Source organism: Wolffia australiana, chromosome 1 (assembly GCF_029677425.1).
Source record: "Wolffia australiana isolate 7733 chromosome 1, ASM2967742v1".
Classification (NCBI taxonomy): Eukaryota; Viridiplantae; Streptophyta; class Magnoliopsida; order Alismatales; family Araceae; genus Wolffia; species Wolffia australiana.
Genome location: NC_135835.1, coordinates 27,535,510 through 27,607,598, shown reverse-complemented (window position 1 = coordinate 27,607,598; position 72,089 = coordinate 27,535,510). Strand labels below are relative to the sequence as shown.

General features: G+C 38.8%; 4 protein-coding genes across 7 annotated transcripts; 1 reads left to right on the top strand and 3 right to left on the bottom strand.

Annotated features, from left to right (window-relative positions):
- The first annotated feature begins 15,604 nt into the window (after window positions 1-15,604).
- On the top strand, window positions 15,605-22,043 carry LOC144713258 (ADP-ribosylation factor). Its single transcript, XM_078587821.1, has 7 exons — window positions 15,605-15,765; window positions 17,438-17,589; window positions 18,311-18,381; window positions 19,798-19,917; window positions 21,215-21,333; window positions 21,741-21,822; window positions 21,910-22,043. Exons 2-7 carry the CDS (start codon window positions 17,442-17,444, stop codon window positions 21,913-21,915), a joined length of 546 nt encoding a protein of 181 aa, XP_078443947.1. The 5' UTR covers window positions 15,605-15,765; window positions 17,438-17,441; the 3' UTR covers window positions 21,916-22,043.
- A 19-nt stretch (window positions 22,044-22,062) lies between these two features.
- On the bottom strand, window positions 22,063-27,566 carry LOC144713245 (ATP binding/leucine-tRNA ligases/aminoacyl-tRNA ligase). Of its 4 annotated transcripts, none has more exons than XM_078587810.1 (4): window positions 27,448-27,548; window positions 27,205-27,247; window positions 22,410-25,763; window positions 22,063-22,299 (listed from the first exon to the last, which is right to left on the bottom strand). In XM_078587810.1, the coding sequence occupies exon 3, from the start codon at window positions 25,729-25,731 to the stop codon at window positions 22,411-22,413; it is 3,321 nt and encodes a 1,106-aa protein (XP_078443936.1). In that variant the 5' UTR covers window positions 25,732-25,763; window positions 27,205-27,247; window positions 27,448-27,548; the 3' UTR covers window positions 22,063-22,299; window position 22,410. The 4 variants fall into 4 exon arrangements, with proteins under 4 accessions (XP_078443936.1, XP_078443925.1, XP_078443905.1 ...); XM_078587799.1 differs by having other exon boundaries at window positions 22,410-25,756; window positions 27,448-27,529; XM_078587779.1 differs by lacking the exon at window positions 27,205-27,247 and having other exon boundaries at window positions 22,410-25,756; window positions 27,448-27,566.
- A 7,262-nt stretch (window positions 27,567-34,828) lies between these two features.
- On the bottom strand, window positions 34,829-40,527 carry ABCI20 (non-intrinsic ABC protein 9). Its single transcript, XM_078587767.1, has 7 exons — window positions 40,294-40,527; window positions 38,710-38,843; window positions 38,419-38,538; window positions 37,742-37,837; window positions 37,506-37,658; window positions 36,127-36,207; window positions 34,829-35,165 (listed from the first exon to the last, which is right to left on the bottom strand). Exons 1-7 carry the CDS (start codon window positions 40,466-40,468, stop codon window positions 34,959-34,961), a joined length of 966 nt encoding a protein of 321 aa, XP_078443893.1. The 5' UTR covers window positions 40,469-40,527; the 3' UTR covers window positions 34,829-34,958.
- A 6,290-nt stretch (window positions 40,528-46,817) lies between these two features.
- Window positions 46,818-50,681, bottom strand: A/N-INVA (Plant neutral invertase family protein). Its single transcript, XM_078587757.1, has 6 exons — window positions 50,059-50,681; window positions 49,448-49,613; window positions 49,161-49,372; window positions 48,274-48,767; window positions 47,618-47,666; window positions 46,818-47,530 (listed from the first exon to the last, which is right to left on the bottom strand). The coding sequence occupies exons 1-6, from the start codon at window positions 50,659-50,661 to the stop codon at window positions 47,204-47,206; spliced, it is 1,851 nt and encodes a 616-aa protein (XP_078443883.1). The 5' UTR covers window positions 50,662-50,681; the 3' UTR covers window positions 46,818-47,203.
- Window positions 50,682-72,089: the final 21,408 nt, after the last annotated feature.

Sequence of the window (72,089 nt, the reverse complement as noted above, 5' to 3'; positions counted from 1 at the left end):
GGTTATTAGTGTGGCGGCACTGAGGACAAATACTGGGTGCTCTTTGAAGATAGAGTTCACTGAATTGATCCATATGAATTTCTGAATGGTGTTATACCTAAACATCAATCAGGTTGATTCATGCCACAGTTATATTAGTGATCCGCTGACGTGAGACAACAAGGATATCTCGTGAATAGATGAGTACATTTTCACTATGACTTATGAGCCTCTAATCATGGGATTCAAACAAGTCATAGCTTGGGTGTACTAGGAAGCTTAGAAAGATGATTGAGTGGTCAAGACAAGATCATCCACCCTCGATATGAGAGAAGACTGACTCAAGGGAGACGATGCAAAAAATCCCTGGCCATGGTAGTGAGGATACTGGAGAAGGCATTCTCCAATGATCCCTGTTATGCATCAGTACTAATTGAATGATGGATTAGGATTTGACGATCAACCATACCCTAAGTCATTCGAGAGTCTCACGTGGATGAAGGATTATACATATACAGTAACCGATGACAATAAAGGTTCCATGAGAGAGTTTGAACACAATTGGTATCTTCTAGAGCACGAAGTGTACTCTGTATCTTACACCCCCCCTTTTTCCCTCCCCCTTTGGAGAGCTTCCAGCATTTTGTACTCCTCTTTCTCCCCATCTGTCCCCCACCTTTTGTGACTACCTGCTTGTTCCTTTCTTCTCCTTGAATCTTCACATCTCAAGGCCCAAGATTTTGTAGTCTAAGTTGAAGGCAAGATTGAAATCATAGAGATTGAACATGATAAGTCATTGGATGAGATATTATATCTTCAGAAAAAAACTGATTTGTGCAAACTGATAAAACAAAACCATTGCCTATAAAATTCCCCACCATAGAAATAATGGAAAACCTATAAGATTCATAAAAATTAGTTTGTGTATTCTTTTGGGATTTTCAACCCCCATATCCCTACCTTTGCCTATCCACCATTGTGGCACCATCCTCCTATTGGCTTCTTGATTGGCAGTTTTCCTGATCCATGACTTATTCTCCTTCTCATAAAACATCAAAATTTTATAAGATCTTAGACCTGTGTCAAACACTCTTCCCAACACCTCTTGAATTTTGCTGTTAGTCTTTCCCCTCTAGTGCACTTGCCATGGCTCACATGTCTTATGCTTCATTTTTCCATCCAACTCGACTCACAAAAGTCAACTCCTCACAAGTGGAGGGATAGTTGTAGAGAGACCAAGTAAACCCACTAATTTTCTAGTCCTTCGATTTTAAATAAATATATGTGATGAAGGTGACAAAACATCCCTCTAGAGGTTGTGTTGGGTTGTGATCCCAGCCACTATTGCTTTGCTAAAGTCCCTTTCACTACATCGTTGGTGGCGCGGCCTCCTCCAACCTTTCTATCCTGCATCAAAAAGTTATTTGAGCATCAATATGCGTAGATTTCTCCACCCAACATAGCTAGTATGATGCCTCTCTACCCCCCCCAACATTCCCCTACTACTAAGCTCCTATCCCACCCTTGCTACTGTTGGGTTCTAGAGGCCTTGACATGGATGAATAAATAAAAATGATTCGCAGCAAAAGACTTGAATGAATCGAACGACATCAACAAAAACATTAAACGAAGTATCTTTCCATGGGTCGCATCCGTGATTTGTTGGATCCCGGAGTGAGACAAGTCGAGCTGCTCACATGTGCAGCCTCTAGATGTATCCACACGATCCTCCGCATGTCGAATCTCCTCCTCCTTGACGAGCCTCGTTCTACCTCCACCGTCGCCATTACGCTGTTCCGATCGCATCGGGCATGGAGAGGCGGTGTGGGAAGGTGGAGAAGAAGGGGAAGGCCCCTGAACAATTCTGGCTTGGGTTAATTTTGTTCAGGGCCTTCTCCTATTTATACTAAGTAGGTATTTTTCATAAAAACGTCCAAAATATAGTATATCTTCCGACGTCCAAAAGACCATTTGTGTGTGACCCTCTAGGCCCATGTATTAGTCTAGTTAATGACTTTAGCGGCCCAATAACCTTTATTGACCTTCCAAATTAATTAACTATATCATCATATAGAATAATTAACATCGGATCGATTTAATCAAATCGATAGGTTGAGTCTCCAACACGTGGGTTGCCAAGCTACACATCGTGTTCTAGAAGATACAAACGAGCGTGTATCGACTCACTCATGGAACGTGTTCATCATCAGTTACCGTGTATGTATGATTCCTCATCCACTTGACACTCCTAAGACAACCTACGGTATGGTCAACTGTCAAACCCTAATCGGGCATCCGAGTTAGTACTGATGCATTCGGAAATCATCGGAGAACTTTTCTCTGATATTTCACTACCTTGGCCAAGGATTTCATTGCATCATCTTCCTTGAGCTGTCACCTCTTATACCGAGGGTGGACGATCCCGTCTCAACCACTCAATCATCTTTGTGAACTTCTTGATGTACCCGAACTAAGACCGTTTAAAATCCCATGATTAGAGACTCGTTGGCCGTAGCCAAAGAACAACCGTCCGTCCACAAGACGTCTTCGGTGTCTCAGGTCTAGTGTTCGCCCATCCCAATACTGGTACCAGATGGCGGTATCGGGATGGATGCTTTATCGGGTACCGGAAAGGGGATTTCTGGTATCCATTTTTTTCGGTATCCAGATATCGGATATCGATATCGGATATTTGTTGCTACAGTGTCGATATCCGATATCGATATCCAGTTCGATGTCGGCATCTGTCTTCGTCTTAGGGGGAAGGATGACGATACCGGATATCGGTGGTGGATATCGGTTTTCAATATCCTCATCAAATTTCATTAAGTTACAAATTTTCATGTATTTTTTATTCGAAACTTTGAATAAAAAATACACGAAAGAGGGGAGGAGAGCTGAAGGCAGCGGTCCGCGGAGTAGGCAGACAATGGACGGCGGTGTCGCCGGATGGCAGCAGCGGCGGAATCGGCAGAGGGTGGACTCGCGGGTACGTTTCAAGCTTCCAGGCCTCTCTCTAACACACACAAAAATGCATAATAACTAGTCTATAGCTGCTTCCATATCACTCGAACGGACATGAAACTGATCTCTTAAGAAATTGTGGCATGGAACAACAATCTTTTTCTTTAACTCTTCAAGTAACTTACAGGTCCCTTTACAATTCATGAATTGCGGTTGTAACGAAGATTAATACCAGTAAAAAAGAAGAATGAGAAATTAACTTAAGAGCGTGTACTTTATTGATCTCTTGTAACATTGTGTGTTTGTGCGAATGTTTTAGCAAACATCATGTTATTTATGTGTAAATTTCATGATTTCGTATAGAATTATAATGGATATCCTCAAAGAATCTGTAGCTAAAGAATGTGTACTTTGCATGCACGTGATTCATATATCTGAGCGAGGTGCAAGCATACACTGGAACCGATATTGGGAGACCATAATTGTGCAAAGTTAGTAGCAATTTGTCCATGACGTTCATTCATATTTATATTTATTTTTTATTTGCATGTTGTTGAGTTTTTCTTACTAGGGGAAAATTTTTCAAAACTACTTTGCTGGAAGGTTTTTTCCAGAAATATGGACCATCGTCCTTTCTTAATAGGAAGATTTTTAGATGGACCTTTTTTATTTTAGTGTCTTTGCTTCGAAAATTACAATGCCTTTAGAAGCTTTCTCGTTCTGCGATAATCTCTCCATTTAGTTCTGGTTGTCTACTATTGCATTGCAATGTGCTTTCTTTAGTATAGTTTTGTCTTCTTCATTTTATCCTATTCACTTGGACTCCATATCTTATACTTGTGCGAAAAAATCTATCCACGTTAAAATCTATCCTCTCTTCTATCCCTCTCATTCTAACTTACTCCGTAATTCTGACCCTCCTCTCATTTTCTCTTAAAAATATGATTCTATCTCTCTCCCTTGCTCTCTCTCACAGTCTGCTGAATTTTAACATACTGTTCTATCTGTCCCTCTCTTCTCCCACCCTCAACTACTCCCTAATTATCCTCCTCTCCTCTCTTCTCTCTCTCTCATTCTCCATTACTCTATAATTCTGACCCTCCCTCTCATTTTCTCTTAAAATATGATTCTATCTCTCTCCCTCACTCTCTCTCATGGTCTGCTGATTTTTAACATACTGTTCTACCTCTCCCTCTCTTCTCCCACCCTCAACTACTCCCTAATTCTCCTCCTCTCTTCTCTTCTCTCTCTCTCATTCTCCATTACTCTATAATTCTGACCCTCCCTCTCATTTTCTCTTAAAATATGATTCTATCTCTCTCCCTCGCTCTCTCTCATGGTCTGCTGATTTTTAACATATTGTTCAATGTCTCCCTCTCTTCTCCCACCCTCTACTACTCCGTAATTCTCCTACACTCTTCTTGATAACACCCTAAATTCGGTCTTTACTTCAGGCTATTAGCACAATTTTATACATTTAAAGAGCTTGAAATGGGGTTGCTATCATATATTTACATAAATTTAATTTTTTCGAGTGATTCCTGGTTTTTCCCTAAATTTCTGTTAATTTTTATGAATTTAAGGGATTTATTTGAGCATGAAATAATTTTTTTGAATGGAAATGGAAAGTTTAATATTTAATTTTGAGATTTATTAGTACTAGGATGAATCAGTGAATTTTCTAGAATTTTCTAGGATTTTTTAGGATGTTATTGGACTTTTCTGAGATTTATTTGAGGAAGAAATGCATTTTTATTAAGAAAAAAGGACATATTTATAAGGAAAAAATGAGTATGAAGATTATTTTCAAACTTTGAAAAGCTTTACGTAAATTTTAGTTGCAATGATGCCCTCAAAAATAGCTCTCGGTCGTGGTTGCAGGCGTAAAGATATCATTTAAACTGTTCTAGGGTTTTATTGCAATTATTTAATATTTGTTTTAATGTTTTTAGGAGAAAACAGAGGAGAGAGAATGCGCAAGGGGCATGTACACAATTACTTTTGGGTGGCGTTGGGCGGCAATTTTATGTTTTAAAAAGGATTTATGTGTAAAATGACCAGGCGATCCTTGTTGGCGACGACGTGGCCTCATCACAGCCGTCGGATGAGAATCCGATGGCGGGTAGTGATAACGGCCACTGGGCGGTAAGTTTACTGCCCGTGCGGCGCATACAAAATGCATGCACGGGCGGTGACGTGGCAAGCTGCAAGTGGTTACCGCAGTGAATAGATGCACCTTAGGTGCCTGGCAAAGTATACCGCGCTTACTTTTCTCACCTTTTCTCTTAGTTTTTATATTTTCTCTAGGGGGTACGTGGCGCTCGGAGATCAAACCCGACATTTACAATTCCAATGGCGCCAGCCAATCAACGGTTGACACATCATGGTGTGTTAGAAAAGAAATTAATAAATAAATAAATTTAAATCCAAGGGTTTAAATTGGTTTAAATTCATTTATTAATAACTTTTGATCCCGAAGTCCGATTAAGATGATTTTTTTATGGATTTGCTTGTCTTGATCCCCTCTTTCTTTCTATATGGTTGGATCATTTATGTCATGCCTATATTGATGGATAAAAATTAATTACTAATTAGGGGTAAAATAGTAATTTTTACCATTTAACCTAAGTATAAAAACCAAATTTCGAGAGGAGGGGGTCATTCTTGATGGTTCTCTATCACAGCTGCAAGACAGAAAGGAGCTCCAGCCTAGATCAACCTGTTTGGTACCTTTCCCTTCATTGTATTTGAATTTTACATGCATTTTGGATGATGTTAGTTTAATTTCGTGATTGTTCTTCTTGATTCTGGTCTGAACTTCTAAATCGCTTGGCTTGAGCGGCATGTACAAGCCCTGATTAGGATTGAGAGAAGTAATTGAGAGATTTAGCTGGGTATTCAAGTGCATTCAAAAGAAAACTAAAAAAATAACTTCAATATCTAGGATATTAAAATTTCCTTTTTTTATTATCTAATACTGTAGTTAGTTCTGAATTATCAAACCTACAAAAATCAACCAACCAAATCTTTCAATTGAATTTTTTTCTTCTTAATGTCTCTAATTGAATTCTTTGATTCTTTCAATTGGATCAATTAATTCAACTTAGAGCCTCCTTATTTATTCTACTCTTCTCATCTCTTCTACCTCCCTCTGTAACTTCCTTGTCTAATTAGGTTGATTTGATCTTCATTGAAGATCAAACTAATTCTAATTAGGGTTGAATTATCAAAAAAATCATCAAATTGAATTCCTTACTAGCTTCCCTTGGACGATACCTCTACTCATCATTGTACATCTTAAGTGAGGTTTTATAAATTTTATTGTATGAGCTAAGAATTGACAACGACAAGGGTTTAAAATTGCATAAAATTCACCCCTATTTTTGGCTTATCACCTCTCTTCTCTCTCTCTCGATCATTCTCCCTTTATAATTCTGACCCTCCATCTCTCATTTTCTCTTAAAATATGATTCTAACTCTATCTCTCCCTCTCTTATTGTTCTATCTCTCCCTCTCTTTTACTCACTAACTCTAAATATCTTCTCTTGAATTCACCCATCTGTTATTCTATTGCATTGAGTTCCACGCTTCTATCATTCTACATCACTCCTCTGTTTATTTATTGGTTTTATGCATTGTATCCGTTACTTACTTCAGAGTTTAAAACGTAGTTTGGCATCATGTGATGTCGTTGTATTCAATCATTACTTACCAAATTATGCCTTCAGAAACATGAATCCAACCGGAGGCAGTGGCCCAACCTAAGACAGATCTGGGTCAGGAGCTATAGGTCGTGAACGTACAGACGCGGGAACTTCTCGTGGCATACAGAGTCACCCTCGTTCGAAACGTTCAGTCATCATTGACTATTTCGAACGCATGGAAGATGGATACTACACATGTTTACTGTGCGGGGAGATGAACCCGCACAATAAGAGAAAAGCGATAAAGCGGCAGGCCGACAAAAGCACCAACGTATTTTGGCGACATTTCAAAGCTTTCCATCCAGCTCGTCACGCGAAGCTTAAGGGCGAGGTGTCGGAAGACCCTGATCAGCCACGTGTATCAGACAGATTTCAAAGCAGACAGCAATTAGAGCCAGGCCAACAAGGGCCGATGAGGGGGCATATGCCAGAGGAAACAAAGAATGTCATTGCACGGTTTGTATACATGACTGATTCACCGTGGAGCATTGTTCAGAATGTTGCCATCAAGGAGATGTGGCGTTATGCGACACTTCTCGACTTGGATCCTCCAAATGCGAAGGTCATTAAGCAGTGGACCATCCAAATGTATGGTCGCATGAAAGAAGATGTAAAGAAGCTATGGGAAAATGTGGACCGCGTCTCACTCACCGTAGATGTGTGGACCGCCGAGAACAGTACTGGACTATTGGGCATCACCGTCTATTGGGTGGACGATCAATGGGTGTACTGGGAGTGGGTTCTTGCCTATTGGGTGGACGATCATCCGAGAAATCATCGGCCATCGTTCTCCAGGCTCTAGAAGAATTTTGTTAGCGGCCGAAGGTCAGCATTCAACGACAAACTTTATCTTATTAACTAACTTCGTGACTTTACATTTGACTAATATTTATGCAGGTCTACGCCGTGACTACTGACAATGTCACGGCAAACAAGAGGATGTTGGCCTTGATGGCGAGGATGATAAAGATTGTTAATTTGACCTTTAGCTCTAGAAGGCACGTCCCATGTGTCACGCACATTCTGAACATTTTTGTTCAAGTGGAAATAAAAAGCTTTGGCATTCTTTGGCCCAATTTGTGGAGCCTGAAGAGGGCGATGTGACGAGGACAGCAGAGCACTACGACAGCGATCAGGACAATGAGCTTGGAGATATCTTCTCAGCATCTGACGACTATGACGGAGCACGCCAGCCATTACGCTTGGGTGATGCAGTTGCTAAGGTGTGGACACTAGTGCGCAATATTCGAAGCTCTATGCAACGTAGAGAACTTTATGCGAAGGCATGTGAAGACGACCCCAAAGTTGAGGACTCCAACATGGTCGTCTTAGACTGTCTGACCCGATGGAGCATCACTTACGCTATGCTAGTGGCCACTGTGAAGAAGCGAGATGTAATTGATGAAGCGTCGAAGGCTTTTGGCTCGAAGGGGATGGCGAAAAAGATGTCGAAGGATACGAGTGGGAGTTGGTGAAAGAGTTTTGTCGCATCCTTGGTCATTTTACCGTTCCACTGACCATGTTTACAGGACACTGATGTCGGCGATATGTGACGTACAATACCTCATAGACGGCCTCAAAGACACATGGAGGAAGTGGTCCATAAAATCAAAGATGGTAATTTCTTCACAGGTGTACGACGATTGCATGAAACGAATGGTTCCAACATGGCGCAGGCGTGTAAGGTAATGCATTGGAAACTTGCACAGTATGCCGAGATCTTGTGGGCAAAAGAGGCAATCACCATCGCGGCATTGATGGATCCATTCCACAAAGGGGCAATGCTCTAGCGGGGGTTTCGGGAGGCAACCATTGCATACGTACGGTCCTTGTTACCGTGTGACTTGCCGCCGCGTGGACCGAGAGAGGACGCTGAAGAGGGACTCGCAAGAGATAAAGAGTTGAACACTTGGCTTTAGAGCATTATGCAAAAAGTCCAACCGGCACGTGCGGCAACAAGGTCGGTGTGGGACGAGTTCAACCAATACCTAACAGAGGTCGTGCATGATGAGGGAGTGTTCACTCCACTATCCTAGTGGGCCAACACAGGGGCAAAGCGTTTCCCCTTACTTGCTGCCGTTACGAGGGAGCTGTTGTCCGTATGTGCGACAAGCGCTCCTGCCGAGCGCATGTTCTCGGTGGACAACGCTATTGTCCCGTACAAGCGATCACGTTTGTCACCAATAAGCATCGAAACACTAATCACTGTGAAGTGTAGGCTCCATGCGGACAACAAACGATGGTACTCTAACGTTGAGATGGATTCGAATGGCGATGATGAACAAGATGGTGTGGTCACATGTGCTAGAGGTACACATCAAGTTCATGAACTACATCTTTCCCATTTTTTACGTAATCATTGTTTTTTTTCTCTTAACTTTCGCTACGCAGGTGACGACCAAGTAAGTACAAACCTCTGACAGAGCCGTGGTCTAATGCGTAGGGGAAGAGCGTGTTTGTGACATGGCCTCCTTTGTTTAGGACTTTGCATCAATGTCCTAAATACGTAGTGAATTTTGTTAAACATTAAGACTTGTTCATGTATATACTTTTATAAATTTTTCTATTGAGTTTTGCAACACTCTCATGAAAAAATGTTGACTTTCACCAAATTAAAAACTCACACCTAATCAAACACGTGTCGTACTTAGTTCAAATGTGCATTTTTTTTAGTATTATAAATATTGGTTCCACCAACCATGTAAAAGCACCACAAAGTGGGGGAGAGTTTATTAAATATTTTTCCAACATTTTCCGAAAAGACACTTGAATTTTAAAAATTTTAAAAATCACATTTAACTGTCCAAGTAAAACACTTAATTCAAAACTGCACTTCATTACTTGTTACACTCTCCCTTATTATTAAACCGTCAGATTTATTATTCCTCTTACTAACTACTTCTATTATCTATTCAAAGTACTAATTATATTATGCACTTTTATTTTCCTAAAATTCCATAATCTTAATTTCTTTAATACATTGATTGTAAGTCTAAAATAACCCATTCCACTAATATCTTATAGTCTCCCCTTACTAATAAACCATCAGATTTATTATTCCTCTTACTAACTATTTCTATTACCTATTAAAAGTATTAATTATATTCTGCATCTTTATTTTCTTAAAAATACATTAATATTAATTTCTTTAAGACGTTAATTGTAAGTCTAAAATAATCCATTCCAGTAATACCTTACACTCCCCCCTTATTATTAAACCGTCAGATTTTTTATTCCTCTTACTAACTATTTCTATTATCTATTAAAGGTATTAATTATATTCTGCAGCTTTATTTTCTTAAAAATACATTAATCTTAATTTTTTTAATACATTAATGGTAAGTCTAAAATAACTCATTCCACTAATATCTTACACTCTCCCCTTACTATTAAACCGTCAGATTTATTATACCTCTTACTAACTATTTCTATTATCTATTAAAGGTATTAATTATATTATGTAATTTTATTTTTTAAAAATTACATTATATTAAATTTATTAAAAAATTAATTTTAAGTCTAAAAAAATGCTTCCACTAATATCTTACACTCTCCCCTTATTATTAAACTGTCAGATTTATTATTTCTCTTATTGACTATTTCTATTATCTATTAGAAGTATTAATTATATTATGCAATTTTATTTTCTTAAAATTACATTATATTAATTTCTCTAAAACATTAATTGTAAGTCTAAAATAACACATTCCACTAATATCTTACACTCTCCCCTTATTATAACACCGTCAGATTTATTATTCCTCTTACTAGCTATTTCTATTATTTATTAAAAATATTAATTATATTATGCAGTTTTTTTTTCTTAAAATTAAGTTATATTAGTTTCATTCTAACATTAATTAAGGCTCACATATATGCTGCATTTTTGACACATGAATTTAGACATATGACAACAATACGTGAAAAGGACATATCTAATTTACTCAATACGTAGCATCTGTGGGCGCACGCAATAAGATTTACATATATGACAGTTGAGGCAAATATAAACTCCAAAAGAATTTAGAATTTTCCCATATGGGATCGCGGTGGAATGAGAAAAAATAAGTGGATATCGGTTTTCGATATACGGATATCGAAAACCGATATCCGATATCCGGTATCCGTCGTGTCCCTTCACCTACGGTATCTGATACCGATATCCATCAAACCCTCAGACATGGATATCGTTCGATATCCGACACCGTCCCACTTTTTCCCAGATATCGGATATCGGATACCGGATGACGGATGGATATCGGTTAGGCGAACCCTACTCAGGTCTAAGGAACAGATGGAGGAGAGGGGAACGGTGAAGCACCAGGGAGGTAGCAACTGGTGGGGGTAAGGGGGAGCCTTAAGATCTTTCCCGAGACCTCTCCTCTTCCAAAGCTTCTCATCCATTCCTTCCGTCGCGAAAGAAAGAAGCTGTGCCATCCAAGGCAGCCTATCATGATTGCGTTTTTTCTTTCTCTTCTCACACCGCCTGGTCAGCGATTGTCACTCACCACGTCCATTCCTGGACATGATCTACGGGAACCGTGACCCATGATGTCGCGTTGGAAACTCAACACTCCAGGTGGCTCTTCGTGGCTTTCAGGGCTTGACGAGGATGAGTTTTCCCCACGCCGCAAGCAGCTCGGGACCACGAACGGTCTGAGGAAGAAATGAAGGAGCACCTGTCAGATTCCTATTGTTTCTTGAATGATTAGACCCGCATGCTTGGATCTTGGGCTGACGCAGGAATTCTCATCGTCGCCATAAGTCCAGGGGAGTCGGAGTAGCCGCAGCGCTGCTTCCCAGCTGGGAGTTCAAATCCCATTGTTGTCGGCCGAAGGAAGCTTAACGTGACGACTGTCCAAATAGGATCTGATTGTATCTGGTCGTAGGACCACGGACATCTAAGCTGCCAGCCGCCTGTAAAAGACCTTAGCTGCTCGCACTTGCTGAATGATCTGCCCGGGGCAAACCCAAATGGGTCTCACAGATTTGCTCGAGCCTCGACGCCACCATTGGTCGCCACATTGTCCCCTTCTCCTCCGCTCCTTTACCAGCGCTCCAGCATCACCATTGCTCGTCGAGCCGCCACCGCTCTCCGGCGCCTCTCTGCCACACCCGCTCTAAACGTCACCGACCGTCAACGAATCCTACACTCGAGCCCACCGACGAGCTACGCCATCCCTCTCCCGTCGCTCGTTTAATTACCTCTTGCAATCGACCTTCGTCTTGACTCCACCGCACTCGGGCTAGGTAGGTGAGAGAGGTTTTTAGAGAAAACTATGACATTCGAGTGTCTTACTAGTTTAGACGAGTACGTCCGTTGTGTGCGAGCCCTACGGATAGATTCTGTTCGGCCGTAGACGCCTTTGTCATTTCGACGAGGTTTGAGAGGCCCCGTCGCCGCCACCCGGTGACCACGCCCCAGCTTGGAGCTCGGCGCCTCCCTCGAATCGGAGCCTACACGTACGACAAGTAGGGCACTCATCTTTGCATCGTAGTTACATCGACCCGTTAGGGTTCCACCCATCGAACAATGACACCGTCGACATTCGATACCACCTTCCTTTATTGGTACCGAGCCATCATACTCGGTGCCGATCGGACGTCATCCTAGCCGATGTTTGACATCAAACCTGTTCATCATCAGTTCCCGTGTATGTATAATCCCTCATCCACTTAACGCTCCAAAGACGATTTAGGGTATGCTTAACTGTCGAACCCTAATCGGGCATCCAAGTTAGTACTGATGCATTCAAAAATCATCGGAGAACTCTTCTCTGATATTTCACTGCCTTGGCCAAGGACTTCATCGCATCATCTTCCATGATATGTCACCTCTTATACCGAGGGTGGACGATCCCATCTTGACCACTCAATCATCTCTGTGAACTTTTTGATGTACCCGAACTAAGAACATTTAAAATCCCATGATTAGGGACTCGTTGGCCGTAGCCAAAGTACAACCGTCCGTCCACAAGATGTCTTCGGTGTCTCAGGTCTAAGGACCACTTACACAACCATGACGTGAATCAACCTAATTGACAGTTCAGTATAATACCATTCAGGGATTTGTACGGATCAATTCAATGAACTCTTTCCACTAAAGAGCGCCCACTATCTATCCTTTGTGTCTCCACACTAATGGCTACGAAAATGGCCATTCTCATCATATGAGTGAGGCTAAATAGTGTTATTCTATTCAGATACTTTGATGTCCTTCTCGTGTATCCTTTGAATAGGAATGTTTAGAACACATGCTTAAAGACTAGTGATCTCCGTATTAGGATCCCATCATAATTCACTAAGTCCAATCATGTATTCATAGACTTCATTATAAGCATCACACGTGCACTATAATGAATATGTTCTGTTAATGAACATGGAACAAGATGTGGAATGTGTGATTGGCTTGACGGCCACATATGTTTCCATCAGCTACAACCCCCAACCTCAGCCCCATAAGGTTAGGGATTGGAAGTTCGTTGTTCGTCCCCCCAACAAATAGTGTTTGTCGATGAGTGAACATGTAAAAAATGGTGTTCACATTCGTATTCAGTTTGTTTGACTTTGTTTTGAACAGTTCACAAATGGACGTGCATTATTTTAGGAAAATTTGACTTTAGTTGTCATTTTATTAAAAAATCATTAAATATGAAACAATATGTAGATACTTTTTAGAAATATAAGTAATCGTAAAAGTAAACGTATTACTCTAAAATTAATTATTTAAATTATTAATATCAATAATTTCATCGATATTAATATAAGATTACTGACAAATCAAACATAAATTATTGTTTCTATTAGTAACTTTCAAAGTTAGTGACACTTAGATTGTTCCAAATAATTGCCTTGACCATTTAGATCTGTTCCTTGAGAGGTTTTCAAGTGAGTAAATGTGTAATATGTGTAAGTATCTTTGATAAGAAACTTTTCTGTGGTTATTAACTAGATATTTTCAGCCATAATATTGTTCCTTGACTGCTCTTCGTTATTGTCCTTGTCTATGGCCTGATATTGAAGCAAAAAGTTAGTTGGGGGGATGCTTACCCATGTTAAATTCTGGATTCCACTTTATATTCATCAAAGATTAAGAACTCTTTACAACTCATAGGGGAGGGGGTATGCATTGAAGTTGCATCCATATGATCCCCACGCTCAATAATTTTATTTTGTGCTTGATACTTTCAATCTCATCATAAATTGAGTTCTGATGAAGTTATACGACTACTGGCACTCGCTTGGACGTATGGAGACTATATTATAGATAGAGAGTTTATTCTATAGTCCTAGTCAAACATGCGTGAAGAAAGTATAAGTGTAGGAAATATATAGAGGTTTACTTGCTCACTTCCCTATCATGTGGCCATTGTTGTAGGGAAAATTTCACTCCCTCCATTGTTAAGAAAAAAGGGTGGCTCTAGACTATGGGGTTTTAGTTTCTTGGAATTTAATTGAATACTTTTTCAGCATTGTTTGACTTGGGGTAATGTTATTACCCTGTCTTTCCTGAATGCTTGTATTTTCTTTCACAACTTCTAATATATGCTCATCATAAAAAATATATGGAAGCCACTGAAAATGAGCAAGTAATGAAATGTTTATTTCAATTCGCTTTCATGTGGTTAAGATGTTCCCTGGAACCACAAAGTGAATGCCTAGTTTTAGAAGATTTTTATAGACAATTTGAAGATGAATCCTCTATATTTCATCATTATGAATAAGGATAACTATCGAGAAAAACCTGGAATCTTGAGGATTGAAATGTTATTGTCAGGTACATGAAGTTCCAATTATTTTTTCTTGTGATTGAAATGCTTGTGATTTTAGGGCATCCAACATAAGAGGTATGCCTTCAAGACAAGAAATCTATCTACGCTTGAATGATGTCAAGTTTATCAATGAATACTTTACTAGGCATGAAGGGGGCCATCTAAGGGAATACATATTTTTTTCTTGACTACCAAAGTTGTCATGTTCCATGTTTTTAACAAGTCATCATCCAACTAAATATGTGTCATAACATTTCCAATAAATTAGCAGAATGACTACTTTATTTATAAAGTATCTTGCTTCTGATAAAGCTTTTTGAAGATATAGAAAGGTATAATGTTCGCATTGAAGTATCCCATGGCTGCATGGACAAAGAAGAATGAACCAACTTACATTCTTCATAATTTTGATAATTTCTTTACTGAGAATGAATTTCTTTGTTTAACTCCATGAGTAAAAAACTATATTGTGTAGACTTTGCTCTTTTACATTTGTATTATTTTACTCCAGCAACAGAAAAATGAACAACTAGATGGCATTATGCATATATATATAAACATAAATTTAGGATACAAACTTTGAAACCTTGACAGATTTTGGCACATAAACTTGAAATGCATTAAAATTCCATAAAAGTCTACAAAACTTGAAGATTATTTTTCAGATTTCCAATTTAAAGAAATGGAATACCCTTTCAAATGTTATCCTTAAAAAGTTCAAAATCAATTATATACCTCATTAAACACAAAGGTTAAACAACTGACTTTGTCGGATGTCAATTATATTCTCAATTTTGTTCTCAAACATGAACAGATTTGGCACATAAACTTGAAATGCATTAAAATTTCATAAAACTCTACAGAACTTGAAGATTATTTTTCACATTTCCAATTTAAAGAAATGAAATACCCTGCTAAATGTCATCCTTCAAAAAGTTTACAATAAATCACCAAATATATACCTCATTAAACACAAAGGTTTAGCAACTGACTTTGAAGTCAGATGTCAATTATATTCTCAATTGTGTTCTCAAACATGAACATTATAATCCAATCCATTTAATGTTAGTTCAATTTGTTCATCCAGCATAGAAAGGAGTAAAGTTTATGCTCAGTATAATATTTATACATGTGGAGGGAGCAGTCAGTGGGATTATGCGGTGGAGAAGAGCTGGAAATTCCAACGGCTGCACTAACGGCGTTATTGACGGCGATTTTGGAATAAAACAAGCGAAAGCAAGACGAAGACGGGTTCTCTTTCCCTCTCTGCTCACGATCCATCTCTGCGCGTTCTCCTGGTGATCGACGGCCTCTTTCTCTCATCTGGATCTTGTTCTTCATTTCTGGTGAGTCGATGGTGTTTTTCTTGTCGTGGGTCGTCGAAAAGGGCTCTACTTGGACGTCGTTTTAATTTTCTTATTCGATCTGCCATTATTTCGTAGTTTTCTCCGTTGATCTGTCGTTTTCTTTGATGGGTTCTTGGATGATTTCTGTATCATGCCTATTTTTCTATTTTACGGTGGTGTTCTTGGATGAAATTTACCCTATTCGCGATCCCCTTATTTTCGGGTCCGATTCGGATTTATTTTTATTCGGGTCTCTCTACTTTTTCGGATTTTGACTGTTATTAGTTTCTCTTTTTGATTCTGCGGAATTTTTTTCTCAAACAACTTCCACGGTTTTTAGATTTGATTGAACTTCTTCTGGTGTTTTACCTCGGTTGGATCTGCATATTACCTCCTACAAATCACGTTTAGTTAAGAAAATACTCTAAAATGGTACAAAATTTTTAGACTAGGGCGTCTTTTTGGCTTAAATTCGAGCTTTTGAAAAATTCATCAAGATGGATGTGAAAAACATCACCGTGTTTGAACTCCTCGTTCTCTGTATTTTATGTAACTTGTGTTGATGTTACACCGCTGTTTGTACCTGTAATTTATCTCCAATAAATCAAATTTAATTGAAGAAAAAACTCATAACTGGTGAAAATTTATTAGACTAGAGCTTTTTTAGCTTAGATTTAAGGTGGTGAGACCGCATTTCAGGTAAAATACATCAAGATGGATGTGAAAAACATCAGTGTATTTGAACTTTTGACTTACAACATTCCCATGTTACTGTGTGGTTTGTATATGTTGATTAGCTCCTATAAGTCGCATTTAATTGAAAGAAAATATTCCTAAATGGTGCAGATGTATAAGACGTGAGTGTTTTTTTTGGGCCTTAGATGTAAGGTGGCGAGATCGCATCTTATGTTAGATACCTAGTGATGGATGTGAAAAACATCAGTGTGTTTGAATTATTGACCTACAAACTTTTCGCTCTTTGGATTTTCTGTAACTTATTCTAATGTTTTTCCGTGGTCTGCATCTGATGATTAGATCCTAGAAATTACGCTTTTCTTTCCTTAGATTATTGCTCATCTGATAATTGAACAAAAACTTCCTAAATGTGCAAAGTTAGTAGATTATAGCGTTTTTTTACCTTAGATTTAAGGTGACTAGACCGCTTATAATGTAAAATACTTCAAGCTGGATGTGAAAAACATCACCGTGTTTGAATTTTATACCTACTACTTCCTTGCTCTCTGGATTTTCTGTTACTTTTTCTGATGTTATACTGCGGATTGTATATGTATATTAATGTAAAAAACTCCCTGAATGGTTCAAATTTATTAGACTGGATGATTTTTTGGGTTAGATTTAAGTTGGCGAGACCGCCTTTTATGTAAAATGCTCCGAGATGGATGTGATTTCCTTAGGTTTGAACTTGGATGTGATTTTATACCTGCTACCTCCTTGCTCTCTGGATTTTCTGTTACTTTTTCTGATGTTATACTGCGGATTGTATCTGTATGTTTATGTAAAAAACTCCTGAATGGTTCACATTTATTAGACTGGATGATCGTTTGGCTTAGATTTAAGTTGGCGAGACCACCTTTTATGTAAAATGAACCTAGATGGATTTGATTTCCTTGGTTTTGAACTTTTTAATAAACCCTCTTTTTTAAAATAACAGAAATATGGGGCTCTCTTTCACCAAGCTCTTCAGCCGACTTTTTGCCAAGAGAGAGATGCGCATCCTCATGGTAGGCCTTGATGCTGCTGGTAAGACCACGATCTTGTACAAGCTGAAGCTTGGAGAAATTGTCACCACCATCCCCACCATTGGTATGCGTTTTTGTCGCTTGATTTGATCGAAAATCTTTATTTGTATTATCTGGAACTTAGTTTTTCTTAAATTAATGTCTTGATCTGTTTGTTGATGAGACTATAAAATTATTTAGAACTCTTTGGCTGTGGAAGTATTTAGAATTTTTCTTTTTACTAAACTATTGTGTTGTTCTATTTGTTAATAAGACCATATAATTGTTCAAACTATTGTGTTGTTCTATTCATTAATAAGACCATATAATTGTTTAGAACTCTTTGACGATGAAGTATTTAGAATTAATAAGACCATAAAACTCCTTATATGTTGTTTGTTTTATTGCTAATGTTTAGTTATATTTGTGATGTTTGTTTAGTCTGTTGCAATTTTTCGTTTTATTCTAGGGTTCTGTATATATTTCTCTTGCTGTATGAAAAAAGGAATAAAACCTGGTACTGTTGCATGTCTTTTAGTATTTTTAGACAAAACTTACTCCTTCACAGCGATTTCTAGTTGGACTTTTGAGCTGCATTTTTTGGAAGCTGATATACCCTGAATTTTGGGCGTATTTTAAAATTATTAGGGTTAGTTTGGTCATTTACTTTCTGGAGGTAGTTTCTTTTAAATAATTGCATCCCTTTAACTTGTAGCGCAAGAAGGAAATTAATCAAAGTTGCATTGGATCTTATCAGGTGTTTAATTTAGTTTTACTAGGCTCATTGTTCTTTACCTTTCTGCCAGGTTTCAATGTGGAAACTGTGGAATACAAGAACATTAGCTTCACTGTGTGGGATGTTGGTGGTCAGGACAAGGTAATTAAATCTTCCCTTTCTTGAATGCCAAGTTGCAAAATATAAAGTCTGATTATCCTACCTTCTCTCTCTTCAATATGATTATTCGTTCTTCTCTCTCTTCAATATGATTATTCAATCTTCTCTCTCTTCAATATGATTCTTCAATATTTTCTATTTTCAACATGATTATTCAATCGTCTCTCTCTTCAATATGATTCTCCGTTCTTCTCTCTCTTCAACATGATTATTCAATCTTCTCTCTCTTCAATATGATTCTTCAATGTTTTCCCTCTTCAATATGTTCTCTCTTCAATACGATTATTCGATATTCTCTCTTGTATATGATTATTCAGTATTCTTTCTTTTCAATTGTTTCTTCAATATTTTCTCTCTTCAATTTGATTATTCAATATTCTCACTTTTCAATATGTTTCTTCAATATTTTCTCACTTCAATTTGATTATTCAATGTTCTTTTTTTTTCAATATGATTCTTCAATATTTTCACTCTTCAATATAATTCTTCAATATTTTTTCTCTTCAATATGATTATTTAAAATTCTCTCTTTTCAATATGTTTAATACTCTTTAATATTCTTTGTCTTTAATAATGTTTTAATATTCTTTCTCTTCGATACGATTATTCAATGTTTTCTCCTTTCATTATGATTATTCATTATTTTCTACAGAAATTAATCTGTTCAAGTTAGTGAACCATCAACATCTGCGTCTTGTTTTAAATTATGCACTATCATACCATAACTTTGCCTCCAAACGATTTGTGTTGTTTTTTTCATAACAGTGCATAAAATAAAATTGAATCATATTTGAACAGTCAGATTCCAAGCTTTGCCCTAATTAAAATTCATCATATCTAATGTGCTGTATTAAAACATTATTATTATCATAAGATACTAATTCCCTGACAGGGGCATTTTGTCATAGAATTTTACAACATCCCATCATTTAGAAAACCATGGCTTTTTCAGGACCTAATTATCATGTCCTTGGAATAATCATATTGACCTGTCATATTATCAATACCTACATATTATTTCATTTTCTTATTATCAGTTATTCAGTATTCATACTAGTTCTGTCAAACATAATAGCAGTTTATCGGCATCTTGCTTGCATTAAATCTTAACCCAATACTCTGACAGGGGCATTTTGGTCATTGGATTTACAAGATCCCGCCAATTTCAGCCCCTAATTCATAATTTAATTTCACTTTTATCTAAAATAGTACCCCCACATGGCACTATAATTCATTTGATCCTAATTTAACTGTTCTTCATGAAATATTTCTGTACTTGATAAGCATAATTTCTTATATATTATGAATAATTACAATCATTTTTTTCATTCACTGCAACTTTACAGAACAAGTATATGGTTATCTAATCTCATGAATTTTATGCTAATTTCATGATAGATCCGGCCCCTGTGGAGACATTATTTCCAGAACACGCAGGGCCTCATCTTTGTTGTGGATAGCAACGACCGTGACCGTGTCGTTGAAGCCCGAGACGAACTCCACAGGATGCTTAACGAGGTAAATGAACTGAATTATGCCATGACATTGCCGCTCCTGCCGTCGGGGGCCTCCTCTCCCTCTATCGATCTATCTGATCTATCTCTCTATCTATCACCCTATATATCTCTCTTTCTCTGTCTTATCTATATGTCTTTATAAATATCTCTATCTATCTGTCTATCTATCTCTCTTTACCACTATCTATCACTCTGTCTCTCTATTCCTCTTTATCTCTCTATCTATCTATTTCTCTCCGTCTATCTATCTGTCTGTCTATCTATCTATCATCTATCCATCTCTATCTCTGTCTATCTATTATATATTTATCTCTCTATTTATCAATCCGTCTATCTCTTCATCTCTCTATCTCTTTATCTCTCCATATGTCTATCTATATATCTGTCTATCTATCAATCCATCTCTATCTCTGTATGTCTATCTATCTATCTTTCTATCTATCATCTATCCATCTCTATCTCTGTATCTATATGTCTTTATCTCTCTATCTATCGATCTGTCTATCTCTATCTCTTTATCCCTCTATCTATCTCTCCATCTATATATCTGTCTATCTATCTATCCATCTCTATCTCTGTCTGTCTGTCTATCCATCTATCATTTATCCTTCTCTATCTCTGTCTATCTATATATCTTTATCTCTCTATCTATCAATCTTTCCATCTCTATCTCTTTATCTCTCTATCTATATCTCTCCATTTATTTATCTATCTATCCATCTCTATCTGTCTGTCTATCTATATATCTTTATCTCTATCTATCGATCTTTCTATCTCTATCTCTATCTCTTTATCTCTCTATCAATTGATCTGTATATCTCTATTTCTATCTCTTTATCTCTCTATCTATATCTCTCCATCTACCTATCTATCTGTCTATTTATCTATCCATCTCTATCTCTGTCTGTCTATCTATCTATCTGTCTATCTATCTATCCATCTCTATCTCTGTCTGTCTGTCTATCTATCTATCCATCTATCTATCTATCCATCTCTATCTCTGTCTGTCTATCTATCTATCTATCTATCCATCTCTATCTCTGTCTGTCTGTCTATCTATCTATCTATCTATCCATCTCTATCTCTGTCTGTCTGTCTATCTATCTATCCATCTATCTATCTATCTATCTCTCTATACATATCTCTCCATCTGTCTATCTATTTATATATCTTTGTCTCTCTATCTATCCTCCGTCTATCTATCTATATGTCTTTATCTCTCTATCTGCCAATCTATTTATTTATCTATCTCTCTGTCTCTCTATGTATCAATCTCTCACCTCTCTCTCTATTGGTAGGATGAATTGAGAGATGCAGTGCTGCTAGTGTTCGCCAACAAGCAAGATCTTCCGAATGCCATGAATGCAGCCGAGATCACCGATAAGCTCGGCCTCCACTCGCTTCGCCAGCGCCACTGGTAAATCTCTCTCTCTCTAAATTTTGCTTTGATCTCCTCTTCTTTCTCTTTCTCTCTCTAACTTCTTAAGTCACTTCCAGCATGCCCACTATTATATGGAGAGGATTGTAACAATAACCCTCTCCTCTTGTATAGATTTTACTCTCTATCTCTATCTCTACGCACATAACCCTACCATCATCTCCATCTCTCTCTCTCTCTAAATTTTGCTTTGGTCTCCATTTCTTTCTCTTTCTCTCTCTAACTTCTTTAGTCACTTCCAGCATGCCCACTATTATATGGAGAGGATTGTGTCAATAAACCCTCTCTCCTGTATACATTTTACCATCTCTCTCTCCCCATCTCCATGTCTATGCACATATCCCTACCATCATCTCCATCTCTCTCTCTTACTCTTTCTCCCTCAGGTACATACAGAGCACATGCGCCACATCAGGGGAGGGTCTCTATGAGGGCCTGGACTGGCTCTCCAACAACATCGCCTCCAAGGTCCGGCATCCATCTCATCATGCCATATATATATATATCTCTCTCTCCTGTAAATGACCCTCATGTCACCATCTCTCTCTCCTGCAGGCATAGCTGCTGCCGCAACTTCTTTTGTGGAATCTGATGGGGACCCCCATCACTACCTGTTTTCATCTTTTGCATGGTCAAGTTGTTTCTACCTCATGACGCTGAAACTTTATAATAATATTTTAGTTTCTCTCTCTAGAACACCACAAAATATATAGAAACTACAAGTTTCAAAAATTCAAACATTTGGCCAAAAATAACATTACTTTCAAACTATCTCTCACTTTCCACAATGGAAAGAGAGGGTACACTGCTTCGCACAAGATAAATAAAACAAAAAAAAACTACAAATTTGATAATTAAGCATCAGACCAAAAATAGGTAGCCATGAAAAGTCAATCGTACCTCACTGGCGAGAAATAATAACGGTCAGAGTTTCTCTTTCTACACCTAATTAAGAGAGAGAAATAGTGATTAGTGAGCAATAAATTAAACATCGGTCCAACAAGAAATTAGGAAACTTGTGAAATTATAAAAAAAAAACAGAGGGTTGAGCATACCTCACTGGTCAGGGAGATCAGGGGCAGGCAAGAAAATGGCAGTCGGGCTGCCGGGCTCGGGCCGGTTTTGACGGAGCAGCTCCCGATGTGGGCCGGCCCTCTCCACGGCGGCATCGTCGGCGAGGTATAACACCTCGACGTGGTCCAATTGCAGCTGCCGTCGGATCAAGTCAACGTTCTCGGTCAACACCTCCATTTCTCCGAACGGAAGCCTCAAGTCGAGCGCCTGCGAGCCCACGGCATTGACTTCATCCTTCTTGAATTTTATAAAGGGCATGCACTCCTTCTGCAACTGCTTGAACGTCTTCTCCCCGTCCAGCGTCATCCCCTTCAGCGCCTCCATGATCTCCTGGTCCGGCCCAAACCGCCGCCTCTCCTCGTCGTAACTCATCCTCAGGACTCTGAGGCAGCACTCCTTCCACCCATCGTACACCTCGTTAACGTAGATCAGCCCCGTGACGAGTCGGCGCTCCGGCACGGCCGGGACCGCCGCCGCCAATGCCGCCCTCTTTGGCTTCTTGGCGCCGAATTCCTGCTTCTCTTTGAGCTTGCGCATCAGAGCAATCGTGTCTTGTAGGTACCGGTTGGCCTTCTTGAGCGTGGGATCTGGCGGGGCGGCGGTGGGCCAGCCTGCATTGACGATGAAGCCGGGTCGTCCCAGGAGCTCCTTCCAGACATGCTCGGCGTAGTGGGGGCAGATGGGGGCGATCAGCCGGGTCTGGACGTCCATGAAGCGGAAGACGAGGTCCCGGTTCATGCCCGCGCTGCCGCAGGAGAGGCGGTACTCATCTCGTGCCGCCTGAAGATCGTAGAAGCCTGTCTTGAGCGCGTCGCGGAAGAGGAATTCACCGTAGCTCTGGCCAGCCGTGGTAACGGCAAGGTTGATCTCATTGGCGAAAACTCGGTCAGCATAGGTTGACGCGGCCCCGGACCTGAGGGCGTTGACCTTGTCCGCTGCTATGACCTCCTCCATCCAGGTCAGCTCCTTGGTAAGGCGGAGGATGGCCGCATTGGCCGTGTCCGTGACAAAGTTGGCGTCGTCCATGCCGTCCCCGGCATCGGCAAGGGCGAAGCGGGTGGCGTCGGCAGAGTATTCCTCTATCGACTGTCGAAGGGTCTTGAAGTTACCCGTCGACTTGGACATCTTCTCGGAATTCAGCATGATGTGACCGTTGCAGCGGAAGCCCAGAGGCCAGTGCTTCTCCGGCAGCAGCGCGGTGTGGTTGTAGATGCAGAAGGTGAGGTGGTTCTGGATCAGATCCTTACCGGAAACACGGAGGTCGAAGGGGTACCAGTACTCAAACTCCTGTTTCATCTTCTGGAGCAGCTCACGAGGGATGCCAGAGTTTGTAGGGGCAGGGCCGCCACTGAAGACAAAGTCCCAGATCTCGTCAGTCAACTGCTCCGGCCGGACCGCGCCAATGTCACCACCGTACATGTCGCCGCCCTGGAGAAGGTGGGCAACAGTGTAGTAGGCCATGTAGAGGGTAGAATCTGATAGAGACTCGACAAGGAACTGCTCGTCCCAGGGAATGCGGGTGCCGAGCCCAAAGGACCGGGAGCAGGCCCACTGGTTCAGCCAGCTGAGGGTGTGCTCAAAGCCATGGCGGGTTTCGTCCGAGAAGAGCTTCATCCTGGCCAAGCACGATTCAGCCTGCGCCCTCCAGGCTTCTTCCCCATAGGTGACGTACCACTGGTCCGTTAGTGCCACCACGCAGTCGTCGCCGGAGCGAGAGACCACTCGCCGCTCCGGCTCGCTGTACATGACGGCAGCGCCACTGTCGAGGAGGCAGCTCCTGACCAATGGCTTGGCTTCCTGGACCGGCTTGCCGGCAAATTCCCCAACCAGCATCGTCCCCTCGGTGAACCCCTTCAAGTAGGTGAGCCGCTTAGCCTCGGCCAGCTTGTCCTTGTCATTCTGGCTCCTGATCTTCAGATCGGCGCAGACCTTCTCCGCTGCCTTGTCCCCAAGCTCCGGGATGTGGATGATGGGCACGATCTCAAAGGGAAGGACCCACTCGTCCTTGACCCCATACTTGGCACGAAGACCGGGCTTGGTCTTGAGGTCCTGAAGAGCCATGAAATCGTCTGGGGAGTCGCTAGGGACACTGGTCACGATCCCAGTGCCCTTGTCGGTGAGGATGGTCAGCATAGGTAGCGCATAGATAACCTTGTGGAAGGCCAGGGCTGAGCTGAGCGGCAGTCCGATGAGGTCCTGGCCGGTGAGTTCCAACAAACAGCTCGGCTTCTCTGGGAACCGGGAGAGCCTCTGGTAGGCCAGGTTAAGTGCTGCCCTTGCGGTGAGGATGAAGACCTCAGTCTCACTGACCTCGTACGCGCCATAATTCCCCTCGGGCAGAACCCAGCAGTTGGTCTGGCCATACATGGTCTCAGGCCGGAGAGTCGCAGCCGCAAGGAATACACGCTTCCCCTCGAGCGCCTTCATCTTCCCCGAGAACGGGGGCAGCACCTCCATCTTGATCAGGACGTAGTCCTGAGGCTGGACCCCTTCGCCTGAAGCGCGATCATGATCTGCACAGGGCTGGCCATCAAGAGGGGAATAGATGGCATACCTCACGGCCTTCACGATCTTGCCGATGGCCTTGAGCTTGCGCATCTGCCACTTGACGAAGGAATCATAGAAGGGGTTCATATCCGTGGTGATGAACGAACGGCGCCAATCGCAGCCAAGACCGAAGGCCTTGAGATCTTCCTTTGCCAGAGGAGGAAAATGTGTCAGCCAGTGATAGGGATCCTGGAAGCTGGCAATCTGATCGTCAGAGAGACCGAAGCTCCGCATAATGTCCCACTGGTGCTTGTCCCCCCCGGACTTTGCTGCAGCCTTTGATCTCTTGCTCTTGAATTTGTCAGGCGCGGCCTCCGTCGTTGTCTCCTCAATTTTGATCTTCTCTTCTGGTGGCCCCGAAGGAATTGAGTCCGGGAAGACCGGAGGGTTGCCAAAGAGCTTGATCTCACGCGCAAGCTTGTCGGCAGAAGCTTTGATCGGCATGCCGGTGCAGTGGAAGGCGAATGGGAGGAGGACATTATGGCCGCAGAGACGGTGAAAGGCAGAGGCAAACTCGAGCTTTGACAAGGAGAATCCATGGCCAAGGTGGAGAGATCCGTTCATGTATGGGTAGGGGAAGTTGCCGAAGAACTTCTCTCCGGGGGCTGGCGCTGTCGGTTGGGATTCTGCTTTGAAAACATCCGCCTCCTCCCAGCGCTTCTGAACTGCGATCTCAATGCTACGAAGTAGATCTCTCCGAGCATAGCTCTTTCCCACATCACCTCCGGCCACTGCCTCCTTCGGCTCGGGCGCCATTGCCTTGCCGTGGAAACTGTTGATTCTGCAGTCTCCAAATACAAAGAAATTCAAATCAATATCCATAATAATTTACCGATAAATTAGCATAACTGAAGAGAAAGCCCAAACTGAACTTTGAGCTTCTCGGCGGCAACTAAATTGGAAAATCAGATCGGAAGCATGGTCGAACAACAAAGAAATGCAGATAATGAACGAATTCAGGGAGGACCCAATGTTCAAATTGAAAAAGCCTTAAATACTCCAGAAATGATTTGTTTGCGATTTGGAGATCCGAAGACGCCAATCAAAGACATCAAGATTCCCTTAAGTCTGAGCGAATTCGACCGTGCCAATCCCAACGGATACCAAAAAAACAAAGCACGAGCAAAAATCAAAGAATGATGCTGCAGAGAGCGACAAAACACAGCGAGATAGAAAAAGAGTGAATTTATGATTCGAACGTTCAAACCTTCTAATGACACGCAAACGACGCAGCAACAACAAATTCGATCTCATTACTGAACAAATTTGATCTCATCCGAGCCTGAAGATCAGATAATAAAATTAACAAAAATTTGAAGAAAATCGCGCCGGAGCGAATCTCTAATTATAAAACGTTCAAACCAACCGTTGTAATGTAAACAATGCCACTACAGCTGAGACGATTAATTTTTTAGCCCGGTCAACCGAAAACACTAACAAAGACATCAAGATTCATTCATTACTGAAGAAATTCGACCTCACTCGAGCCAATGAAGGTCATAAAAGGCATATCACAACTAAAAAAAATTCAAATGAATCGCGCCATATCGAATCTACAATTAATACATTCAAACCAACCGTTGAAGCGCGAACGATACTGCTACACCTGAGACAATAAACTATACAGCTCGGACAGCCGAAAACACTGACAAAGACATCAAGATTCATACATCTCATTGTACCGTTCTTTCGCGTACGGAAGAGAAAAGTCAAAATTGATCTCATCCGAGGCAATGAAGATCAGAAAAAGCATATTACAACAATGAAAGAAGAACTTCAAGGAAATCGCGCCAGAGAGAATCTCCAATTATTGAAAACGTTCAAACCAACTGCTGAAATGTGAAGGACGCAGCAACACCGGAGACGATAAATTCTGCAGTTCAGACACTAAAAATGAAGATTTATCCATCTATCGATCAAGATTCAATCATTACTGAGCAAATTCGACCTCATCCGAGCCACTGAAGATCAGAAAAAGCATATTACAACAACAAAAAAGGAAATTCAAAGAAATCACGCAGCAGAGAATCTACAATAAGTTTAAAACGTCCAAACAAACAGTTGAAGCGCGAACGATGCAGCAACACCTGAGACGATTAATTACTGAGCAAATTCGATCTCATCCGAGACAATGAAGATCAGAAAAAGCATATTACGGCAACAAAAAAGGAATTTCAAAGAAATCGCGCCGGAGAGAATCTACAATAATTTTTAAACGTTCAAACCAACCGTTGAAGCGCGAACGATGCAGCTGCACCAAAGACGATAAATTCTGCAATTCAGACATCCAAAAACACAAGCAATGAAGATCTATCCATCTACCGACCAAGATTCAATCATTACTGAACAAATTCGACCTCATCTGAGCCAATGAAGATCAGAAGAAACATATTTAACAACAAAAAAAAGGAAATTCAAAGAAATCGCGCAGGAGAGGATCAAAACCAGTGATCGAAAAACGTTCAAACCAACCGCTGAAATGCGAAGGACGCCGCAGGGGAGGGGCAAAGGAGGAGCAGAGGGCGCCGCCAGGGATGAGAAGCCAGTGCCAGCGGTAGCTGCTAATACCCCCTTCTGCCCGAGGGTTTCTTATTTTATTTATTCCTTCCCTTCTAGAGAGAGAAACAGGCTGACCTAGAGAGGGAATGACCTCTCACATTATGACGTCACTCTCTCTCTCTCTATCTCTATCTCTCTCTCCCACTCTCTCTCTCTTCCGCCCTCTCACATTATGACGTGGCGGCTCGGACGTGACGGAACGGAGAACGGGTGTTGACGGACGAGAGTGTGACACAGAGTTAGTCACGTCTCCCGTCCCCTCCAGTCGCGCCTATTCCCCTTCACTCTCTCCCTCGTCCCGTCCCGTCACAGGGGATGAAAGGACATGTCGTCACTTAATTTTTTTTTACAGGGAAGGACATGGTCTGACTGGACCGGAGCGTCGGTCAGCCTTTTTAGGGCTGACCAAACATTCGGTCTGGTTCCACTTCACACGTCTAACCGGACCGAAGAGTGTCTCTATAAATAAAAATATATAATATTAAATTGTAATAGGTCTCTCCCTCTCGCCGCTCCCTCTCTCCCTCTTGCAGTCCCTCCCTCTCTCTCTCCCCCCCTCTCCCTCTCACTTCTCTCTCTCTCTCTCTCTCTCTCTCTCTCTCTCTCTCTCTCTCTCTCTCCCTCTCTCTCTCTCTCTCTCTCTCTCTCTCTCTCTCCCTCTCTCTCTCTCTCTCTCTCTCTCTCTCTCTCTCTCTCTCTCTCTCTCTCTCTCTCTCTCTCTGTCTCTCTCTCTCTCTCTCTCTCTCTCTCTCTCTTTGTCTCTCTCTCTCTCTCTCTCTGCCTGTCTCTCTTTCTCTTTCTCTCTCTCTCTCTCTCTCTCCCCCTCACTCATGTTTCCCTTCACTCTCTCCCTCTCATTCTCCCGGTCCCTCCCTTTCGCAAATTCTTCCTCTGGGTCTCGACCTCTCACTCTCCCGATTTCACTCTTATAGTTCCAGATCGTCCCGAACGTGGACGAAGGACGTGACAGGACAAATTTCGTCCCGTCCTACGTCCGTTGTTAGCTCAGGGTCGAAGGACGGGACGGTTTTTCGTCCACCGACAAAAAAACCATCCTGTCCAATAATCTCGGGGCAATTTTTTGTCCTGTCCTGTCCTCCCGGGACGAATTTTCGTCCCGCACGAAAAAAACATATTTTATATTTTTAATATATTATAATAGATTATAATATATTATAAATTGTCCTAGCGAGGCCAAGTGGCAACATCTCAACCGTCTCATGTGAATCTGGCGGTCTTCCATCCAGATTCATCCGTCCATCGTCTGGAGACCTCCGGACGAATGATTGTTTCATCCCATGGCACGAATTTTTGTCCCGAAATTCATCTGCATCCTAGGACGGGACAATCTTTTCATCCCGGAACGAAAAAATTGTCCTGTCCGCGTCCCTGCACTATATTCACTCTCTCCCTCTCTCTTTCTCGCAGTCCCTCCCTCTCACATACTCTTCCTCTCAGTCTCGCCCTCTCACTCTCCCTCTCTCATTTTCTTACTTTGTTCCTCTCTCTCTCTCTCTCTTTCCTCTCTCCCTCTCTCCCTCTCTCCTTCTCGCAGTCCCTCCCTCTTACACATTCTCCCTCTCTCTTCCTCTCACTCTCTCCCTCTCTTTCTCTGTCTCCCTCTCTCAGTCTCTACCTTGTGCACTCTCTCCCTCAAGGCCGCTCCCTTTCACTCTCTCCCTCTTTTCTTCTGGCAATCCCTCACTCTTGCACATTCTCCCTCTCACTCTCCCTCCCTCATTATCTCACTCTCTCCCTCTTTCCTTCTTGCAATCCCTCACTCTTGCACATTCTCCCTCTCACTCTCCCTCTCTCATTCTCTTACTTTCTCCCTCTGATGTGGGAGAATAAAGCAAACTTCGTGCAAATGTTAATTGGTACCAAATAATAGCAATACAATAGTTTTTGAGGCTTGTCGGAATTGAATCTGTGAAGCAGGGATTTAGCAAGGACAAACTAGGGAGTGACTATAATATCCCTAACTTCATGGAAGTAGAAGATTCAAAATGCCAAATCAAAGTTAAACTCAAATGGACTTATAAAATCAACAATTATCTTTTTCTATTATATATATTGGCAAAAACACGGTGTCGATTACAACCAACCCAAGGGTTGTGCTTGCATACCAATCCAGGCGTGCCCTAGACGCCACCCATGGGGTTTTATATATGTAAGATTGAATGTTTACAAGAGTTTATAGGCATGGAGCGAGCATAACTACCCCAATTACACATGAACCCCACTCACCTACGCACATGACACAAAGGAAAAAGATACAATAGTGATACCACTACATGTCATAGTGGAGACCTCAGGCACGAGCAACTCATTCGTGTACCCCCGAGTTGGTGATGTGTGGAGCAGATGTTATGTTCACGCGCATCAAGTATCATCTTGGAGCTCCGTGAAGGGAACAACTGTTGGGTTCTGTGCCTTGGTTCGGCCATGGAAACATGTTCCATGGATGCGTGAGCATGTCGATCGATTCACAATCGATCTTTAAAACGAACATTGAATGTACCTTAATGGGGAAATTATCCACCCTTGACATGGTTTGAGATCGGTCTGAAGCCGTTCAAGCGTCCGGCCTCTAGAAGTATCCATGCAATCACTTGGCGCTTGGATCTCCACCTCTTCCTCTTCAACTCTTCTTGGAGACTCTCTCCTTGGTTGATGTAGAGAATGAAGAAAGGAGGGGCTCTCAAATCAGGCTTGCATGGGTGCTTAAAATGAGACCCCATTCCCTCTTTATATTTAACTTAAGGTCTTTCCCTTATGACCTTGTGCATGTGACCCTCTAGGCCCATGTATCTTTCTAGTTAATAACTTTAATGGACCAATAACATTTATTGACCAACCTTATAAATTAACTATATCAACATATAGATTAATTAAATAAGGATCGATTTAACCCAATCAATAGGTTAAGTTTTCAGCCCATGGGGTGCCAAGCTACACCTCGTGCTCTAGAAGATACCGAGTAGTCTTGAACTCTGTCATGGAACCTTTACCATCATCCATTACCATATATGTATAATCCATCATCCGCGCGAGACTCTCAAATGACTTAGGGTATGGTTTATCGTCAAACCCTAATCCGTCATTTGATTAGTACTGATGCGTAACGGGGATCATTGGAGAATGCCTTCTCCAATATCCTCACTACCCTGGCCAGGGATTTTTCTACATCGTCTTCCTTGAGTCAATCTCCTCTTATACCGAGGGCAGATGATCCCGTCTTGACCACTCAATCATCTCTGTAAGCTTCTTACTATATCCGATCTATAACTTATTTGAATCCCATGATTAGAGGCTTGTAAGTCATAGTCAAAACGTAGTCGTCCACTCACGAGATGTCCTTGGTGTCTCAGGTCAGTGGATCACTTATACAACCGTGACTTGAATCAACTTGATTGACGTTTAGGGTATAATACAATTCAGGTATTTGTACGGATCAATTCAGTGAACTCCTCCGAAGAGCACCCACTATTTGTCCTTAGTGTCGCTACACTAATAGCCACAGTATCAATTATACTTATCGTATAAGTCGGATCAGCTAGTGTTATTCTATCAGGATAATTCGATGTCTGTCTCGACTATCCATCAAATATAAGTATTTAGAATACATGTTTAAAGATTAGTGATCATTGTATTATGATTTCATCATAATTCACTAGGTCATTGCACGTATTCATGGACTTCATTATAAACATCACACGAAATAATAATGAATGCAATTATTTTATATAATGAACTTAAATAAACATGGTAGTGTGATTGGCTTTACGGCCACATAATATCCATTAACAACGTCTAAGGGGCACATCGTGCACTCCTGCCTCCATCGTTCCATGAAATTTGACACCCATGGTGGCCGTCAGGCACAAGAGTTTGGCGTGTGTGGAGAGCTGGCAGGCCGAGTATCTCGATGCCATGGCTGCCTCGGGCCTCCCCGAGAAGATCCTACCATTCCAAGTAGTATAGAGGGAATGGGTGGGAGAGCTTACCACATAGTTGGCGAGGGCATCTACCGTTTGATTCCCTTCTTGCAACTCATGGTGAATGCTGGTGAGGCGTGTACGACACCGCGTGATGTCTTGCCATACACTCTGGAGACGCCATTGGGAGCATGAGCCTGGATGAAGCATATCAACTTAGTACTGTAAGTCCAATTCGATGATGATAACCCAAAGTTTTTGCTCCTCATAGAGGAGCAAGCCATTGTGTATCGCCTTAGCCTTGGCTGAAATGTTAGTTTGAACTCCATAGAAAGGTGAGAAACCAAAAATGATACTACATGTGTGGTCTCAAAAGAGACCACCTCCACTAGCTGGACCGGGTTCCATTTGGCCGCACCATCCACGTTCGGCTTGAGAGAACCCATTTGGCCGCACCCTACTGTCCTCTCATTGGATGTCAATGGTGAGTAAATTTGCGCCAACATTCCATAGAAATCTCACTATGGAAGAAGAGATGTTCCGTAGTCTCAACTTGAAATCAACAATTATCTTGAACCAACAATTATATCAAAATAAACGAGTCACAAGGGTACCTCGGAGAAGGGATCCAATAAGTTGATTGTTATGATGTTGAATGACCTTGATTGACATTAATATGCAGCTCCAAGGAAGGTTATATGAAAGAGAAGAGGAGAAGGACAGGTTCTAAAACAGCCAATAACCAGTTTCTTGTTTGCCTCTTCTACATCCCCTTGCTGTTCATCTAGTATCTTCTGAGACTATTCTTTATAATTTATCCTTCTCCGCACCCTATTCTTCAATGCTCTTTCTCTCTCAAACTCTCTCTCTCTTCGTCTCCCTTTATCTCTCTTTCAGACTCCTCTCTTTCTGTCACCCTCTCTCTCGGTCGCCCTTCCTCTCTCTCTCCAATTCTGTATCCCTCTCTTGGTCTCCCTCCCTCTCCCTCTCCCTCTCTCACTGTCCCTCTTTCGGGTTCCCCCCCTTTCTCCCTCTCTCTCTCTCAGTATCTCTCATTTTATTCTAAACATAATACAATTTTATTATCCCTTTATTCATCATTTAAATTTTTTGTTACCATTGTCATCCATGACAACCATCCCACCACATGACCTATCTAAGACCCTCTGTCACCATCATGAGTGTTTCATCACATCATCATTTAACGTCACGGGCCTAACATCCTCCTTCATCATCATGTCATCTGTCAATGTTATGAATGATGAGACAGATAATGTTTATCGTTCCCTACTATATATATATATATATCCCTCTCTATTTCTCTCCATTTTTCTCCCTCTATCTGTTGTTATATCTCACTCTCTTTCTCCATATCTGTCTATCTCTATATCTCCCTCTCAATATGAGGTCATCTATCTATATATATCTCCCTCTTTATGTCTATTCATCTATCGATCTATCTCTCCCTCTTTATATCTATTCATCTCTCTCTCTCTATCTTTCTCTCCATCTCCCTTCATCTCTCCCTTTTTCTCCATCTATCAATCTATCACTATCTATCCCCCTCCGTCACTTCCTTTCTCTCCCTCTATCTATCAATCTATCACTATCTATCTCCCTCCCCCTCTCCCTTCTCTCCTTTTTTTTCTCCCTCTATCTATCAATCTATCACCATCGCTCACTCTCTATCTATCTATCTATCTCTCTATCTTCCTCACTATATCTCCCTCTATCTATAAATGTATAACTAACTCTCACTCTCTTTCTCTCCCTATCTGTCTATATATCTCTCTCCCCTCTGTTTATAATTGTCTAACTAACTCTCACTCTTTTTCTCTCCCTATATCTCTCTATCTATAATTGTATCACTAACTCTCACTCTCTTTCTCTCCCTATATCTCTCTATCTATAATTGTATCAGTAACTCTCACTCTCTTTCGCTCCCTATCTGTATATATCTCTCTCTCCTTCTATCTATAATTGTATTACAAACTCTCACTCTCTTTCTCTCCCTATATCTCTCTATCTATAATTGTATCAGTAACTCTCACTCTCTTTCGCTCCCTATCTGTATATATCTCTCTCTCCCTCTATCTATAATTGTATTACAAACTTTCACTCTCTTTCTCTCCCTATATCTCTCTATCTATAATTGTATCAGTAACTCTCACTCTCTTTCGCTCCCTATTTGTATATATCTCTCTCTCCTATCTATAATTGTATTACAAACTCTCACTCTCTTTCTCTCCCTCTGTCTATCTCTCTCTCGCCCCCTATCTATCAATATATCACTAAATCTCACTCTCTTTCTCGCCCTATCTGTCTATGTTTCTCTCCCTCTATCTATCAATGTATCACTAACTCTCACTCTCTTTATTTCCCTATCTATCTCTATCTCTCTCTCCCTCTATCCATATTTCATTCTAGATCTCCTTCTCAATATCTATCCATCTATAAATATGTCTCACCCTTTTTATTTTTATACATCTATCTTTATCTATCTTTCTCTCTATCTCCCTCTATCCATCACTTACCTCTCCCTCCCTCTCTGTGTATATTATTTATCTATATATCTATTGCCCCCTCTCTCCAGTTATATAACACTTTCTCCCTTTCTCTACACATCTATATCTCTATCACTCTCTATCCCTCTCTCTCTCTCTCTCTCTCTCTCTCTCTCTCTCTCTCTCTCTCTCTCTCACACACACACACACACACACACACACATATAAATGTATATACCCATCTATCATTTTCTCCCTGTCTCCTTATATATCTATCTATCGCACTCTCTATATATCTATCTATCTCTATATATATATATATCTCTACATATATCTACCTAATAATAAATCTCTCCCCCACTCTCTCTATATCTATCTATCACTCTCTCTCTCTCTATCACTCTCTTTATAAATATCTATCTATCACTCACTCTATATAACTCTCTATCTATCAGTCTCTCTATATATCTTTCTATCAATTACTCTCTCTCCAGACTCTCTATATCTATATATCTACCTATCAATAACTCTCTCTCCAATCTCTCTATATCTATATATCTATTCTATCAATATTTCTCTCTCCACTCTCTCTCTATATATATATATATGTATCTCTCTATCTACCACTCTCTGTATATTTACCTACCAATTACTCTCTCTCCCACCCTCTCTATATCTATCTATCACTATATATATCTCTATCTATCACTCTCTATATATGTACCTACCAACATCTCTCTCTCCCACTCTCTATATATCTATGACTCTCTCTATATCTCTCTGTCTATCTATCACTCTCTTCCTCTCTCTATATGTCTAGATATCTATCTATCTCTCTCTCCCGTAGTCATATTGAGAAATGTGGCCATTTGAACTTATTACACAATAATAAATCAGAGTTGAGATTTTCCTTGCACACAAAATGAAGAAATGAATAAGGTAATATTTTTCTTAATAGATTATTATAGATATATTTATGACATCATTGCCTTAGCACGGTATTAGAGCTGTAGAAGAAATTCCCCTCTCCAGCCAATGTGGAGTGAAGCCTTCCCCCGGCCCACCCGTTGTTCATCATGCGGGCCGCACCGGCTGATGTGTCGGCTTCCAATTGGCCTTTCTCTCTCATTTCCTTTCTTCGATTTCTGTACTCCTCTCTCTCTCTCCTCAGCCAGCTCTCCACCGTCCTCTGTTAATGAAAAATTTTAAATAAATAAAATACAAAACCTTGATTTTGGAAAATTCAACTATTTTTAATTTGTCCTTTCAGCAAAAACAAAAAAACTTCGATAAACCTGTTTCTAGTGATTCCAGTAATTCTTTTTCAAAAAATAATTGAAATAAGAGCAATGTCCTTTCAGCAAAAACAAAAAAACTTTGATATACCCGTTTTCTAATGATTCCAGTAATTCTTTTTCAAAAAATAATCGAAATAAGAGCATTGAGTAGCGAGAGATAGAGTTCACAGAATTACATCAATATTTCCGAGAATTAAAAAAGAGAATATTATTTTAATTTGTCCTTTCAGCAAAAACAGAAAACTTTCAGAAACCTGTTTTTAACTGATTCATGTAATACTTTTTTCAAAAAGGAATTAAAATAGGAGCATTGAGTACTGCACATATTTTTTGCGGAATTACATCAAAATTACTGAAGATACAAAAATGGGAAAGTTATTTAAATTTGGCCATTCAGGGAAAAATATAAACTTTCAGAAACCCGTTTTCAAGTGAGTCCAGTAATTTGATCTTACAAAACACGATTAAAAAAAATGTAATAGAAACATTGAGAACTGACAGATTTTTTTTGCAAAAGAAAATACTATTTCGAGGAATTCAGATAATCCATAAATAGGAACCTAGAGGATTAAGTGGTCTTTTGCATAATGATATTTTAAGAAAAACAATTTCGAGGGATTCAAATAATCCTCGAGTAGGAAAACTAAGAGCGGACTGGTCCTTTTTACTAAAGGATAAAAAAAAAATAGTTTCACATTTCACAGAACTTTTAATGGAAAAAGACAATTTCGAGTTACTCAAACAATCTTGAATTAGAAATCCAGATTATTCCTTTCAAGAAAAATAGAAATCTAGAATATTTCCTGGACAACCTGTTTCGAAAAAAAGAAAGAACTTGCAATGCTGACATACCATCAAGGACAATTTGCCGTTCATCTCCTTGACCTCCTCCATAGACGATGCCAGCTGCAGCTTCCCATGCGCAAGATAAACCTGCAAGTTCACCAGTATTAGAAGATGAGCATGGAATAAAATTCATCGTCCCAATTAATGTCCTCACAATATATCAATAATGTATGTTATGGACAGAATAACGTCATAAATTTTATTTTATCACCCGTATCAAAACTTGATTATTGAGAAAAGCCGTGCTCCCAATGAATCTCATTCCGATTTTTTTTTTGAGAAGAAAAAATGTCATTCGATTATGCATGTCGCGTGGTTCAGCGTCCAGAATGACAATGACTAGGGGACGATGACTAATCAATTTGTCGTTGCCGTCTTCAATCATTCCTGACTAAGGACAAAAATGATGACTTGCCATTGTTATCGTCGTGGTCATCTATCTGATGTAGAGGATGACAAAGATGATGAAGGATGAGGAAAATAATTTATATATTACTTCTCTATCAACGTCCTGCATGACAATGGCGATGACGATGACAATCTGTGCGGATGACGTTGACAATGATGAATTCATCATTCTCCTCTGACCTTAATGAGCATGGAGAAAACTTGAATTTATGTGATTCTATTACTATTTGTCCAGGATCAGATAATGAAAATAATGACAGGAGGGCTACCACTATTTCAAGGGAAACATTCAATATGGGAAAATTCCAAATTACGTCAAGAGAATGACAAAAATTCCCGGAAGGAAAATGGAAGAACACATATGCCCAGAGAATGTGATAAGGTACCTGTAAGGACCTATCATTACTCCAAAGGACAGCAACATCATCACACATGATGCGAAGTCAAATAAGGACAGAGAGTGGGTTGCGGCATCTATAAATAAAGCTCGGGAGCTAGTCGATTGACATTGGATTTTCAAGATGTGGTCTTCTGGCTGGAGTGGGAGATTCTCCTTCTCTGGGACAAGCGAGGGTTGATCCGATCTAACTTTGACATGCATTGAGAGGACACCAATTTGGTTTCCCTCTATCTCTGTCTTCTTGATTTCTGAGTCTTTCACACCCACCTTTTTGAGTACTTGGACGAGAGGGAAATTCACTGCGGACTTTCTTATCATGGAACATTTCTTGGAAGTGTTTGCTTTCACATCACTCTTGGTTTTTGAATCAGAACCTTAACAGAATGTTCTCACATTAAACTCCTAATCTGAGAAAGGATCAAGATCAGCTTTTTCATGGTTATTTTAAGACTCGACCAAGAATGAATTCTAACTGCATAAGCCGGCAACCATGCGAAAGAGAGGATCAAATTCAGCCGATGAATGCGGAGGATTCTTACTATGTGTATTTTCTATAAAAAAAAAAAAGGAGTCTTACTATGTGAGATGGCCAATCGTCTAGGCCATCGAAAATATGGGTCGCATATATAATCGTTGCACCGCGATTCTGGCACTCCTTTTTAAGGAACTTCAAGAGGTTTGATCTGGCCAGCACGTCCAGATCGACAGTGATCTCGTCCAACAGAAGAACCTTTAAAATTGGGAAGGGCATATATTTGAGTAAGTTGACGAAAGATCAGTTGGGGTTACAGGAGAGAGATGAATGGTGACAACCTTGAATGGGCGGAGAAGACCCATGCAAATCTGAACCCTCCTCCGCTGTCCATCTGATGATTTGTGCATCCGCCATGAAAGATCGATGTCCAGAACCTGAAATCAGCTTCTAGGTCAACAGGTATCTCCGAAAATAATGATTATCTATTCCAGATGACATTGAAAAATGCTGGGTAGAAACTCAGTTTCTCAAAATTAAAACTTCTTTTGTATGATTTTTTCTCTGAGATGATAATACCCAAGAAATCAAGTTTGCTTATCCGTCTTTCATTTTCCCATGCATTATAACAGGCATCTATTCACTTTTTCTCTCATTTCACTATGTACTTTAATTTTATTTCTTTTCATAATCCAAAATTTTGACTATTATTTTATCACTTTTGGTAGGGATTCTCTTGTTCAGACCATATAAATCACTTAAAACCTCACATTCATGCTAGAACCACGATAACTTATCAGGAGGCCCAAAAACGTAGCTCAAATGTTCTCTGTTTACCACAATCAGTGAGAACCATTTGATCACCATTTACAAACTGAAAAAGATGTAATGACTCAACAAAAACCAGTAGACTAATAGTTGTCCGTCCACCACATAATTCTGAATAAAAGAATGGTTTGACATAGTTAATCTTTAAAAAAAAATAGAAGAAAGAAGATGAAAAGGATGGGATTTTGACCTTGATTAGTTCATCCCTGCGCTGCGGATCGACCCCTGAAACTCCGAAAATCATCTTCTCGGCAGAGACATCCATTTGTATGGAAACCTCATACCCTGCAAACGCCACGTCCCTCCTCCACTGTCAGATCAACCACAAGTCTCAATTCCCAAAATTCCCTCAATTTCCTCCACGGCTTCATCACTCCATGAACTAGGGTATATCCCGATCGCAAATCCACCCCAATTCTAGGTCAACAAGCAAGATCTACCAAACACTGAATTAAAGAAACCGGAAGATTCAAACAATTACCTCTCCTCCAAGATAGGAAAGATCACCGGAGCTTATAAGAGAAGTGTCGTGGAAGGCAGAGCGTCCAAGAACGCGGACCATGTCCGCACCGACCATATGCTTCCCACCGATAATTTTCAAGATAGTCGTCTTCCCTGAAAAATATCGCCATCGATGATACTGATACTTCAGATGTATGAATACATTATGACATACTTATAAATATTGCAACACATATGGAAAATAATTTGATGTCAAAGTCCTACATCTAAATAGATCTTAATCTTTCTGCTATATATGAATTTTTGACACAACCAGGATATTGGAGATAATGAGATCCAACGGTTCAAGCTATGAGGATTGGATCCAAAGATGATCTTGATCTTTCTTGTCCATTGATATATTTTTAGACAGGAACTTAGAGAAATAATGGAGGAAATGCACTTTTGAAGAATTTCAATCCATGGATTAATTTTGATAAAGAAAACCTCAGCCACAAGTCCTCCACGTTACAAAACTATTGTTTTACATAATAATAACTTCGACTTGTGGTCCGAAAAATTCAACCAAGACACTCCCAAGTTCTCATACAGGAAAAGGCATTTCAGGCGATAATAATGTGCGGGCTAACATAACGAGCATAATGGAAATAAGAAACTAGCCATCACATTGCGAAATTAAGAAATTCCCTGCCAAATTTCCATCAACATAACCACGATTCAAAGACAAGCGGTATCAAATTTTGAAATTCGCGCATAGGATATTAAGAATTGCAAAATTCGCCATCACATTACGAAATTACGAAATTCCCTACCAAAATTCCATCAAGATGATGACGATTCGAAGGCTCACACAACGAAATTCCCCAAATTGATTTCACAAAATTACAAAATTTCCCATCACACTAAGAAATTACGAAATTTCCAGCCAAAATTCAATCGAGATAATCACGATTCGACGAAAATTGCGAGCTCACACAACGGAATTCCCCAATTGGATATCACAAAATTAAAAAATTCCCATCACGCAAAGAAGCTACGAAATTTCCTGCCAAAAATTCAATCGAGACAATCACGATTCGAAGGCATTGAGGGCTCACACAAAGGAATTTCCCGATGAGATATCACAATTTTTTAAAAAACTCCCATCACGCAAAGAACTTACGAAATTTATTGCCAAATTTCCATGGAGATGATCACGATTCAACGGCACTGCTGGCTCGCCCAACGAAATTCCCCAATGGGATATCGCAAAATCAAAAAAAAAATACCATCATGGAAAGAAATTACGAAATTTCCTGCCAAATTTCCATGGATATAGTCACGACTCACGACTCGAAGGCAATGCGGGCTGACCCAACGGAATTCCCCAATTGTACATCACAAAATTTTATTAAAAATCCCGTCACAAAAATAAATTACGAATTTTCCGCCCAAATTTCCATCGAGCAAACACCGATTCAAAGACACCGCCAGCTCGTATCACGAAATTCGCGATTCAGACAATACAAAACATCCCACGACAGCAAAAAAAAGCGAAATTTGGGGGGGAGGGGGGAAATTGCACGGAGGTGATCAAGATTCAAAATAAAAAAAGGGGGATTACCAGCGCCATTGGAGCCGACGAGGAGGCAGCGATCGCCGGCGTGGAGGGAGAGGGAGAGGCCCTCGATGAGGGGCTTCGAGCCCGGAGGAGGGTAGCCGTCGATTCCAGGGTAGGTGAAGGAAAGCTCGTTCAGCTCCAACGTCGGTGGCTTTCTCTGTAGATCCCCTCTCGCCATGGATGAAACTCTAAAACTCTTACCTGTTCAAAGAAATATATTTCTCTCTCTTTCTCTCTCTTTCTCTCTCTTTCTAAGAATGTATATATAGATTATAGAGAGGAGAGAGGAGAGAGAGATTAAAATGGTTGTCGTGGAGAGAGGAGGTCCATAGGGGAAGTTTACATCTCATTGGCAGCTTCTCTCTCTTCAGATCTCATTGACAGCCCACATTAAACTATTTCTCTCTCTGTCTATCAATCATCTTTATCTCTATCTCCATGTCTCTCTCTATCCCTATGTCAGTCTCCATCTCTCTCTCTCTATCTCTATCTCTCTCCATCTCTCTCTCTCTTTATCTCTATCTCTCTCCATCTCTCTCTCTATCACTATCTATCTCCATCTCTCTCTATCTCTATCTCTATCTCTCTCCATCTCTCTCTCTTTATCCCTATCTCTCTCCATCTCTCTCTCTATCACTATCTATCTCCATCTCTCTCTATCTCTATCTCTATCTCTCTCCATCTCTCTCTATCCCTATCTCTCTCCATCTCTATCTCTCTCGATCTCTCTCTATCTATATCTCTATCTCTCTCCATCTCTCGCTATCTCTATCTCTATCTCTATCTCTCTCCATCTCTCTCTATCTCTATCTCTATCTCTCGCCATCTCTCTCTATCTCTATCTCTCTCCATCTCTCTCTAACACTATCTCTCTCCATCTCTCTCTATTGCTATCCCTCTGTTTATTTCTCTCTCTCTATCTCTATCTTTCATCCTCTCTCGACATCTCTATCTATCTCTTTCATCATCTTTTGTGATATCTATATCTATATCTATGTATCTCTCTCTCTTTCATCATCTCTATATATCTCTATCTATATCTCTTTCATTCTCTTTCGTGATATATATATATATATATATCTCTATCTCTCTCTTTCATCATCTCTATATATCTCTATCTAAATCTCTTTCATTCTCTTTCGTGATCTATATATCTATTTCTATTTACATCTTTCATCCTCTCTCTATATCTCTATATACATCTCTTTCATTATCTTTCGTGATCTCTATATCTGTCTCTATTTTTCATCCCTCTCTCTATATCGCTTTCTAACTATCTTTCATTCTCTTTGGTGATCTCTATATCTATCTCTATCTCTATCTTTCATCCTCTCTCTATATCGATATCTCTATCTCTCTACCTCTCTCTCTCTTTATTTCTCTCTCTTTAATTTTTTTTGGTACACGCCAACTAAACCATAAGTACTTCTAATTTAGGTTATTGATTACTAGAACAATTGATTGAACTGTATTTTCTACTTTCTTGGGAAAAACAGAATATATCTTTATTGGGGGAGAAAAATGGTAAGTCCCATATCAGCCAATATGTCTGACAAGTTGCACTATACATCAACCTAAACTGCATCTTCCTCTCCAGGACTATAGTGCAGGAACGCGGACGGGACGGTTTTTCGTCCCTGGATGAAAAAACCGTCCCGTCCAAGGGTATGGACAAAGGACGGGACGGTCGGACAGGACGGTTTTCGTCCCGTGGGATGAAAAAACCGTCCGCACGGAGGTCTTGGACGATGAACGGACGAATAGTGGACGAAAAAATGCCGTAATGTAGGCAATGCTCTCACTAGGGATCGTCAAGCGTCATCCGTCACGTCATGCGTCATTGTGACGTAAACGTGACGGATGACATGATGGTGACAGTGACGGTTTTAAGGGTCCGTGACGGTGACGGTGACGGATGACAAAGTGGTCATGACGGGGACGTGATGGTGACGGTGACGGTGATGGATGACGAAGTGGTCATGACGGGGACGTGACGGTGACGGGGTGCCCAGGATGCGTGACGTGACGGAACGGCCTTCACGGATGACGCCCGTGACGAAATTTTTGAAAAGTTAAAACAGACAGAAAAAAAATATAAAATCATTATTTTTAATCTTTCCGACGGCTGAGATTTTGCCACGTGATGTGGCCATTTCGATTTCCTGGCATTTTGCACAGAAGTCCCTTTTTTGTGTGCGCAAACCGACGTCGCCTATAAATAATTGGAGATATACCCCTCCGTTCAAGTAGGGTTTTATTCACATCACCTGTGACTAGGGATCGCCCGTCCCGATACCGGTATTAGATTACGGTATAGGGACGGATGTTGTACTGCATACCGAAAATCAAATTTTTGGTATCCGTTTTTTTCGATATCTGGATATCAGATAACGATATTGGATATCGGTTGCTGTAGTACTGATATCCGATATAGGTATCTGTCTTGATGTCGTCATCCGCCTCCATCTCTTAGGGAGGATGACGATATCAGATATCGGAGTTGGATATCGAATTTCGATATCGAATTTCGATATCCAACTTAGAATGTTGTATAAAAATATAATTAAATCGTCATAGTGAACTGGTTGCAGAAGATTTGCGTGGGCCAACGAGTAAGCAAAGAGCTTTCTAATTTACTATGTAGCTCGTTTAATATATACAGCCCAAACTTTTTTTTCTTCCATACGGGATTACCGGATTCGGAGTTTAACATTAAACTCCGAAATCCTTTTGTCCCGTATGGAAGAAATTAGAAATTTTGAACTGTATTTATTGAACAAGTAAACTATATGTTAAATATATATATATTTATTAAAATATATTGCGCATATTACGAGCTAATAATATAGTAATTATTTATTAAAATATTATTAGATCGTTTAATATATATCCTACCTCGTTTAATATATACAGCTCAGAACGTATGGGACAATAGGATTCAGAGTTAATGTTAAATTCTGAATCATGTTATCCCTTATGGAAAAAAATCAAAAGTTTAAGCTCTATATATTAAACGAGGTAGAATATATGTTAAAAACACATGGTGTTGTTAGTTTAAGTGTCTAAAATGATTATAAATATTGGTTTTTTCTGTTGATACTGGATATCGATATCCGGATACCAGTTTCGATATCCGGATATCGAAATCCAATATTTGGTATCCGATATCTGTCTTGTCCTTGCCCATTTGATATCCGTCTCTGATATCCGTCTTCACCTATTGGATGGATATCGTCCGATATCCGATATCAGACACCGTCCCCTTTTTTCCGGATATCAAATATCGAATGTCCGACACCGAATATCGGACGGACAATCCCTACCAGTGATGGCGACGCCGTCACGGTGACGGGGACATGACGAGACACCCTACGGAGGGACGACGACGGGAACGTGACGGTTTTTTTGCATATGCTGGGATGCGTGACCGAATGGTGACATGATGAAAGTTTTGTCACGTCACTGTCTGTCACGTTTCTTCATCCGTTCCGTCACGTCAGGGGCGTCACGTCCCGGACGTGGCACTCCCTAGCTCTCACCTTGTTTTCCCATTCCGATTATTATAAATAAAATGAGCGAGTGACCGGTGACTGAACATTCAAAATGAGATAACGAGAATTGAGAGATTAAAACAAACAAAGAGTGAGGTAATGAGAGGATGAGATATTGAGAAAGATTAGAGAATCAAATAAGCAGCCATTGTAAGATTCTGAGATGTATAGAGTGAGAGAATGAGATATTGACAGCCTGAGAGAGCTATTGAGAGAGAATGATACATACCTCGACCGTCTTCGAGGCGCCCGTTGGGGAAGTGATCTCTGGCGGTGAGGAAGGGCATGGAGGACGTTGGGGAAGCACCGGAGGGGAGAGGTGGCACCGGAGGGGGTGGAGGAGGGGGAGGGGCAGGGTGGCTACTAAACAACATTCTATTGGTATTTGGTACTAACGTACCAATTTCGCCCTAAACGACTCAACGGACAAAAAAGTATAAAAAAATCCTATGTAAAAATGCTAAGATATATTTAATTAAATTACAAAATAAAATGGGTTTTTTTTTGTCAGGGACGAGGGGCGGGACGGTTTTTCCCCCGGACGGGTCAAAAATTTGTCCCAGGAGGACTAGATGGGACGGTTTTTGTACCCTCGGACGAAAAATTGGTCTCGTCCTTCCTTCCTGCACTGAATCCGGACAATGGACGGGATTAAATTCGTCCGGTCCCGTCGATCGTCCATGTCCAGGATGATCCGGCACTATATCCAGGACTATGTGAAGGTGCTTTCGGAAAAATAATGGGCATTTTAAAAAAATATTTAAATTACTGTATTTGACTTTAACATGGAAACATAATTATCGTTTTATTGTTTGTTGTCAAAATTTGTATTTCTGCTTTACCTATTTAATACACAGATTCAAGGGTTCAGAGAGGAATACAGAATTTAATTAATAAATTGACATAGTGTTGATGTATTGACTTTTTACAAATAAAAACAATTCCCCGCTGTGTATTGTTACTTATAAGATATAGAATAGATCTGCTTCTCTTTGTTCCAGAAAATTAAATAAATTATATATTAAACTTTAAAAAATTACCGGCATCTTAATTTTATTTCCAAATTTTTTCCTTTATATCTTCATTAACCATAAATATCAGAGCCAACAAATATATTTTTAACAGTCATGTTCTGAACTGTATTCAATAAATCATACACTTCATAGTCTTTAAACATTTCACATAGTCTTGAAAGTTCCACTTGACACCCAAATACTGTATATGCGCAAATGATTAGGTTTTACCCTTAATTGCATGTATAGATAAAGCAGGATAAACTCTTTCAAAAGGTACAAACGATACTTTTGGTAGGATTTTGTCTCAATATGCTCAATTCAGTATATTAAGTAAGCATCTTGTGCGGATATATTTTTAGTTGAATGATCTCATGTTCAATCAGATAGACTAGTGAATCTTGTGGTTTGGTCAAACATGCAGTGTAGGCATCACGTTTGCCATTTATGATATCTCCCAACATATCAAAACTCGCTGTTACTATGATATCTAAATCATTAGATCATCCTCCAATATTAAGGTCACTGGCATTGATACTAGTTCTGATAGTCAAGCTACTATTTTTACTATCATTAGAAATTTGATTATAAACATAACTATCACTGAAATTATGGGTCTTGCCTGAAATGTAACCCTCAATACTGATTTCATAACAGATAATTGTCAATGCAATTATTTATATGATTATTCCAACTAGAGTGAGTATCATACATGTAATGACAAGTGTATTGACCAGTATTTTTGGATCCTCTATTCATATAACTCCAATTCAGGGAACTAGAAAAAGAACATTTTAGTCCAGTGATAAAGTACTCCCATTTTCAATCTCAAAAGTCTGATTTTCAATATCAAAGTATATAGAAAAACTGTCCCTCTTACTATCCTTACTAAAAAACTCGAGTCACCATCACAAACTACGCTATAAAAATGATCCAATACATTTAAAAATAATAATTGAAAACTCTTGAATCAGTGATCCAATCACAAACTACCATAAATGCTTTCATTAAATTTTTTTCTCAAAATTTTGATGAAACTATATTTAGTCAAAAAATTCTACAAGCAATGGTACATTTTAAAAGGTTTCAATTATGTCTGCTCTTTAGAGATGTTGGGTCTTGCATTAGTTTCAATGATGTCGCAATTTATTTTTCAGCAATATAAAATTTGAAAGACACGGGGTCACAGAACTAATATTTCCAGTTTGGACTTCATAGCATCTCTGGGGGGGGACATTACAGCTTGCATTAGTTTGAATTGAATAAAGTCATTGCATTTTTTAGCTCTAATTTATACATCATTTGTAACTGTGATGATTTGATCTTCAATATTTGCATAGGTATAATGTGTCCAGATCAAGATTGGACCTCTCAACCTTGAATGAAAGTGAGGAGCACAAAAAATGAAAAGAAATGGGCCACTACCAAGAAAATTTGTTAGGGGAGGTTGGGGGGGTAGGAGGAACCTCTCATACTCTCCTCTCTTTTGCTTTGCAATTTCCTCCATTTTTCTCAAATATTGGAATTTCAGTGATCATTTCAAATTTCTCATTAGCTGAGAACCTATTGTTATCTATGTCATCGAAAGTTTTCATTGAAACAAATATATTAGGGTATAGCATAATTCATGGCCTATAACTTTTCAGGACTTCCTAAACTGTCATTATTAAAAAATATGACTGTTCAAAACAGTTACATTTTGAGCAGTGAAATCTCAAGCTCTCTTTTTTGCTTCCCATTCTACCATCTCACCGTTACCCATTCTTAATTTGTGGTGTGTTTTCCAAAAGTTAACTCTGGAAAGATAACTCTAACTCAATGCTCAAAGCTTCTCTTGGAGTTGATCAGTTTTACATCAGTTTATTTCTTTTCAGAGAAACCCACATTCCTATATAAAAAAAATAACCTGATGTTCGAATCCCGACAACCTTTCAAATGGGATTGAAAGCAGTCTTGCACATACTTATAACTCAAAGGATGAACATTCATTTAGCAAGAATAAGCAACAATACATGACAAGCTTTGGTGTTGAATTACTGGTTCATTTTTCAAGAATAAAATGAACCAATTATCACCAACAAAGATTTTATTAAAAAAACACTTTACCAGGAGGAGCTGACTGCTGAATCTGCCAGAAAATGACGATAATCGGCATCCCCACTACATTCTTTGGCTGTGGTTCTCCTCTAAAATTTGAGAGACAGCCATTGTAGTTGCAAACAATGACAATGAGAACTTAGAGAGAGAGGTTATCTCCATTTTTCTTCTCTCTATCCCACCTCCTGGAGACCATTTCTTTATTTTCCTTTCTGTACAGTATCGATGACTGTTGTGCCGGACACCGGCGAGCTAGACAAGGATCTGGGACTTGGCAGAAATCCGAGAACACTTCTTTCTGCCGCCTTTGTTCAGGCCGCAGGCGCATGCCTCCAATAAATCCATGTCTTCGTCACAAGTCAAAATAGAAGCCATTTCTGGCTTTTCCAGCAACAACTTTGAAGTGAGAAATCCTGCAATGGTCCAAGTCTGGAAAAGACGAGCCTGCTTCCCCACAAATCTCCCGGCCCGAGTATCGTAGTACTCTGGCCACTGGTCACTCGATAGCCGGGCCTCTGCGGCTGCCACAGCTCTTTGGGCTAGATCCAGCCGGCCCATCTTTATGCATGCCAGTGTAAACTGCCACATCACCATGAAACCCATAAAAAAATCAATGTCTTTGAAGAGCCCAGAAAAAAAGCTTGATCACTATGGCTGCATTGATACCTGCCACAGAAGGGTGGGCCAGGATCCGCCGTTGTGGTAGGACCACGGCCTGCAGAGAAGACGGTATTTTAAAATGGGTTCCACTCAAATAAATCAAATAATGGAAAATTTGGCAGATTGGTATGAATTATCATCGTGCTCTGATTTTGGCATGAGGCAAGTGATGAGACAATGACGAGACAAGGATAAGATGATGAACAACGCTATGACTAATTCATCATCTGATGATTTGGAGAGAAAACATATTAGAATGTGCTGACACCCATGGCGATGCAAGTTGTCGTCTTCCGTCCTTGTCCTCAGGTGGGATGACGATTTTGCCCTTCATTGCCTCACATCTTTCACGCTATCTGTTAACCATCATCAGATGATGAGACAATGAAAAAATCGTCATCACAGTTTTTGTTCGTCTGAAGCCAGGATAAAGATGACGATGACAAAATTGTCAGCATCACTCACACTCCGGATGATGTCAATGACAGGTTTCTGATTATGAGGATGATCTTTGTCACCATCTGCAAACACTAAATTATAGATGGGGTATTCAAATGAAAAATATATCTCAAATATCGGCAGCATAATGAAAAGCAAGACAGGACAGGCAAAGGTGTCTGAAAATGATGTATGCAGAACAAATGAAGAGAGAGAGAGATTACGTGTTCTTTGGATCGCTGCCAGTGATTATCCTCCACTCATCATACTCCAAGGCAGGGAAGCAGATCTTAAGAGGCATCTTCCCAATCAGATCGTCCCACTTCTCCTCAAAGAGATTGAGGATGTGGTCAGCTTGCCTCTGCATGGCCAAAGACGAGACAATTGACCAGAGATTCCCAAGCGAGAAGAATCTGAAATCCATGTGGGCAGGCTGAAGATTTCCAATCAAGTACCCCGCTTTGTCTGGGATCCAGTCCACCAGCCAGGAAGGAATTTGCTCTGGGTAGATATTGAACTTGTTGATGGCATCATGGGAGTACTCCTCCGTCTTATAACGGTATATCTCATTGATTTTCCTCATATCCACCCAGTAGTATTCTCTGATGTGGAAAGAGAGAGCACTTAGCCGGTTGTTGATTGCGCGAACCAGGTTCCTCGACCCTTCTTCAATGACCAGCATCTCACGGGAGAATCTGAGTGCTGAGTAGAATAGTGCCTGCAGAATTAGACTTTTGATTACAGACTGAGAGAAAAGGAGGGAGAGAGGAGAGAGGACAGGAAGAAGGAGAGAGAGAGAGAGAGAGAGAGAGAGAGAGAGAGAGAGAGAGAGAGAGGAAAAGGGAGTGAGGGAGAGAGAGATAGAGAGAGAAAGAAAAAGAAAGCGAGGGAGAGACAGATATATACATATATGTGTGTGTTTATATATATCGAGGGAATGAGTAAATTGAGGGTCTTCCTAAGGATCGGGCTGAATGTATAATTTTTGCAAAAAAGGAAGGATCAAAAATTTATTTGACAGCCACAATAATTTAAGGCAAACCTATCTCAAGAAATTTCTAAATATGGTTTGGATGACAGTCATAGATGAGTATTGAGATAATCTGATTACTTGGATTTCAAGAGGGTGCCCGTGGATGCCCATCCTACGGTCAATCATGCAAGATCCATCGGTGACCAGCAATGTGGGGAACATATCAAAGCCATCCGATAAACACAGATTCATGATCAGTTTAATCCCTGTTTGAACATCCACTCTTTCTTGAAGGGCATAATCCCCACTTATCTTCCCATACGCTCTAAGTAGAATGATCCACCACAGGCCTGTCAAAGGATGATGGAACTTTTAAAACAGAGTAGAACATTGTGTATACACTTGAAGAAGAAACCCTAACTCACCAGAGTCAACCGGGGCAACTCGTCCGATGGCTGATTCACCAAAATCTGGATCCAAGATTTCCTCAAAAGCCTCATTGCTTCCATCCAGGGGCACTGCTCTCACCTTGAAGCTTGCGGGCATCAGCCCCTGGCCTGGGCTGTAGCAGTCAACAGTTTTCTCCCAACTCTGTGATTAAAAATATTGATAATTTTCAGAGCCAAATGAAGTTCTATCAGAATAAAGATGGAAGGAAAGAATTAGAATTTAGTTAATCAGCTCTAGTCATAAATTGGGCATTTCTTTTATCAAAATGGACGATCTTATAAAAACAAAAAAGCTAGGCGAAAATGGAATACAATGAGCAACTTTGTTTCTCTAATTAGAATTCTAATTGAAAGATTAAAGGATACATTTTTTTCTCAATATATCAAAAACATTAAAAAATGTACAGAGATAAGAATTCTATAAGAAAACATAATAATTGTGCAACTTTAGTTTCTCTAATCAGAATTATAGTTGAAGGTTCGAATTCTACAGAAAGTTGTAAAATTCAACAGAAAAGAATCCATATAGAAATAAGAAGAAGAAAAATAGCGGGGAAAGGAATCGCGATTCGGGTATTGGCTCTCACCTGCAATTGCAAAGTATGAAGAAGAAAGTTCCTCACAATCTCGGATTCCCCCTTCAAAAGGAAAGCCAAAGCAGACGGAACGAAGTCCCGAATAAAAACCTGATCATAATTCAGCTTGTTATTGGCCGTCGCCGGATCATCCGCCGCCACCGTACCCACCGGAGACCCACAGTAATGCACCACGGCTCTTTCCAGAAGCCGCCAAGCTTCCTTCTCAACCTCCGAAACCCCCCTCTCTTTCACCACATCCTCAACTTCCACATCATCGGCAATTCTCTCCAAAACCAGAGAATCCGCTTCCAATCCAGGATTCACGTAGCTCCGTTCAACAGAAGACGCTGGAGACGATGAAAATCGCCTGGCGGCGCCTAAATTGACCGATTCCCAGCCAATTCGGCGATACCCATGTAAAAATTTGCCTGAAAAACCGTCAATTCTGCCACAGTCGAGGAATCTAGCAAAAAACAAACGATTGACATTGCCGGAAAGAAGAATATCAGAAGAGGAAGATGCTGGCAATGGATTGAACGGGAGACGACGGCGAAGAATCGGCGGGGGAGATCCGCCGGCGAGGACGGCAGCGACGACCTTCCTCAGCTTCATCTTTCCGGCGAAATTCCAAGTGCTCGGAGCTATTTATACTTCCGGAAAAGGGCAAACTCGCAAAGTTTAAATATTTTTATCTAATTTCAAAAATATTAGGGTATTAAAAATCAAAGATTTCTTCGAAGAGAATCCTTTTCATACTTACATTGCCGATGGTTCCACCCGTAAAAGTCTAGAATTTTTTTCTAATTTAAAATTTTAATGGGGTATTTGGAAAGTCGTATTTTCCTTAGAGAAACTTCGTCTCCTAATGTCCTCGTAAAAATCGACCCGCACATTTTTAGAGTTTTTCTGTAATTTAAATTCTTTTAGGGTTTCAGAAAAATAGATTACCCGAGGAGAACCGGTGACATAATTTGTCTCGATTGGGAAGATCGGACGGTCAGGAAAATTCGTTGGGTCGTGAAAAAAAAGGATAATTAAGGAAAACACGTTAGTCGTTCGTTGACGGGGTCAGCGGTGAACTAAGACCGCTCGATTTGATCTGGACGGTTTATATCTTCTGATGGATGGCGACGGGGCTGCCACGTGGTCACATCTCGGTCTCAATTTGCTAGCAGGTCCAATTATCAAAAATAAATGTAGTATAATGAATTCCTTAACCAAAAATATGGGAAAAAATGACAGAAATCAGTGTTATCAGTGTGAAATGATAGTATGACTTGATCAGGTTTTCAAGTTGAGGTCAGAATTAGAGTGACATGTCAAATTCAAGACGAAGATGTAAAACTGCTCTTCTTTGAGAGGTTTTACTGAAAAGAATTGCCAATTTTTTAATGGGAATTTCAGATCAACAGTACATTTGTTGAGATTATCCCATGATTATGTGACGTCACGCCAATATGGTTTGTGCGTGAATGCATGATTGGGTTCTTGGCCAAATTAAAGGCAATACTATTATAGCATAGAACTGTAGTCTTATTGTATATAACCACATGATTCTCCATCGTCTGTTTGAGCAAAGCATTTGGGTACCAGATGATTTTAATCATTGTAGTTCGGCTTTGAATGCCAACGAAGCCATATTATTTATTTTTCTAAATTTCCACTGAATTGGACATCATTTTTTGGGTCTAATTTGAATGCAAAGTCATATTTTTATTGGACTTCCAAAGTCAAATCCTAATTTTTGGGTTGATGATGTCCCAAAGGTGTCCTCCCTCCAATAATTCTTTTAAAATTTTTTACAGCTATCTTGTATGATTCTTTTGGATTTATCTGGAAATAGCACATATGGACACATACTAAATAAATTACCCAGGCTTCTAGCAATTCGCCTATCATTCATCCATGCTTTCTCTGATCAATTGCTTTCTTAGATTGATCAGAATCTAATTTCATATTAGTAACCATTATATACAACTTTTTTTGAATTTTACTTAGATAATATCACCATCTATTTTAGTTGCGTATGAAAACATTATCTCTATTGTGATGGTTTCGAACAAGAAATTAGTTAAAATTTACCATTAGACTCATCTCAACTATTTCTTGCACAAGAGTTAAAATTTATTCCTACAGATTATGGAACCAATCACATGTCATTCATATTAATGAAAAAGTTGTTTCAAGAGGATTTAGCATCTAACCTTGAGAGGTCGATGCAGAATGATGAAATAGTAAAAAGTAGAGCATAAGTATAAGCAGAGATGAAGATCCAAGATAGATACGCACTTACATGGAGATGATGTTAGGGTAACAAGAGCCACACCACTCTAGAGGTGTGCCCCTCCAAGCAGAGATGTTAGGGACAAGAGAGAAAATGATACAAAGAGAATAGACTGGTTGGTCATGTAAGAGAGAATACATTTCCTTCTATACGGATGCATTACATAAATATAGAGCTATTCCTAGGGGGTATTAGAGGTAAATATGAATGAGCCCACTGAGCTCATTAGCAAGCCCTATCTTAGTGGAGGGTGTAGGTTGGAGAGATTATTGTACCAAGCTCTAAGAGATAGCTTTCAGTCACATAATGCGTTATTATGGAAATATATGTCCCCGACAAGACAATCACATATTAAATATCTGAATTAGTGTTTATTAATAAATTATTAATTATAATACAAATCCAAATTTAATTAAATAATTTTTGGAACTGTAATTCTAACTAAAATATGCAAATATTATTCATTCAGAATAGTAAAAAATTATTAATTCTAATTAAACTACTTTAGTTGGCGATTTGATGGTGTAAATGAAGTGAGTGAGTGGAGTGCGCCTTGCAAAGCATTCCCCCTGTTAGTACTGGAAATGGTAGGAGATACACATCAAGATGCAGGAGAGGAGTGAGAGATGTCGGTAAGTGTTGTTGACTATAACAAAAATAGATGGCATATATGTGCCATTGAGATGGCAGAGATGATGGTGGCATGATGAAAGGTGAGGAGGTCAGTGACCCTTCAGGAAGATAATCTAGAAAAAAGATGAAGAAATCAGACTAAGAAAGAAAGAATATCACATAAAACCTTGTTTTCATTACTCCTTCAATCTTTCACTCCTTAAAATCAAGAAAGGAACCAAATGATATTTTGAATGAGAAATCAGACCATTAAAATCTATCAGGAACAAATTTCAAGGGTGACTTTTTTACATGTCAGGAGGTATATTTGTAGATCTGACATTTACCCTTTCATCCAATCAAAATTTTCCATTTGGACCTCAAAATGGGATAAAGTGAAAAGTAGTTGATAAAAAATTTAATGATTAAAATATTTTTTCACCTTCACCAAGTCATGTTTTGGTATATGCATTTATTTCCTGCCTGTTAGATCACATTTAGCGCAAACTAAATCTATCATTTCTTAAGTCGTGAAGTTTATCTGCATAGCTACTCATTCACAATAGCCAATGATTGGCTGAAATCCAAATGACTTAGATTGTAACGAATGGCAGAGTGGATTAATCAGAATAAAATACATTAAACCCATAAAAATAATATTGAGGCTTAAAAAAATTCTTTATCACTTTTGTGTTACAAAATTATGAAAACATCAAAGAATTAGTGAAGTTCATAATCCGATCCTAAAATTCTATTTAATGTTTTTAGCCCCTAATATGCTCTCATTAGAATTCACTTAGTAATTGCAATGAACATAAATGAGATATTAAATTCGATTGAAGATCACATAATATATGTTATTCTTTGCTATATAGATTAATTTGGTTTTCTGATTACCAATGCAGTTTAGTGTTTATTTTTCAAAGATATTGATAATCTCAAATTTTAGGGGTTTTAATTCGTTGTTGGTAATTGAGATTAGTCAATAAAAATATATTTAACCGTACTAAAGAATATTTAGTTAGTGATGAGTATGGATCGTCTCCACAGGGAAAAATGATTTAGGAGTTAATTTTCTTACTATAGTGATTATGAGAAGAGATGAAGGTAGTAATAGTATATGTGATCTAGTGATATTGCGTTAAAGGATGTATTAGTTATAATTTAACTTAATTTAGTAAAGAAAAGAGGAAGTGAATGTAGAATTATGTGAAACGATATGTGGGTGAGATAGAGAACGTGAAGGATACAATAGTGATTGAATGAAGGAACGGTGTGATGGAAAAGATAGAGACGAGATAAGGGGGATGTAAGGGAGTGGAATGATAGTGAAAAAGGTTAAAGTAAAATCTAATTAAGCTAACAATGATGCTGAGAAAGAACACGTAAGACGAAGATGCTTACCTTAGATCTTTATGTTCTGCCAGGATCACAGCGATTTGCGAGTGCCGAGAAGCTCCCCCTCTTCTCTAATTCTTCTTCCCACACACCCATGACACCAATAACACACTTGATGGATCTCGAAACTCACTATCTTTCAATCAACCCACACAAGTAGGAAGCAAGTTCAAGATGAATTTCATAGTGATCTAGGCCTCTATTTATAGATTAGAGGGGATTGAAAGAGGAAGGGGAGACAAAGCAGTGCTGAAAATTTCAGCCCAATCGGAGCAGCAGATCGTCAGATATTGTTGTTTGAAGTTGGGGAAATCCTAGCCCTTGATTTCTCTCTTTCCTCGTCAGCATCACTGACGCTTCCTCTTTTTCCATTTTCGTTGAACCTTCACGTCACTAGGATTTCGTGCCACTTCGTCTTTCGCGCTCGCATCTTTTGACCCGCAGCTGGAAAAAGACAAAACATAATAATAAATTTTTTTTCTTATTATATTTAATATGGTACAAACCCATGGATGACATGGCAGCATGTCAGCGTGCTCCACATCAGCTTTTTTTTCTTTTCGTCAAATAAAATACCGACACATGTATACGTGCGTGCCACGTGTACACGTGGCGCAATGTCGTGATGCCACGTTGCTGGCCATCTTTGTTGACTAAAAAGAGAAAAAAATAATAAAAAATTAAATTTTGTCTTTTTCTGCCTGGCCCACGCAGCATTTATTGCAAAAAAGGTAGACCTTTTTTTGATTGGTCCACATCGCCTGCGCTAGAAAAATCTAAAAATCAGGTCATTAGTCATAAATGCAATTATGGCTTTGCTAATCGTGATGCCATGATTGCTCGGCTAAATGATTGGCTGACACCAATCATTAACTAAGTTAATGATTAGTTGTCACCAATCATTACCGTTAGCTGTGATTCATCGGCGTTAGACGCATCGAACGATGAAACGTGGCAGCGCGAGATAAAAGGGCTAGAAAATCTTCTAAAATTCATATAAAATAAAATAAAAGCCTAAAAAGTACAAAGAAATATATTTTTTGACTTGGAAAAATCATATCTTTCCAAATTTAATGTTGAGAAATTCCAGAAAAATTATATTATGTCTCATAAAATTATATTTTTATAATCTATTGTCATAAAATCCCCAAAATATAAAAAATAGATTTTATCTAAAAATAGATAAAATAGATTTTATCTAAAAATAGATAAAATTAATTTTATCATATTAAGCTTGATAACATGAAAATATATGTAATTAAATGCAATTAAACATGTAGATATGAACAGATTAAGGTACTAAAAATGCATGTTATCAGATATATAGTGTGATGTGGTCCTTTTTCTTTGGCCGCCGCATTCCCCCACTACTAAAATAATTTTGCCATCGTTTAAGCTGTTAGTGCGCCAATTCATGCCAGGTAGCCTGCTTCCATGGAATATTAAACCCTTCCCTCTCTCAGTCCATTAGGTTGCTTTCACAATCTGTTGATCCACTCATAGTGGACAGCAAGATCCTCAGACCTATTTTCTTACTCCCCATGAGCCAATACCGCCCTTTGATTTTATAAGCTCGGAAACCCCTGAAATAATTAGAAATTAAGCTTTTAATAAATATTTCTAGTAAATCTAATGAAATCATATTAACTAAGATAAATTTTCCATAATGATTTTGGATTAATTTCAAGCACACTATTTTCTAATAATTCAAAGTAATGTAAGAGTTGGGAAAATTATGTTTATACATGAATAATGTCATAAGTATTACATAAATGATAAAACATACTATTATATTCATCAAATGATGACAATTGACATGTAAATCCAAGATATTAAGGCATTGGAACAGTTTCCAAGTCAATGTAAATATCTTTTAGGTTAGTTAAAGACCAGTTTGAGATGTGAGAACAAAAAAGTGATTCTCTGAAATAATAATATATTTGTATGCCATAATTTTTTTAACAATCAAATTATTTCCTAGATTAATGAAAACCATCAGTTCTCTCTGCACGGTTTAAAATTTTGTCATGTTGGAAAAATACCAATTGCTGACTAATTTTAATATGTTTGTGATTCAAAAGTAAGGTCAGACAGAAAAAATATTACATCCAGTCCATTGATGAGTGATGACATGCATTTTTAGTAGCTTAATATGACCATATTTAAATGTTCATTTGCATTGAATTAATCATATTTGCAAGTTATCTAGCTTAAAATGATTAAATTCATTTTTAGAATGATATTCTAAGATTTCTGTATTTTACGTATTTTTGGGGATTTTGCTGACAACATATTCTGAACGAAAACAAATTTTGAGTCAGAATATGATTTTGTGCAATTTTGAGACATTAAATTTGGAAAGATATAATTTTTCTAAGTCAACAAATATATATTTATTTGTATTTTTTGGACTTCTATTTTATGTTTTATGAATTTTAGAATATATTTTGGGTTTTTCTCAAATTTTCCTAGCGCAGGTGACGTGGACCAATCAGAAAAAGGAGGTATTTGTTTAGCAATAAATGTGTTTCGTGGCCTGAGAAAGAGGGGATTATAATATTATTATTTCTTTGGCCTTTCTCTCTCCTTGGAATAGTCAACAATGACGGCCGGCGACGTGTCAGCACCATTGAGTGCCACGTGTACACATGGCACATACATGTCATATTTCTATTGGTTTTGGAAGGGGAAATCACTGACGTGGCGCACACTGATGTGGCACCACGTCAGCTATGACAAAAGCTATTAAATAATATATTTAAATATGTTAGTTTAGGTGGCCAAGCAATAACCTAAGGGGGGGGTGAATTAGGTTCTCTATTTATATTTTATTTTTATTCTAATTAGCGTAGGATTTTTCTACTTACGAAATGAGGTAGGGGAAATGGGAAACATAGTTTTTTTTTTAAGACAGCTTAGGCTAATCCTTAATGCTCTTCGGGGGTATTCGTCCTGAGGTGATGATGTACCCTAACCAAGTTTGTGTGAATGCCCCCCAAGCAAGTTACTTGGAGATAGGGCTGAACAAGGATACCAAGAAAAAAGAAAAAGTCGATGAAGCTTTGTCGTCCTCAACCCTCAAAGGCTTCCACGGAATGCCGTTGCTTAATTTACTTCAACTTAGCCCCCAAAGCCTTCTTCTTATGGCCCCCAAAGCCTTAACCTGAGTGATCACAAAGATCTAGCAATAACAATATATTTCTGAATAATGTATTATCCTCAACAACACTTTGTATTGATGGCTACTCAAAATAGTATTGAAGACAATGATCAATTTTAAGTATTTCAACAATAAAACTTTTATGTCAAAATTTTATCAATTCAGAGATAAAGGTTCATAAATATAACTACTACTTCCCATCAGTACTACCTCCTTGTTTGTGGTCATTCTTTTTCCACTCCACGTTTTTCTTTGGATAAAATTCTCGATTCACATTTGACCTTTGATGCTTAACATTCCAATATCTTTTTCAATCTTGCTCCAAATGCAATGATTCTACCTGGAGCGGTTTTTAACATAATTTTTCACAACTGTTATCTCACACAAAGTATTAAAAAAAAAATCAGAGAAATATCCAGAGATCAATCTTTCAATGTCCTTTGTTTACCGCTCGATTCTTCCGTATCCAACTTCAAACCCCTGTTAATCTTTCCAAACTCAACCAAATGTTGCGATTCAAATTTGTTTGGTTTTGTACGGATGTTAGACAAAAATCATATGTTGAACAAAATCTCAAAATCAGTATAAAAAGATGCTAAAAATTATAAACTTAACACAGGGTTGAGGATGTGCAAAGTTCGGATCCCAGCCTTCTTTTCTTTGAATCTTGAAATACCCTACATCAAAGAATGCTAAAAAACTGCTTGAAAATTGTTCCAGGACTTGCGAGATCTCTCTAGCTTTTGGAATGCAATTTTCAAAGGGCAAGGAGAAGGGGATTTGAAATTAGGGCTCAAAACTGCATATATGGACTTGGAAATCATTAAGGGCATAATGGTAATATGTCAAAAGTCCAACAGTCATATTCATTGATTATGATTAAGTAATATAAAATAATAATCATTTTAATTTTCATTTTTAATATTTATAATTTTGCCATCACTTCAAAATACCTTCTGACAGTTAAGAGCAAAAACTAGCCGTTATGCCAAGGACTTAAGATTTAAAATAATATTAAACTTTTAGATATGTTTACCACAACATTTAAATAAAGATATCACCATTGGATAATAGTATCTTGATGTAATTACTTTTCATTAAATTATCAATAAATTCAGCTTTAAATACTTGAAGGTAGTAATTAAGAATTTGAACAAGTTATTCGACAAATCAAATGAAGAAAAATTCACACAAATACTTGAACAGTGGTAAAACTATATTTATCTTCATGTCATAAAATTACACGTCCGAAATACACGGTTTGACTTGTACAGTGTATGGTCAAACTAAGTAACCTTTTAATATATCTAAGGCTCTTATTTTATCTTCACATACAATCAGTCAACTACGTGACTGAGGGCCTATTGTGCTTTGATCAAAACCCATAATGAGACATGCATCACTTTGAACATTCATCAAAATACACATCAAAGCATTGATCTAAAAATAACCTTAAAGCTTAATCTTCAAAATAATATGCTATCATTATTCCTTTTTTGTCTTTCTCCCAAGGTGACATGGGGCGCGACAAGAGCTGTCGATCATGGATGATGGGGAAAAATTTAATGCCCTAAAGAGACAAAACCCTAACTGAATGACGTGACGGCAAGGACGAGGATGAGGAGAGAGAAATATTTGAAGTAAATCGACGACTAGAAATCATCTAACTTCTAGGCTTGATATCCGACGATCCACAACTCGGATCAAGCTGAAATTTTAAGGGCAGCTTCATCTTTTTGTCCTCTATCCATCCATATGCTTGGATCCCTAAATTGAGCCCTTGATTTTTGTAAAAAACATCTTTAAGCTCATTTCCTCTTAGTGAGGCTAATTGAAAGTAAGTGAAGTTTTGAAGGTCCATCAAGTGTTCCTTGGTGTGTCTAGTGTTCGAAGAGATTCAACAGAGAAGTGGGGAGGCTGATCTACAGTAGGAAGATGCCTTGATCCCAGCATAACATAGGGATTTAAGGTTAGCCTTTAGCATTGAATCATTTCCAACACTCTAGTTAGTTTCACCTTCTTTCACCACCATCCTTCACCATCATCAATTACCATCCTTCACCCTCTCTGTCATCATACCTTATCATCCACTCTCACCCATTTCATATTCATTCTTACACAGTGACAATCTTTTCACCTATTGATAAGCCAAAAATAGGGGTGAATTTTTTAATTTTTAACCCTTTGTCGTCGTTAATTTTAACTTGTACAATAAAATTAATAAAACCTTAACTTAAGATGTATAATGATAAGTAGAGGTATCGTCCAAGGGAAGCTACAAAGGAATCCAATTGATGATCTGCTTGAATAATTTGATCCTAATTAGAGTTAGTTTAATCTTGAATAAAGATCATATCACCCTAATTAGAGGAGGAATTTAGAAAGGGAGGTAGAAGAGATGAGAGGAATAGAAGAAATAGGGACCTCTAGATTGAATTCTTTGATCCATTGAAAAGGATCAAAGGAATCAAGTAGAGGGATTACGAAGAAATTCTGCTTTTAATTCTGCTTTTAGATCATAAAGGGCAATTTAATATCTCCAAGAAATTAAACTTTTTTTATAAGTTTTTTTCTTAATGTGCAAATGGAATAGCTTGATCAATTTAATAATTTATCCTCTCAATCCTAGTATGGGCATAATCCAAATTACACAAAAAATCAAATACAATGAAACAAAAACACAAAATAGGGTTGATCCAGGCTGAAGCTCCTCTCTGTCTTAGAGCTTTGATAGAGCCACCTCCAGAATGACCCCCTCCTCTCAAAATTTGGCTTTTATACTTACATTACTTCATAAAAATTACTATTTTACCCTTATTTAGTAATTAATTTTTATCCATCAATGTAGGCTTGATCTGAATGATCAAACCATACAGATAGAAAGAGGAGGTTGAGACAAGCAAATCCATAAAAAATCATCTCAATCGAACGTCAGGATCAAAAGTTATTAATAAATGAATTTTGACCAATCCTAGCCGTTGGATCAAAATTCATTTATGTAAAAAAAAAATTTTCACATGCAATGATGTGTTGATGGCGGGTTGATTCTTGGCGTGCCATGTATCCCCTTTCCTAAAATCAAAATACATAAAATAATAATAAAAATAGACATAATATAAAGCGATTTGCACTTACCTGTGCGCCTTCAAAGTTTAACCCAATCACAGAGTGCCACATCACCTCCCGTGCTAGTGCTTTGTATGCACAGCACTGGAGGTGAACTTACCTCCCAGAAAGAGAATGTCCTGGACTTTTGCAAAAAAGTCCAGGATTAGATACGCACGCGCAAACTGACGCCGCCCTAAAAATATTTATTTGCTCTCTCTCTCTCCCCTCCATTTTCTCATAAAAACCATTTAAAAAATCCTGATAATTCCATTAAAACCTTCTAACTGTTTTTATTGCTTACAACTACGACCGAGAGCTATTTTAAGGGCATAATTGTAACGAACATTTAAGGAAAACCTCTTTGACTTTAGAAATTTCTTAAAAACTCTTATTTTCCTTACAAATCTACTTTATTTTGATATAAAATTTCATTTCTTCTTCGAATAAATTCCCAAAAAAATACAATAAAATTCCAGAAAAATGTAGAAAATTCAGTAATTCATCCCCACATTAATTAAAATTAAAATTAATTTTTAAACCTGACATTTTCATGTAAACAGAAAATTTCCAAGATTAAATAAATTCCCTAAAATTCATAAATTAACAAAAAATTAGGGAAAAATAAGAATTCACTTGGAAAAATTAATAACATGTAATATATGATAACAACCCCATTTTTAACTCTTTAAATGCATAAATTTGTGCTAATTGGTTGAAATGAAGACCAAATTTTGGGTGTTATCATATACCCCGTTACTTAGACATTGCTAGTCCCTTAGCAACATCTAGGTATTTTGCCAAATTCTCACTTTTCATCTTGTGATTCAAAGAAACAAGTGTTGGAAGTGGTAAACATATCAATCAGAAGCTGAAATGAAACAGTAAATGACAATTTGAGCTTTGACCTTTTCAGGAATGTGGGGTTCATCTCTCCTTGGTTTGGATGCCTAAGTAGATGAAAGGAGAGTGTACTTGTTGCTAGGTATGGCACTATACTCCTCAGGTAATCTCGCTTCACTCATTTGATACTGGCCTCACATTTCTCACAAGCAAGATCACTCTCTTCCGGGGTGGCGGCCACCTAGTACTTGTCTCTCCATTAGCTTTCCTCCTACCAAAGAATAGAAGCCAATTTCCTCTTCCTGTTGAGAGCAGAATATGGAAGATAAAATGAAGAATATATGGAAGAATTGTTGGGATTGTGATAGGAAAGATGGAGGTCTCGTGAAGGGGATGGGGTAAGTGTTAACAATGGGATGAATTTATGGTCAAAGGGATGTGGTTCTACCTAAGATAACCTACTCTCAAGATTTTAGAAGAAGTGGGGGAGATAGAAAAGATGTGACCAATATGATGATACATACATGTAGACCAATACTACCATGAATGGGATATTAACATAATAAATTCATACGCGTCAAACCCCCTTTTTCTCTTTTTTTTGTTTTTTCAATATATATAATTTTATTTTTTTTCTTCTTCTTCCTTTTTTTTTAATAGAAGAGGGGAATGACAAAAATAAAATATCCTCCATTCTAAATATCTTATCACAACTATCATGAATGACATAACAATCACATTGGTCAACATAGAAAGGACAGAAGAATAAGATTGAGATAATGCAGAGTGAATCATGGACAGAAGAAGAGTCGAAGAGGCGATATCAGAGTGATATCGTGGAAAGGAAGATAGACGTAATTGGGAGATAGGTAAATCCTCGGTAGTGGAAGCAAGTTAATGATGGATAGGATGTGAAGTGTGTGGAAAAATGAGGCAGGTGATGATGACGTACTATGTGTATAGAACTTGGAGAATGAATCACTCCTATCTTGAAATAAGAGTAGACTAATGGCGAGACAAAATACATAAGTGGGATCGGTTACTTCGAGCTGATGGGATGGGGGACCTCACTCACTCATCACTCTACTTTTGGAGCATAGAGCTTCTACCCTTTGACTTTCCATCATCTAATCACCAACTAGACACCCTCCCCAACTTGAAATTGAACCCACATTGCTCAAAATCACAAGTGTTCCACCTCAAGCATGCTCTTGATCCGCTCTAGGAGCTTAACTTCTATACTCATGTTCCCAAACCAACGGATGCCAATTGATACATGTATACATGTGTTAATTATTGTTATAAACATGTTTCATTCATGTAATATTCCCCAAAATAAATGCATAAATCACAGTTTGCCATATAAAATGAACTAGCTTCCCCCTTTACTAGAACATGCATGGTCCTCAATGCATAACTAAGAAAAGAACCAAAAGGAAAATTCAGGGAGAGGATGGCAAACAGTGGGGGCGGAAGTTGTGGCTCGTCGTTGAGATGATGGATATCAAAATTCTGAATAAGTTGTGGCTGCATCGTACGTCATAATTGCTCCAACTTAATCAACATCCTGATCAAAAAACTAAAAACACAACAACAAGACAGATAGAGGTTCCACATGAACAAAATATTTGAAGTCTTTAAAGAGAGAAATTTAAGAGAGAAATCAGGTAGAGGACTTGGGTCCTAAAAGATAAGGCTGTGGCTAGCTCTTCAAACCCGCTCTTCCTTATGGCATTGTTGCATCCCTCAATTCCTCCTTCATGTGGGCTCCACCTACTTGTTATGACATCTAAAGAATAAATTGGATAAAAGACGTGAAGGGAAACTAGAAAGGATCTCAGTTCCCATTAGGAAAAGAAAAAATTAATCAAACCAAATATTATCTCAAGCATAAACCTAAATTCAAAGCCTCGTGGATAAGAAACTCAATGCCCATGCATACATACCGATATTTGAGAATGGGTTTCCTTGTAATTTTGGCCCACACAAGTAAAACATTAAAGAGATTGGACCTAAAGAAACCCATGCTAGAAAATTGCCATTTATTGATTAAACTCAAATTCTCAATGACATAATATTTACCTAAATTTTGAGTTTATCAATGAGCTTTGGGAGGCATTTGTGATGGAAGAGAAAATTTGACTTGCCAAGAACATAATAATGGTGCTGTTAATGGCAGCATAAAAAGATGACTAGAAGAAGTAGATAAGAGCAGCAGAGGGGACATAATCTGTGAGAACGAGAGAGAGTGAAAGTATAATTTTCAGGAAATGAAGTATATACATCAACTAGCCTATATTGAATTAATTAAGGTCAAGAAGTCTTTATTTAATGAATATTTAGTCATTACATGTTCATTATTTTGGTGATTTGATTTAGGTGGGTAGCGGAGTTATTGAGCTATGTGGGTCAAGAAGAGTGGAACCTGTTGATGCTCTTTGGGGAAAAAAAAGAATCTGCCTTTTTGAGTATATTGTTATGAGATAGTGTCATGTCTAATAGTTTTCATATATTTCTAAGCTTTCTAAATTATCTGCCATGTCCCAACATGGGAGGAGGGGCTAACCAATTTTAGGTATCAACAGAAAAAATAGTTATGAAAAAAAATATAAAGGTATTTTATGGGAGAAATTCATACGCGTAAAATTATTTTCAGAAATAAATCCCAATTTTCTATGTCAATTTCCCAAATTATAATTGAATTATCAATCCCCAAACCCAGATTGCTGAACATGTTTGTGGTGTTTTAATCTATATTTCACCATGACCGATCATTTTACTGATTCAAGAGGTCCTCTCTTTGTTAATTATAATAATACAAATTTCATGAGTCATTCCCCTGCCTAAACAACCCTTATTTTCCTTATACTATAGATATATTGATTAATAATAAATAATTAAAATTAAATATAATTATTTTGATAATTGAATTATCAATCCCCAAACCCAGATTGTTATCATGTTTGTGGAGGTTTAATCTATATTTCACCATGTCAAATCATTTTACAGGTGCAAGAGGTCCTCTTTTTGTTATTATGGATAGAGTGATGATGAATTAATTATTAAAATGAAATTGAATCTTGAAAATGAATTAAAAATTTTAAAATGAATTTAATCATTGGAAATAGTAATTACACATTGTTATTGGATATTTCATATTCTTTTGACTTGCTCATGGAAGATTCTGTATGAAACCATAGGTATACTACTATGTGGCTCATCAATGTCTTAATATTTGAACGTATCCCATGTGAAAAATGAATAAGTCTGCCATATATTCCTTCATGTATGTTATATTTTTAATTAATTTATATTGGTTTGAGAATTTTCAAAAATGTTTTAAAAATAAAGTTTACTCATTGTGTTGATATAATAGAATTTATATTATCCCTACTTTATATTTTATGGATAATCCATTTTAAATGTTGAAGGATTTGATGAAGGATAAATTTCAGGCCAAAAGACTAATAAATAATGTTTTCATCTATCAATGCACATGGTATCAAAATTTGTATTTAAAGATCAAGGAAGGCAGTTGTAATGTCAGGTATCCAAACTTGATACAGAAAATATAGGAACCTATCTAATGGGTTTAATGGAATCATGTTTGTCAAAATTAACAATATGATGAGATCTTTAAGACCTAGGCATCATACAAATCCATTGAGCTGAAGTATCTTAAAGTGATCTTAAAGTCAAAATTTTAATTATGTAAACTCTCTCCAATATGTGTATAATGGGAGTGAAGTTGCCTCTGGAGGAACTGGTCCTTTAGAGGTGAATCTAATTACTTAGTTTGGATACTGGATAATTTAGGATAATAATAAGGGTATTAAAGAAATTAGTGGTTGAGTAGAAGAAGTGATAATACTAATAATTAATATAGTGAAAATGTGAATATAAATAAGTAGAAAGTGGTAGATAGGGAAATGGATAAATCAGAATCATATATGATAATAATTAATAATAAGTAATGGTAGATACTAGTAATGACAGAAAAAGGTGAGATAGTTATTAGATAGGATGCTAACTATGTCATTTACTAAGGTTAATATTTTTATAGATATTTGATATAGTAAGTAAGTAAGATGATGAAATTTATTTATTTATATTATTATAATGAAGGAATATATTAATATAGGTAGTGGAAGAGATATATAAGATTAATAAGCTAAAGAAAATATAACATACTATTCTTAGTAGAAGATAGAAAGGTTATTTATTTAATCCTAGTTAGTTATGTGTAAGATAAGAGATAGATATAGTAATGACTGGTTATTTAGTTATATGTAGATTAATGAGATATCAATATATGTATATAATAATAGCTTAAGGTAGATAGATGATAAAATAGGTGTTTACTTTTAGAATAATTAAGTAGTTAGATAGAGAGGATATCTTTTAATATTTAAAGTATTTTAATTAATTAGGTAGCAAGAGAGAGGTTAAGAAAATATAGAAGGATTAAGAAGATTATTTAAGAGGAATATAAGTATGATTTTTTTTTATTTTATGTTTATGATAATAGAAATATGATTTATGTAGGTAAATATTTTTAATATGTATTTTTAGTACTTTTTTATGAGAGGAAAGTGAGAAGAAATAGTTAGAGTTGAAGAAAATGATACGTGCTCGAAATGTGTTTGTGAAGATTCTTCAATGAACCCTCAATCTAAAATAAAAAAAACTTGGTTCGTACTGCAAGGAATGATGATCTACGTTCAAACAATGATGATGACAATATCTGGGGAATGATCGATGGGATTCCGAACTTACAGAACACACTGATTCGAAGAGCAGCAATAAGAGCACCATTCCTTGTCCACCTAACTTTGGTGTGTGTTGCCTGATATTCTCCTTTGTGTTGGCACAATTCTATGGTGTCCTCAGTCCTCCATGATCTTCCTAAAGGGCCTTAAAGAAAGTAGAGACATATCACAGCCCCTCTTCCAGCTCCCATGCTCCCTCCAAGAGTCCTCATTATCCCCTTGTTTCCTGTGACGAAGATAGTGCATTCGACATAAAAAATCATGTTTGTAGGGTCAAGATAGAAGCTCTATCAACCCTCCATTTACTAGCCCCCAATCCAACAACTCTTCTAAGACATTGGATCGCCATACGGTCCCCCCAACTCTGGCCGCTGTTATCTGGCTGACGAGGATGACGGTCAGGGGTGGCGAATGACAGGTTTACCCCTGACTATTTGATCTTCGGGAAAATGGGTCAATGAATACGATTAAATTCAAGCCATGGACCCATTCACTATGGTGAACCCATTTTTACCACATCATTAGATGTGTCATTGGCCACCCCATCAGCGTGTCATAGTTTGATTTGCCGTTTTCATGGTCCAACCATCTGCGTCAGTGACCTAAGCCAATTAGAAACCTGAAAATTAAAAAAAGTTGATTTAATAAAATTAAAATGATCTCAACATCTGATCTTCCTTAAGAAGATTGGATGGCGGAGATAGATCCACTCACTTAAAATGGCTTGATATGACACGGGCTTCGGGCTGGGTTGGCTTGAAGCCGGGTCATAATTTCTCTCTAATTTCTTAAGGTCATGGCCCAATGGGCTGCAATCCATTTCTTTGTTTGTTGGCTTGGCCCGGTGCGTAACTGAAAGTAATGTGTTAGACATTATCCCATATCGATAATCTTGAAAAGTGAAACAAGTATTTAAATCTTCAATGATGATGTCGTTTGAATAAATGAAATACTTCCCCTCTTGGGCACATTTACAGGACATTCTACATCTTATGAGATAAACTGAGGGGCCCATGTGGACTCCTTTTGGATTCCGTGGGCTTAATGTTGGGCTCGATTGATAGGTGCCTAGGCAGTGGCGCCTGCAGGTTGTGGGTGGGCTTGAACGCTCCTGCGCTCACTTGCCAACAGATGGCTTGAGTGATGACGCCAATAGCGCTTGGCTTCCTTTAAATAACCCAGTTTTTTTATCTTTTTATTCACCTTCATTGCTATAAGAAAATATTACACTAATGGGACTAATGGAATCCATTAATATTATATTGTTAAAAAATGATTTGCATGAAATTAGTTGGGCTTGTAAAATAAGTAAATGAAATGTGTTGTTTTAAGATGATAGATTAGAAAAGGCATTTATGGTAAATTTGAAGTGAAATGAAGCTATTATCAATCAAATGATGCTAAAGATGCTTTTTAGATGTGTAAATTTCCATGCCTCATTTCGGAGTCTTCACTATCCCACTTTGTGAAATGATCTCTCCACATCTTCCATATCTACGCATGTCACATCAAATGTTATGAGTGAATTGAAAAAAATTCAGTTCAGTAAAATCTAATCTATTACGTATAAAAATACTAGAGCCAAGGCTTGTGACATAACCCTAGATAATGTTGGATGATATGGCATCCCTCCCTAATAATTCCCGGAATATTTAATGACGTAGGACGACTATGGGATGGACGATTTAGGGCGGATGACGAGGCTAGGGGTAGGAATGGGTAAGGGATAAAACAATCCACAGAAATCACGGTCGATTCTCGGACTTAAAACCGATGAAATCTGGTGGTGCAGCTCCGACCCTTATCGAGGGCGGGAGTACTGTCTTCCCCCACCGCGACGATGCCTAAGCACCGAAATCAATACCTCGAATTCACGTCGCGAAGAAACACTCAAGAAAAGGAGAGAAGAAGAGGAAATCCAAGTCTAATTCTGACGGCGGTGGAAACTTCCCGAGAAAATACTGAGCGGAGAACACGTCGACACCACAGGGTTCAGGTATACCTCAGCACCGTAGTGCGTGTAGAGGCTGCAGGTAATTCTGTTCGTGGCGACGGCGGCGTGATACTGAACAGGCGCTCCGGCGTTGTCCGCCCTGGTTGACGTTATGAAGCGGGACGCCGGGTCGGGCGCGACGAACTCCCGCGCGCGCGAAGTGCGCGAAGGGTGCGCGGAGCGCACGGAGCAGCACGGAGCAGCGCGCGCGGGCGCGGAGCGCGCGGAGTGCGCGGAGTGCGGCGGAGCGCACCCGAGCGCGCGCGGTTTGAGGCGCCGCCGACGGCGCAGCGCGCGCGACGCGGCGTACGGAGGCGCACGCGGCGCGGCGGGATGGCACGCGGTGGCGTGCGGTCGCGGCGCAGATGACGACGGCGGCGGCAGCGGCGGCGGTGGTGGCGGCGGCGGCGACGGTGATGACGACGACGACGGCGACGACGGGGAAGGTTAGGGCAAGATGAGGGGTAGGGCAATCCTCCAAGAAGAGTTAGAAGAAAACTCAATTCTTGAATTATGATTGCCTCCTGAGTTCTTGAAACAAATGACCTTATATAGGCCTTGGAGGAAAGAGAAAATAACTAGAAAATAAGACACGCAAGGGAAAACGTGCATCACGTCACGCCAAAGGGCAGTTGTGGATCTGCCTTTGGCGTGGTCATGACGCGCGGAGACGTGCGCGGTGGTGACGTGGCGGACGACGGTTGTGGCATGTTGACTTCTTCGTTGACTCCTGTTGACCGAGGTGGGTTGACTTCTGTTGACTTCATCTTTGGATCCGTAACGTCTGTGTTGACCCCGACTGCCTGCGGTGACGTGTCCCAGGCTGATGCATTGGCGTCCTCGCCATCATTTAATTTATTGAAACATTCAGTGATAATTGGTTTTAATATGACATGTTATATGGGATATTCTGCATAAAATTTGATAAAATCACTACTAAATTAAAAAAAATGAAAAATAGACCAAGTATCTATTTCATTAGTGATCAACTAAGCTCATTAAGTATTTGGGACAATTGGCCACCTAGAGAGAGATCTTGATTCCATAGTGGAGAAAAAATGACGACACGCTCAATATTTCCTGCTTTTTATTATGAGACCCTTCCAAAAGAGGCTGGACGGGACGACCCTGATGATGCTTAGCCCCATAAGGCATTTTGTCCGTAGTTGATGAAAGCACCGGGACTTAGTGATGCAACATTATCCAGGGCTGTCATCATGACATCATCCGTCAACAGCCATGACAAACCCTTCTTATCAGTTTTATGCCCTCTCTTGGTTTCATTTTTCAGAAACCCCATACTTAAAATTAGCTGTCTATTGGTTGAGGCCAAAGTCAAAATACAAAAGTCAAAGTAAGATTCAAAATCAATAAAGCAAATGAAAAAGTTAAAACCAATTTCCGAATGTAAAATTGAATTTTTTGAAGGAAACTTCAAATATTTTTACTATTGAAACTAAAATAACGAGATCAATCAATTTTTATAGGTTAATGATGTTTTGATAATGTTTTATAATTGAAAAATGATAACATAAATCATTTCCTATGCCAATGCAGAGAAAGTGAAATCATTATTTAACTATTGATGACTGAAAATTCACAAAAAAATACCAAAACTTCTGCGTTGTGAGATGATGTTGATCCAGAGGGAAATTGAATGAAACATGATCCTCTTCTGTTGTAAGTTTTTAGATGTCAAGATGCAGAAAAATGTTCAAGCAGATAAAAAAACATTTTGACATGTTATACATTTATTTTAATCACCTAAAAATCTGAAATCTCAAAACCAGAAAAATACTGAATTTGAAATATTAATCATTAATATTTTAACAATGTGAAATATTAGTTAATATTTGAACTCTCAAAATTTGAAAAACTAAAAAATTAGTATTCAATCGTTGATCTTGGAATAAATAATAATCATTGTCTAACCTGGTTTTCCTCTCTTGGCCTTGTTTTCAGCTCATTGACCTTCTCTTTCCAGCCCATAAAGCGTGGTCTACCAACCTAATGGCCACTCCCATGAGCTGCTAACCCCTTCCACAAATACAATTACTCCAAAATTTTCTGAAATTAATAGAAACAATCCTTTAAATTATGAGAAAACATGTAAAAGTTTCTCAAGGTATAGAAAAATCATATTAACTTGGGGAAAATTCCAAAAAAAAATTGTGTTTCATGTCAGGCATAGTATGATATATTACTTATATTCTGATAACATAGATTAGGAAATGATATCTTTAGGTATGAATATATAAATATGTATACAAATAAATTATATCACACCTTGTTTTAATTAATTTTACGCGTAAACTGATGATAAATAGCATGTAAATGCATTATATCCGTGCATCTTTTCTTAATTTTCAAGGTGGAAAAATACCAAGATGACAAGAGAGATATATATAATAAATAAAACGATAGGAGAGGAAATAGCATCCATAAGTGGCCCTAACAAGAGATTCTACTCTTGAATTCCTTAACGACAAAGCCTAAAAGCTTTAAGTTAGTATCTTATTATGAATAATGAACATTAAACTTTTTTTCATTATTCAAGGCAGGAATTATCTGAGGTTTCCTCATTCTCTTATCCATGGGAAATTACTTTTCAAAAGGTAAACTCTTCTTCAGCAAGACTAGCATTCACTGTAGTGCTTAAAATTGGATAAGAATGCCCTCCAATGGGCTTCGGCCATGACTTATCTTATCCATTTCTCAGATAGAGTCTGGAAGCATTTATCCCACGTGTGCTATTTTCCATGTGACTTTTCCTAAGATTTATTGTTTTCTTGGTCAACAGAGAGGGAAACTGATGGATATAGAGAGCTAGTGGTAGGAGAAAGTAGGCAAAAGTTTGGCTACTTGTGTCCTGTTCTTGGTTCACGGGGTGCCTTTCCCTTCAGTTTATCTGGCACTTCTCTCCGGCAATCTGAATGAGGAATATGCAGAGCTTTCCAGCATTCATCACCCACTTGCTTCATTTGTGAGTGATTCAACTTATTTTTTTCTTTCCACTGTGCATTGAGTAGACGAACTAGAAAACGTTATTTGACTGGGATGTTCTTAGTTTAAACGCATTGAGTGGAAAACAAACTTTAAATTTTGGCTTAAAACAAAAGGTCCTGATAAGATCTAATTCGTTGGTTATAGAGAATATCATGGACTTGCGTGAGATGGCTCGGTGTATTCATCTTTAACTTGGTTATATGATTTTTCTGCGAAAAACCCAAGTTCAGTATTGTTTTATGCAAGTCTGATAATTCTAAGATAATAAATTAACTGGAACCGCGAAGAAAAGCTTTCCGAAATTACTTGAAAATTTTGTAAGAATGACACCATTAAGTTAAGTTTACGCCTTCACCCCATTTGGATAAATTGGTCAAAACTATTAATATATAATCCCAGGGCCATAAAACCCGTTGAATGAATATATCAGTTGATGGAAAATGTCGTTTTTTGGAAGCCCAATCTTCATGTATTTCCTAACGTTAAGGTCTAATTTGAGATCATAACGTAAGAAATATTGAATGTAATTATGCCCTCAGTTATAAAACAGAGTCATCGTTAATGTTTGCGTATGATCCAGATAAGATATAGAAGACCAAGAAGATGCAATATTCTTCGAAATTTTCTAGAGAGAAGGAGAGAGACTAACAGAGGCGGCTGAGAAAAGGTCATGTAAATTGGAAAGAAAACTTTCATACATTTGTTGGGTTATCTACCCCATTTCAGAAGAGGAAGTAAATCAAATTGATGAAAAGATGAGTTGGGGTTATTCTCTCCCCTTTGTTTCTTTTCACAGACAGGCAAACACCTGAGTCATAAAGATGCAGGGTGCATAGGAGGAAAAAGAAGCTATAAATTGGGTGCTTTCTT

What these genes read in the sequence shown, in the direction of transcription:
- ABCI20 (XM_078587767.1), bottom strand. Translation starts at nt 40,468, where the DNA reads ATGGCGAGAGGGGATCTACAGAGAAAGCCACCGACGTTGGAGCTGAAC. An exon ending in CGTCGGCTCCAATGGCGCTG is followed by an intron (nt 38,844 to 40,293) that starts GTAATCCCCCTT and finishes GATATTTTTCAG; the next exon opens with GGAAGACGACTATCTTGAAA. An exon ending in ACGATTGGCCATCTCACATA is followed by an intron (nt 36,208 to 37,505) that starts GTAAGACTCCTT and finishes GTGAACTTGCAG; the next exon opens with GTTTATCTTGCGCATGGGAA.
- LOC144713258 (XM_078587821.1), top strand. Translation starts at nt 17,442, where the DNA reads ATGGGGCTCTCTTTCACCAAGCTCTTCAGCCGACTTTTTGCCAAGAGA. An exon ending in CACCACCATCCCCACCATTG is followed by an intron (nt 17,590 to 18,310) that starts GTATGCGTTTTT and finishes CCTTTCTGCCAG; the next exon opens with GTTTCAATGTGGAAACTGTG. An exon ending in TCGCTTCGCCAGCGCCACTG is followed by an intron (nt 21,334 to 21,740) that starts GTAAATCTCTCT and finishes TTTCTCCCTCAG; the next exon opens with GTACATACAGAGCACATGCG.
- A/N-INVA (XM_078587757.1), bottom strand. Translation starts at nt 50,661, where the DNA reads ATGAAGCTGAGGAAGGTCGTCGCTGCCGTCCTCGCCGGCGGATCTCCC. An exon ending in GGCACCCTCTTGAAATCCAA is followed by an intron (nt 48,768 to 49,160) that starts GTAATCAGATTA and finishes CTAATTCTGCAG; the next exon opens with GCACTATTCTACTCAGCACT. An exon ending in GGCAGCGATCCAAAGAACAC is followed by an intron (nt 47,667 to 48,273) that starts GTAATCTCTCTC and finishes TCTTCTCTGCAG; the next exon opens with GCCGTGGTCCTACCACAACG.
- LOC144713245 (XM_078587779.1), bottom strand. Translation starts at nt 25,731, where the DNA reads ATGGCGCCCGAGCCGAAGGAGGCAGTGGCCGGAGGTGATGTGGGAAAG.